The sequence below is a fragment of the Scomber scombrus genome, chromosome 17, assembly GCF_963691925.1.
Source record: "Scomber scombrus chromosome 17, fScoSco1.1, whole genome shotgun sequence".
NCBI lineage: Eukaryota > Metazoa > Chordata > Actinopteri > Scombriformes > Scombridae > Scomber > Scomber scombrus.
In genome coordinates, this window is record NC_084986.1 from 18,213,237 (window position 1) to 18,271,652 (window position 58,416).

Below are 58,416 nucleotides of genomic sequence, written 5' to 3' on the forward strand. Positions count from 1 at the left end.
TTCCTGTAGGTAGGGGGGCACATGTCTATTGATGGATTTGTGTGAGTAACAGGACTTTATAGACAATTCTTGAGGAGATAGGGAGCCAGTGCAATGGAAACGGATTTGGTGTTATATTTCTATGTTTTTGCATATCATGAGGATCCTGGCAGCACTTTTTGAATTTACTGGAGCTTCTGGATGCTCCTGCCAGGGATCCCTGTGAAGAGTGCATTGCAAATATGCAGTCTTGGGGAGATAAATGAATGGATAAGTTTCTCTGCATCTGACATGGTTAGAGAGGGATGGAGTATATTTTTAGAGAGAGAGAGATTTTTGATGGTAGAAAGAGGTCTTGCTTAGATGTCTTATATGGTCAAAAGTGAGGTGAGGGTCGAATATATCACCCTCAGCTCACTTTTTGAGTGGGGCAGGGGGGCAGTTTTGATGTACAGCTGAGTGTCACCAAAAATGATCCTTGCTGAACACTACAGGCACCAGAGAGCAATCTAGACCTACATCTTCCCAGTGAGACATATTTAGTCCTGCACTGTCCAATAGTAGTGTAGAAGCATAAGACGATAGTGTGAGCCACATTGTCAAATGCAAGAGAGAAGAGGATCCTGTATCAGCTTCCATCAGTAGGTCACTCACAACCCTGAGCAGAGCTGTTTCAGTGATGTGTGCTGAACAAAAACCTGACTAAAATTTTTCAAATAGGTTGTTGTGTTTAAGGAGTTCCTAAAAATCAGAGGCAACCACCTTCTCCAACAACTATGACAGAAAATGGAGGTTGGAGATAGGCCTATAGCTGGCAAGAACTTCCGGATCCAGGGTGGGCCTATTGAGGAGGGGGTCTTGACTCAGGAACTTCACTGCAAAATGACAAGAAAGGTTGTCAACATGTATATTCATATATCCAACATTGACTGTATTGGTTGACAGGCAGCAGTCTGAGGTGAGGAGTTTGTGTATCTCAGGCAGGAAGCACCGCCATGGAGTATGGAGGTTTATATTTTAGAGCAAGGCATGCCACAGAGGAAAAATCAGGCATTAGCAGTATATGATTGTTAAACCACCTAAGCCAGAGCTGCAGGCTTTTTCCATGTAACTGTAGCCAGGAGGGCAGACCTCACTAAACACAGAATAGTCCACAGAGTAGTCATTTATGCCAGGTTTCAATTAGGCACATGACATCAAGCCCCTTGTCCAAGATGTGGTCATGTGTGATGAGGGATATATCGATGAGAGATGTATTAGATGTGTATTAAATAGTTCCATGGTGGCAGGAGACAGAGTTGAGGATGAAAGTCTCTGCAAATCTGTGATAATACTTTGCAACTCACGTGGTATAATGTAGTCTTACGATGTTTGTTTTGCTTCTGTATCCCACATTGAAACCACAGTGCAAGCCTCTATGGATGTTAAAAGGTCAGTTTCTCAAAATACTAAACTCTTGGCAGCGGATTATCTCTTTCCCATCGCAGCACCAGCAGCAAAGGAAATCTTCTCACTGAGCTCTGATGCTGTAGTAGCTGTTTATTATCTACTCAAATGTCAAGTATAATACTCAGTCAAATTTAATAAAAACCTATTCAATCTATATGCACTGGCTGACCCCAATACTTCTGCGTTGATAAATCGTATTAAGTGGATTGGCTTTTTATTTTTCATAAACTACAAGCTACATTAGTATGGATGTACAGATTCAATGTTACAACGGTTTGGCTGGTGATCGGTGTTTGTTAGTTTGTTAACTTACCCCACAACATTATCTTAACATAACTGAAAAGGAACAAGATGTGACTTACCAGACACAGCCAGGATGCTTTCAGTTGAGAGAAGGGTGTTGTTCATGGTTTATTTGTTTGTTTTTTATATCATTGTTTATTTTTTTATAGTATATCTTTGATATCTCTATAATTGTAAAGTGAATATTGTTCTTCAAAAAGTTTGATGAGCTGGTCCTCCCCCTCCTATGTCCAGAAATCTACCATGTTTTCGTACTGGACTGTGCTGTTTCCTGATTGGCTGAGGATAAATAGCTACGGCTTTACGTTCTAATGCTGCACTTGACAATTTGACGAGGTAGGTCGTTTTGTCTTGCTAGTGTGTGTTGCTAGTTATTGATCTAAACTAGGCTTTACAGCTATAAGCAAACAAGCCAGGTAATGTGCAGGCAATACATTAACTTCAATGTTAGTTAAACTTTGAGTAAATAAGCTAGCTTTGTGGTTTTTAAAAAAATCACGGTCTACGTGGCACGTGCATTCCCTACACACAACAATTGTGTAGGCTACCATTGTTCTGAAACAACAACATTCACATGTATCTAAGCAAATAATTTTGTTGTTTTTGCTATTATGTAAAGTTTAGACAGAGGGGGCAGAAAATGCAACTGAGGAGGCTCAACCCCCTTAAAACCCCTTGTGATGTGAGACCAGGGGGGTATTCCAGAGAGCGGGTTATGCGAAAACTCAGAGTAAGTTAACCCTGAGATGAGGGAAACTCCGTGTTATCCGTTCCAGAAAGAGAGGTAACTGAAACTCTGAGTCAGTCACCATGGTAACTGACTCTGTGAACATAACCTGCTCGCTGGCAGGTTTTCTGTAAGAAACCCGGAGTTTCTACCTGTCTCCTCCCACCTGCCAGACAGCAAGCTGCCAGACATGGGTTGTCCGTTTCTTCGCAATCCGATAGATATCGAGGCAGAATTATTTTCGCAATGCCTTATGTCGGGAGATGTACTCAGGGCTCAATTGGATGTGCTTTCATTCCGAGATGAATATCTGTTAGAACGGTATCACTGTTCATTACACTCAATCCTTTCTTAACATTGTCCGGCCATATCTGCCTTCTTGTTAATCTAATTTTTAGGAAGTATTTTATTTAATATTCATGTAGGGCCTACACATCGTCACATGTTAGTCTTATAATCAATGACTCCAATATGTATTATATGTAAAATTGTGTTAAATAAAAGTGTTAAAATAGTGTAAAATGTTAATCTACTAAGCAGGATATTAGATGAGAGGACATATGTGTTAAGCAGCTTTCTGTTTGAGGTTTAAATTACTACATGTTGAAGTAGCCACTGAATTAATATTTACTTTGTTTAATACCCTACGTCAACTATGAATAAAATCAAAGCGAGGTACAATCATAGCCCAGCAAAATGTGCCTTACTTTTCTGAATTATGTTTTTTTATTTTTAGCTGCTTCCAAATACATTACACCACTTTTTCACCTGTATGCTACAATTTTAAGTGAGGTAAGTTAAGTCAGTGGAGTGGTGCATTTAAACTTAAGCATTGACTCGGGCAGCAATTTTCTCCCATGCCGCTTCTCTCTACTCGAGCTTTTTTTCTCAGTAGTTGCCATGGTGAATCAAGGTATCGGGGCTCCATTGATGATGGCTTTGTATAGTGGTCGCGCACGCGCTAAACTCAAGGTTAACATACTCAGAGTTGATTTACCTAATTCAGATCAGCTGTTCTGGAACCGGATACTCAGAGTTTCCCATCTCAGAGTAAGTCAACTCAGAGTTCTGGGTTAGACTCAGAGTTTGTTGAACCTCCTACCTGGAATACCCCCCAGGACTGATAAAATGATGATGATAATAATAATAATAATAATAATAATCATCATCATCATCATCATCATAATCTTACACTTAATCTTAATCTTAATCTTAATCATAATCATAATGATCATGATGACCTTTATTGTCCACAAATGTAGAAATTTGCCTTCAGCTTCACAGGTTGGTTGAAACACATCATAGTAAATCACAATACATACAATAATAAATAACACAACATGCACAGTTGAGACAACTATAATGTTGCACTAAAAAAGCATTATAATTGCTGCATCTCACATTTAAAATGTATGGTCAAATGTTATGTTGAATTTGGTAATCATTATTTTTATTTGTTGAAATGATCTATAATCTACAAACATATTTTCAGCAGGTGCCCATATGAACACTGAAAGAGACTTTCCTCACTGATCATTCCTCCTGTTGATAACAGCTATTAAAAGATCCCCTTAAAAATACACTTTCAAAGTCATGTATTTTTCAAAGCGGGACAAAATCTACAGTGTGTCCACAGTCATTTTGTGCAAAAATGGATTTAAAAGTTGATGTGAAGCTTATATGACACTTCAGCAGTCAGAGTTAGTCATATCAAATGGATATCTGCCACATTTACAGTCTTTTTAGCATGAAATTCCCTCTTTGTGTTTCCTCTGACAGTGTTTCCCTGTTGAACTGCAGTGGAAGTATAGTAGCAAAAAGAGGGACTTTGGCACTGAGAAAACTGTAACAATGAAAGATGTCTATTTGATTTGACTAGTTAGGACGGTTGGAGCTTTATATTAGCTTCAGATAAATGTTTAAGCACATTTTTGCTCAGAAGGATGACTGTTAATTTTAGCCCCCATTGCTTACATTGTAAGCACATTATAAAGGGATCCTCTAATGGCCAGTATGAACAGAAGGTATGATTACAGCAAGAAAAAAACATTTCAATGTTAATTTGGGCACTGTTGTTTTAAGACAGAAAAAAAATTGTGAACCAGTCCTTTAATGATCCTTTTCCTATCAATTGTGCTGCTGCCCCCCCCCCCCCCCCCCCAACTTAAATACCTTAAAAACTATGACATCTAATTATACTGTATATTTTAATTGGTCCAATAGAAGAAGCCAAATAAGAAAGGTTAAATTTGTGACTCATCTCCCTCACATTTACAATGTTAGTGTAGAATAACAAGTTTGAGCTGATCCCTACAATGGGAGACAATTAGTGGATCAAGAAGAGGTAAAAGGGCATTTTCTTCTCAGTATTATTTAAAATGTCAGGTAATTTTTTTTTTTTTAATCCAGGGTTTGTTCAATAAGCCTGCAAAACTAGATTTCAGCTCCTCTGAGTGATAAGTGTGTTAAGTGGCATAATTTTCATATACTGCCTATTTGGAAAAATCTAGAAACCCAGGATAATATTTTTTCTCTTAAAGCAAACATGACATGTTTGGTTTCACGTGTGTCTTGCTATGAGTTAAAATAAATGTGAAAGGCAATGTGTAAATTTTTCATAGGGTGTAGAATGAGACAGGTTTCAGCTTGCGTAGCACATTAATAAGTCATGGGCAAGAAACAGATGATGAGAGAGACAGAGAGGGAATGCATTGCATGAGAGTGGTGTGTTTAATGTGTGTGTTTGTGTGTGTGTGTGTGTGTGTGTGTGTGTGTGTGTGTGTGTGTGTGTGTGTGTGTGTGTGTGAATAAAATGGTTTGGGGTGTACAGAAAACTCCAAATAATTGGTTTTAAAGGTGGTAAGGTCAGTTAGGTTTTAAGTCTGACAGGTCACCTGCTAAATGAAAATGAATTAATATTAATACCAGTTACAGAATCCCTGAGTCCAAATATTTTACCGTATAATTACATATTAACCCACACTAATCTAAATCCTCACAGACAGAATATTAAAGGTGAAAGTTAGTGTACTACTCTATAAATATACTGCACCCACTGAGCTAAAAACAAAAAAAAAACACAGTCTGAACCTGCTTTGTCTTTGCTTGCAGACCTGCTACAGTTGCATACTTAACCGCCATTGCTGCCTGCTGTGTCACTGCTCAAAGCCAGTGGGTGTGTTACCTAGCCTGGGCAGATTCCACCTGTATCACAGCCCTGATTGCCATGGGACAAAAACACTTCATAAGCAACATTCAACATAACACCTAACTGGTGTGCTTGAGAGTTAGCGTTGATATTTTTTCTGGTTTTAGACCTCACTAAATATTAATTAGGCTGTGCAGTGCAGACTTCCCTGTCTGTCTGAGGAGGGACAGGTTACCTCAGAGAGGCGGTGGCGCACTGAAAGGCTTCATTCTTTTGAGGGCTTTTGCAGCAGGCTGCATTTCACCACTTATTCCCAAGACAACTGAGAAGGCAGGAGAACACAGTAATCATGGTAAGATCACGCTGTCTGTCTCTGGCTTGTAAGGAAATTAACTGGGGCTTCTCGGTCAAGACTATTTGAGGACTCGATTGGCTGGTTAAAAGGGCAGCCAGTAAAGCTTGTGGGCTTCTGTTTGTTTTGGTTGTATGGAGCTACAGTTCATGTAGTCTAACCAGTTAGACCTTCACCAGAATTGGCATAGGTTAAAAAAATTATTCTTAAAAACTTTTTTAAATTTGATCAGAGGGCATTTTTCCCCCTGTTAATCACATCATTGTGTTATTAAGCTAAATGTAAACATTTCCGACTATAGCTTACTTTGAAACAAATGTGAAAAAACACGCTGAAACACGTTTTAAGTAAACTGTAATTAACAGGGCTGTTAAATGTCTGAAAAAATGACCACGACCTATAGTATATTTTTTTAAACAATAATTAACAGGGCCACTCCCACACTTTCAGGCAGGGTGGATTGTGTCAAATTAAAAAAGTCAAAAAAGAGTAGCTATATTAAAATGGCATGTATCGACATGACTCTGTTCCTCAGGGCTATTTGATCTTTTGTTTAAAATTCAGACAAGTATAGACAAAAGCTGTTAAAGGGTTAATTTCCTCAACCACGCATCATGGAAAGACTGACTTGAGCCGCCCGCCAAATGAAACAAGGGCACGCAGTTTGGAAAACCAAAAATTGAATTCAACAGGCTCAGAAACCCACACAGTGATGCGTCATTTCCCCTGGATAACTTTGTTTGGACATGGCCTCTTGCTGCCTTCAATTGCTGAAAATAAACTTGGGAATTATGAAGACTCAAGGAGGTTGAGTAAATATTTTCATTTTTCTTAGTCTTAAACCCATTTCAAACTTAAATGTTCAAACCTGTTTAATCAACATATTTGATAGATATTAGACACAACAGATCTATTTTGGATCAGTTTGGAGATTTGGTTCAACCTAACCCTAAAACCCTTCCAAATTTCTGGACCACTTCTTTACTCTCAGCTGTAATGATAGACACTATAAGATCAAACTTGACACACTTAGGTGAAGTGTAGCAAATGTCTCACATTTGGCGTTTAAGTTATACTCCGATATTTGAAATGCCGAGCTGTAATGTGTCAACAGATGAGTATGTGAGAGTCATTGTTTAGCATTCTTTTAATTAGCATTATTGCATTGTCCCATTTATTTATTCATTCAATTTCATGTATTCTTTGTATTAGGCTACACTCATTAAAATATTCATTAAATGTAGACATATATGACATACCGTGGCCTATGAAATTGGGAGACTGACGAAGATGAACTTTTGTTCCTTTAAGCATTTGTTGTTCAGAAAAGATGATGAATCGACACATTTAAATTATATATCCTTGTTTTAGTGGCAAAAATGACAACCCTGTTTTAAATGTTTAATACAGGAAAACAGGTAAATCAAAGTTATAATTACCTCATTAACCTCACAGAAACAGCCAGTCATAGTGAAAGCTTAAGAAATGCCACAGGTGACAACAACATAATTAGGCTAGAACTACAATATGTTGCGGTTGTCACTTGTTGTCTAACCGGCTTCAAAGTAACACTTGTGTTAAAAGTTTACGAGGAGCACTTGAAGGCATCATTTTACCAGCGGGCTGCGTGCGCTTTGCTGGAGGGGCAGAACTTGAACAGCACGCAAAGCTCCGATTCCACAGTCTACAGCACTGCTGTTGTTGTGGATGCTTTATGGGACTCAAGGAGGACTAAACACAACATCTTAGTGTGTTAGAAATGCATCTTAGTACAAAACATAAACTGTACAAACGGGTAGACGTGTATCTGTTGGAGAGAGGGAGAAAAGTTTTCTTCTAAGTCTAATTAAGGGTAAGTTGATCTTGAAATTACTGCCAAAACTTATTGCTCTTAGTTACAGTTATGGATGGATCTATCACTTTGTTAAGGCAGATTATCTTTTTTTTTTATGACTGTTTTCTACTCTTTCAAACTTTCTATTGTTTATCCTGCTGGAATGATTTTGTTTTTGTTCTATGCTCTGTAGGAGTTTATGTTCTAAACCAAAATCATGTTCACAACCTACATAAAGAGTCTGAATGATATGGTATTTACTACGGTAAGCTTTCAGGTTATATGCACTCCTGCATGTCTTTGCTATGCTGAGAGATGCATGGCCATACTAAAAAAAAGGTCTATGGACAAACAATCCCTACTTATATTTACTTTTGATCATAAACCTGCACTCCCTGTCTTTGTTCATAGACAGTTTGCTGTATTTGCTCTACGTGTAAATAAGTTTGCATATGTTCATTTGCTATGTGCATGTTTGTTAACAGCTGCTGCACATGTAAGCACACATTTAAGTGAGTTTTTCCTCTGCTTTACTCTAGTCTGAGAACCCAGAGGATCAGCCGACCACTGGGGTCTTTGGCCGAATCGGGAGCTGGTTCTCTCCATGGAAGGGAAAAAGTCCAAAGGTTCCTACAGAAAATTCCTTGCCAACTAGTGATCAGGCTGTTAAGTTAGAGGGAGAAGAGGAGAGTGAGCAGTCTGTGACACGGCAGGCAAGGGAACAACGGTTGGAGGAAGAAAAGGAACACCGCTCCAATCCTAATTCTCTGGGTCTCCGCAGAGACACTTTCTTCTGTGAAGAGGAGGACGCCACGCAGTCTGCCCACAGGGACGGCTTCGTTGTGAGCAGCAGTGAGCCAGGAGAAGGAGGTCCAAAAGAGGAGGAGTTTGTGGCGTGCAGAAGTAGGAGAACAGGGCAGGGCAAGGAGAGGGAGGAGAGTAGCAACGGTAATTTGGTGAGTGGGAATCCAGAGAATGCCAGTCATCTGACACATCTGTCTTCCTCTTCTGAGCAAGGCGTGGTATGGGATTCTGACCAGGTTCATACCAAGCCTCAGGCCCAGAAACAAGCACAGGCTCAGGCAGGCAAGAGGCTCCATGTGTACCTGGAGGAGACTAGTGTGATTCAAAGCGGCACAGACACCTGTGCTAGACAGGAAGTGGTCCGTACCAAAGTCAATAAAAGCTTACAGATTCCCCCTAAGGCAAAGTCATCCACAAGTCTTGAATCATCATATAGCTTAAGTTTAACAAGCACAGAGAACAAAAAGCCAAATGTGAGGCTCCCTGGTGGGACACAGGGTTATTACAGTGCCCTAGCAGGAGTGTCACTGAAATCACACAAAGACTTACGGTTAGAGACTGAACCTGATCAAGAACAAACAGAGGCAGACAGCATGGGGCGTAAAAACGCAGCCAGAAAAAAATCCAAGAAGAACTTTCAGGGAGATGCAGGGAGCACCCCCCAGGAAGAAATACCCTCCAATGCACACCCTGTCCCAGAGGGATTCCCTACATCAGATGACTCAATGAACAATCCTCAGGGCAAAAGTCCAACTCACATGGGAGAGTCATCAGTTAACTCCTCCTCCAAACACAACCCCACCTTTCAAGCCTCACCTGCAGGAGGGAAAAGTAAGACTTCCTGCCCTGACACGGTCAAGCATTCGGACAACTTCCAGGACTCAGTCACTTTGGCATGTGTGGTTGATGGGGGTACAGACATGGAGGATGATTATAGCTTTTACAAAGTGGAAAGGAAGACAGAGACACCAGAGTCCAAACGCAGGAGTATGAAGGTTTCTTTGAGTGAGGTGAAGTTTTTTACAAAGAATGTGCCTTTGAATGCTGAAGAAAGTCCGGCAGGAGACGACCAGGATTTTAAGTCAGCATTAAAAAGTACCAAAAATGAAGTAAAGGATAAGCCCAAAACAGAGATTCATGCAAGGTAAGTTTTCACCTCATGATAAAGAAAGACAACTGTTTGAGATGTGGTAATGATTGAAACAATGACTTGTGACATATTCATAAACTGCAGTGCGTATACCAAAGCTTTTAAAATGGCTTATGTTTCAGGAATGAATATTAAATGCTACAATTAATGAACTTCGAACGTCAGACAACATTTGAACCTACCTGTTAAGCTTTTGTCTAACATGACATTGCTGTAAAAACAGGCAATGTGCATTAACTGCTATGGGTGAAATTTCACAGGTGTGTATCCACAGTGAATCAATGGTGTGAGTCAGAAGACAAAGTACAACCTTACGCTTCAAGATTGGCACTGTAAAACACAGATCTGATGAGAATATAGGTCATATTAGATTAAACAAATCACCCAAATATAAAACTAACTTTTGCCAGCTAAATATATTACACATACATTTATTAAAAGCTGCTTAAACTTTCATATTTTGCAGAATACATAATTTATGTTTACATTTGTACTTTTGCCCACCACACACAGACTACAAGATCTTGAAAAACTTGACGAGGAGCCTAAACCTGCTGTTGGCAGGATTGGAGATAAGATCAGCCTCTTTGAGCGCCAGGCGGCAGGGGGCCTCAAGCAGACCTTCCAAAGCCCAAGGAGTGCTGATGTCTCCCCAGTCAGGAAAGCCACTGAGAGGGTGAAAAAAGACTTTGAGTTGTCAGATCAGAGGTCAAAATCAGCTGAACGTTACAGCACTGCTAGCTCCAGGTCTGAATCACCTGTCGGGGAGAAACCAATGACGATCAAGGAGCGAACGAGGAACTTTCTAAAAGCATCTTTACCAGCTGAGAAACCAGCACTACCTCAAAAGCCAGCCATGACAGGAATGTCTCAACAGTCTTCCTCGTCTGTGACAGTTGCTGCATCAAAGTCACCAGAACTGGACAGTCAGGGTAAACGGGATACTAAAGAGAAGGTAGAGACAATGGCAATGTCAGAGATAACATTAAGACCAGATAGACAGGATACCGCTATTGTGGGGGTAAAGATTTCCATTCCTAAAGAACAACATACAGAGTCCAAAGTAAAGCAAACAGAGACCTCAAAAACAACAGACCAAGGTACAAAATCAGATGCTCCAGCTAAAGGGACAGGTGATTCTGCAGAGCTGACTAACAATGTAAGCCTACCGGTCAATCGCCGTAGCAGATCAGGCTCCCGTTCTAAAAGAAGGAAAAGCAGAGAACCAGCCAGTCCCCTCAGCCCAAACAGCCAAAACAAGGCAGACCAATTTAGTAGTACACAAGAGTTCACTGCTGTAAAACAACAGGGGGATGATACAGAGGAGACTGTTTCAGCCTCCAAAGATTTCACAGAAAAAGTATCATTACCAGTCGATAAAGCAGAAGGAAATACATCAGATAAACAGCCTGTTTCTGATACCAAACAGCAAACATTTAAAAATGAACTGGAGGTATTAGGCAAGCAGAAAAAACAGTTAGATTCTTCATCTAAAAAAGACAAACTGTCCAACAGACAGGAAGGATTACCTGAACCATCTGTCAACAAAGATGAACCTGATACTGCTCCTTCTAGCAGAGGGACAAAGAAACCTATTGACAAGGTTCCTATTATTTTACCCCAAAAGGAGGAAAAGGCAGGGGGAAACAGCCTCTCATTCACTAAAGAGGGTAAAAATGCCTCCAAAGACAGCAGAGAAATACCATCCTCCTCCCCCTCATCTTCATTTGAACGACTTGTTGAGAAGACTCCTTCAGTGGAGAAAGACCCACATGTTGAAGCCCCCAAAACAGATAAAGAATTCTCAAGGCAATCTGAATCAAAAAGTAAAGTAAAAGCGGGGCAGCCCAGTAAAAAAGACACAGGGCAAACACAGCAACAGCAAAACAACAACACAGAACTAATAAATCAGACTGAGGCCAGAGAAAAATCCAAAATAACAGAGAAGGAAAAAACAAATCAGAGTGAGAACCAAGGCAACGAAGAACAACAACAGCTCTTGCCTTTAAATAAAAAAAAACCAAAAGGCGAGGTTTCACAAAATGTACAAGGTATCTCAGGGACAGAAGGAAGCATTGTGAGGGATGATCAGGAAAACAATGCTGCAACAAAGGAAGGAGCACAGCCTGTCAGAGGCATAACAACATCAGAAGCCAGCCGGCCAGAACCAGCCTCTCAGTCCTCAGACAGTAGAGTTGGATCATCGGACCTCCCCGCTCCAACACAACACATAAATCAGACGGTGCCTAAACACCCAGAAAACACTGCTGTTTGTGCCCAGGCTGGAACCAAGAGTGAGAGAGGGCCATCCAAGGGAGAAAAGGCAACAAATGGGCCTGAGTTGCAAACAACATCTACAGAAAGTCCTGGAACAGAGGCAGGGCCAGTGGTGATTGCAGCCGAACCGCAGCCTAATTCTGTATCTGTGGAAAAAACAGAGAATTCAGCCGATGACTCACATACACATGGAGCTAATGATGCTGAGTTCTCTAGTTCAAAACCTATTACAAAGGCAAATACAGCAGTTGAAGAAGCGACCCTAAAAGTTGCTAATGACACTCCAGTACTGATTACTGCACAGACTGACAATATGGCAGAGAAAAGCTCATCTGTTAAAGAGCCTACTCCTATTTCTGTGTCTAAGTCTGTGAGCAGTGAGGTATCAGGCCAGGATGATGGAAATAAAAGATCAGTTGACAAGTTAGTGGCCTCAAAAGTCAAAATCTCAGCAGGTAAAATGAAAGCAGGGCTTAGCCAAGCACAGTGTGAAGAAACAAAAACTACAGGAAGCATAAATGATATCACTTCATTCAAGGGCTCAGAAAAAATAACACACAGCTCTCCTGGCAAAGTCAAAAAGGAACCAGCCAATATAAAGCCTAAGCAGATTCTAAAAGAGCTCCCTTCCTCAAAGGCTAATAAGCTGATCCTAGACTCAATCCAGCATTCCATGAAGAGGTTCAATTTGCCACGAGGACTAAGCAAAGATGATTCAGCATTGCGGCAAGATGCCCCTTCTAGCTGGCTGGATGTGGACTTTCCAAAACAGAAACGTAAAGTCCTGAAGCCAAAACTGAGTTCCTCTGGGAGTGAGAGCAATCTTCTGGACACTTCTGGTGAGCTAGATGATAATGATTTTGTTGAGAAAATCAAGAAGCTTTGCTCTCCCTTCTCTCTACCGCCTCGTAAACACAACCACCTCCGGCCCCCTCAGCCCCCCTTTGCGATGCCGGCTATCAAGGAAGACCACTTTGAGAAGTCGTTTGACCCTGAGGACTTCAAGTTTGGCTTGAGGAAGAATAATTTCGTCTTAGATACATCCACAAACCTCTTTGACAAGCTCCACAACACAGAGGTGAAAGCTGGTGTAAGGCCTGTCAGGGCTAGTTTAGCAGACAGGAGTATATTGCTCAGTAGCTTGGACACCAACTCTCGCCTCAAGGATAAGACCCCCGTCAATGATGAGGAGGGTGTCAAGGAAGAGAAAGATGAACATTTTAAAGTGAAGTCTCGCTTAGAGGGGAGCTGTGTCTTCAGCGGTCTCACCAGCTCTAGCATTAGAGGGAAGAAAAATGGAGCAGAAAGCCCCAAATCTGAGGTTGGGTCACCCACTGAAGCCCCCCTGCCCAGCACTCCAATTTTATCCCAGCCACCCCTGCCGAGCCCGACTGACACAGCTTTACTCAAAAACACACTGTCCAAGCAGAATCTTGCCCCAGGCAAAAGAGAGGAAGCCCAGGCTGTGGAGGCAGTGGTCAGTGACTCATGTCCTCCACTTCCCTCCTTCGACAACATCAAACTGCCAGACTATTTAGAGAAGTACCTCCCCCGAGAACCAGTGAAACCAGTGCAGAATATACAAGGACCGGAGCAAGTCAAAACGGAGGTCAGTTTTTCTGTACGCTATGTTTGCCAACTAAAAGTGATATGAATGTTAATGAATTGTTCACTTACAACATGAATTCATCAACCTATCGGATAAAAAAATACCTCCAGCAAGCAAAGACAAGTTGAAGTTAGGCAAAGCTATCGACCAATTACATCCACAGTCACTGTTTGAATTGTCAAGTCAACTACTCATACAGTGCTGTGTTCTGTTTAAACATGTTTCTAAATCACTATAAACCTACTTACAATATATTTTCTGTATTTTCTTGCTGTTATAATTCCTTCTGTTTATACTGGCCTTTAGATAAAGGTGCAAGGACAAACATGTTTTCAAAAGTTTATGTGAGGTTTAATATGAATGTAATATTTACACTTATAGTTATGGTATTTTTAGTGCAAAATTCTAAAGCCTCATATTATCTTCAGATAAACTTTTAAATATATTAAGTGTTGTGGATTTCGTCACCTACATTGTAAGCACATGTGGGTGGGATCTTCTAATTGTCTGTATGAACAAGAGGAATTATTTTAAAAAGTAAAACCTGTTCACAAATTGTGAACCTACACTTTAAGGAGCTCAATGAACAACTTTCACCACTTGCATGTTTCTGTTTATGCATCAGGTTACTGGAAAAATGACAAGTCCAGTCCCTGTAGTTGAAGCAGACCTGCTTGTAAAACCAGGACTGGTGTTTCCTGATGCTGTGTCTTTTCCTGGGATTCCTCCAACCGCAGTTCCAATACTCCCTGAGATTAAACAGCCTTCGTCTCAGCCGTCGGGGATACTTAGTGATAATGTAAGTGTGCCGCATGTACACTAGAAAAGGATAACTAATAATTAAGTATTACAATTTAAAGCTGGATGTCTCTCCTAAGAAAAGCTTAGACTTTCAGGCAAACACACCTGCTTGCAGCAATGGCAGGTGGAAGCTATTTATATCCAATGTGTGGTGCAGCTTCTTTTAAAGGTTTTTCTAATCTGATTAGCATTCTGGTATCAGGTATCATCATTAGTAGGAAAGGTTCTCTAATGATACTAGCATTGGATCTATTGTGTGGTTTGTCACTTTGATGTCATTTGAACAGATCAGAAAAACAGTGACTCAAGATCATTTGCATTATTGATTAATGTGATTGGTTTTCTGTCCATTTACTAATCAATGATTAGACTTGTCATTTTACTGCGTTGATGTAACAAGAGGGTTTTTCATTTTCCTTTCACTGTAATTTGTGGCTGCCAAACATCACCTTTAGTGCAAGTATGCTGTATAAAGGAACATGTTTCTTTTTAACTGGGTTTGCATCTTAGTGTATTAGTGAAGTAAGAGCATTTAAAACAGAGTAGTCTCCATGGACCCTCTGTGTTCCTATTAATCATTGTGCATGGAGCGGCTGCACAAACAAAGGCAGATTAACTTCTCTTGCATTTCATAGATATTTGCTATGCTCTGCCGTCCTTGGCGCAATGATAATAATTCTGTGTTTTTGCATTCCAGATAAGAACCGCCAGAGGGTTTCACAAGCGTCGTGGAAAGGTACAGTAGGCATAGCTTTGCCCTCATGCAATAGAAACAAGATGGTGAGAGGAATCTGGAAAGACAATGGTTGTCTGGCAACATCTGCTTTTCATATGTTGTTCTTGGGGTAAACAAAGAATAGTAACAAAAAAAAAAAGAAAAAGCAAGTGCTCATCTGGATGTGATTATAGTCATGGAATTGAGTGCTGCCAACCCAGTGCAATACTTGTGGTACTTCACTGTTGTGGAGCTTAATTGCCGATTTAGTCGCAGCTACAAGAGAGAGAGATATTCCCTGAGCACACAGCATACAGTATTTCACTTCACTGTTTCGCCTACACATTTCTAAAATTCCATCGACCTCCAGCTAAAGCTGTGCTGGGAATCCACAGTAATAAACAAAAAGCACATTGTATGAGAAGATTTTGGCTTTTATTATATATTTTATAGTTATTGATTTTGGCTAAATAAAGGAAAGCATTATTGACAACAGAGTCCAATGTTGCCAGTTTCAGTCAGTAGATCATTATTCACAAGATTCAATGGTCTGTTGACATTAATAACCCTAACCCTAACCCTAACCCTTCACTTTAGATAAACGTACATATGCTTTCACTGTAGCATACAAGAGTAATGACAGAAAGCTCGATGTTATAAGGTCCAGTGAATCATGATAAAATGTGATGGAATAAGGCATTTTGCCATTGATTATTTCTCTTTGTAGTCAATGGGATTGATTTTTTGTGACACTGCCCTTCTCTGTCTCTGCACAGATGGTGTTGTTCGAGAAAGCTCACTTCTGTGGCCAAGCTTATGATATTTACGGGGATGTAGCAGATGCTACATCTCTGCAGTTCTCACCCCTCATATCCGTGAAGGTCATTAGAGGATGGTAAGCGTTATTCAACCATGACTTGTAGAAGATGAAAAGAAAATGTCAAGTGTGGTTTTTAGGATACATTGTTGAGCAAGTTTAGCCTTTAATGGAGAGTTGATGGTGGAGAAGCAGTCAGGAAACAAGGAGAGACAGAGGTGGGTACCATTAACAAGGTCCCAAGCTGGAGTCGAATCAGGGAGTTACAGTTATATGGCATGTGTGGTAACCTTTTAGCTACCAGGGCACGCCTGCAGTGTAGTTCTAATTAGTGTTGCCTGGAGTAATCAGGAGACCTAATTAAATAAAATATCAGCCATAAGACCTAATGAGTGCAGATATGTGCCAGCTCTTACCCTTTTTTTCTTTAACAACAAGTTTCTCACATATTGATACATTTTACACACTTGCTTTCTACAGTCTGTTCTGATAATTATGTCATTATGAATGAATGACCTACACTTTCATTACTGGCTGATATTTAAAGAAAGTATTGGACTTTAGGGACTATGCCTATTTGCTTTCTTGCTGAGCGTTAGTAGAGAAGATTAATATTACTTTCATATCTCTCTGGTACATGTATTGCTACAGACAGCAGCTCATTAGTGCAGTGTACTATAAAGACAAATGGGGAAACAGCTAGTCTGGCTCTATCCAAAGTAACACAATGTAGTGCAGAAACTTCCTGAGGAGACTTCAGGAAGTAATTGGCATTTTTACAGTTCAATTTTCTGGATGGATTAAACAAACAAGATACCATATACTAATTAGGGGACTCTCTTAGTCGGCAGTTTTTGTTGCTGTTTCACAGAGCCAGGCTAGCTGTTTCCCTCAGTTATCAGTCTTTATGCTAAGCTTAAAGTATATAAAGTGTATTGTGTATTTAATGTCGAAGTATTGCTTTAAGACATACTTTTACATGCTTTTATCCTGGTCCTTTTTTGTCTTTTTAAAAAACATATAATAATGTGTTTTTGTTTTCACTACAGTTGGGTGTTGTATGAGAAGCCTGACTTCCAGGGACGCCTCATTGCCTTGGAGGAAGGCGGTATAGAATTGGCAAATGAGTGGGCAGACTCTGGGCTGGAGACAGACCCAGACAACCAGCCAATGGTGATTGGCTCTATTCGACTGGCTGTCTCTGTGAGTGCACACCGGATAAACGCTTTGACCTTACCCTTTCATATCTCTATATCTACATAATCGTCACCTCCCATGGCCTTCTGAAGTGTAGCTAATATGTGATATTGCCTTATTGATATTCAGTCCAGGCACATTCAGGGGAGAAAAGAATACATGTATAATAGACTCTGTTTAGTTGAGATCCTGCTGGGCTGCATTGCAAGGAATGATTTAAGGACCAATATGGGCCTCAACTGATTGCTGTGTTTGTTTCCCTTTCTCTGTAGGATTACAACATCCCCCATATTGATCTGTTTACTGAACCAGAGGGACACGGCAGAGTAACACCGTACCATGACGATGCAATAGAGACGGGTTCATTTGGCATCCCTCTGAACACTGCTTCCATCCAAGTGCACTCGGGGGTGTAAGTATAGCTGTTTCAGCAAATCCAATCATTCATATCCCTGTGATGGACCTCTGGTGAAGCTTGCATGACAATAACGAACACGCTGACAAAATCGAATGATTAACTACACACATGGTCTTCTTACTGTGATTGATCAGAGTGGTAGTTACCTGGAGATTAGATTTGATTTGAAATACAATACATCTAAGCCACAGGTGCTTTAGAAAGTAGAAGCTTTCTTTGCTTTGCTGCAGTAAAGCGTAAAGTGCAGATTATGAGACAATCCCAGTTCTCTGATTTTTAAATTGCCAGTGGCTTGCAGACCCACCAGAGGAGTAGAGTTTGGACATCTTGCACGCTGTGCTCAAGGTAGAGCTGTCTTCTTAATGGGATGCTCTGAGTGTTTGGCTTTGACAAATAGCTGAGAGACTATAATCATTAATATGCTCCTCAGTGTTTATCTTTGTCTTTGGTTTGACTCTCACTCATTCGCCTGCTCAGGAATCTCTGTCATGCTGTTGCATGTTAGAAAAGAGACAGATGGGCGGGGGGCATTTGGAAAGCAGAGTGAAGAGGTGGAGACTACATGGAGAGTGAGAAACAGACAAAGGTGTGGAGAGAATTTGGCAAAAGGGAGAATGTTTTTTCCACGTGAGAGGTGTTGGCATTCAGGACATTGTGTGCCCTACCTCTGAAGGAAGTTAATGACAGTAAGCCTTTTCCCCACAGCTACTTTTGTAGGTTAACCTTTGCATCTTTGGAAGAAACCTTTTGTAAATCAGATGCCATATGCTCAGTTCCAATATGATTCTGCCTTAGTAGCTCCTCCTACATTTTTTTGTTGTTGCAACAAGCGGACAACTGTTGAGCAGATGTAGTTTTCTGTTTAACAAATTTACTGTAACGTGCACTTAACCCAGTTCAGTGCACTATGCAAAGTGACTCATTGGCTTCTTAGATTGTATATCTTTCAGCACTCCAAGGTCAGTATCACTTCCTCACCACTGACTGAATGAGCTGGGTTTATCATTTTCTGCAAAATCAGTATAAGTCATTGTCTTGCTTTGCATAATGGCTCAAAATGCCAGAGGTAGGGTCACAGTTCCAGCAGAGGCTGCCCATGTTGAAAATGAATTGTGGAGAAAAATGCTTTGAACTGAAGCATGACATTCCCAAGATATGTTATTATACAATGAATAGCTCTTGTTCTCAGCCCTAGCTGCATGACTCATATCTGAGGTAAATAAAAAACACCCAATTAAAGTGATTTAATAATGCATTATGTACTGAGCGGAAAGCATCAGTCATGTTTGTCTGTGTAGTTAATTAAACAATAGTGATCGCCATGTGGGAAAAACAAGCAGTGTATACTTCTTTATCTTATCACTGTTGTATAAAAGCAACACAACATATAAGGTCATGACACATGTGCTTTTAAAACCACCAAGAGGCATAATGTGGAGGGACCTTTTGGTTTAATGCTTAATTAAAATGGTACGTGGGTGTTTTTCCTTCCTTCAGGTGGCTGGTGTTCAGTGATCCGGGGTTCGAGGGCATGCTTGCTGTGCTGGACATAGGAGAGTACCCTTATCCTGAGACCTGGGGCTTCCCATCACCATTCATAGGATCTCTCAGACCACTTAAAATGGTTTGTAGCATTTCTCTGCAACATCATAATCCAGACTTCAAAGGATTGCACATTTGTTTTAAATAGAAATTGAAACATCATCATCTTGTTAACATTGTAATTGTGAGCTTGCTAGCATGATAAAAGTTAGTTTTTAACTTTACAGCCTCAGAGCCACTTTATGCTCACACAATTCCTCCTTTTTCATATTCTATCAATACATTTGTGCCTGCTAAGGAATGAATACAAATAGCTTTCATGCACAGTCTTTTCCTCATAAATGATATGTTTAAGAATGAGTCACTGCTGTGACTTCGTGATGTAAATGTTTCTTAATGTAAATACCCTCTGAGTCTGTCTTGCACACTGTTAAGACAGTCAGTGTGAACATTAGCAGTAGCTAATTAGTTACCCACAGGGACAGACGTTCAGGTCAGCATGTATTAATTGCCTTTTCTCCCTTTCTGAGAAAAAAAGAAATAAGTAATTGCTTTTTCTTTCGATTGCTGATGCTAATGTTGCCTCTGTTCCAGGGTGGTTACAAAGTGGAGAATCCCAATGAAGTCAAGGTATGTCACAGTTTTGTTCAAGTATTTCACTTAATTTATATAGTATCAAGATATGAACTGTTAATATAAATCAATGTAATGTAAAATGATTAAGGGAAAACATGTTTTATAAAAGGTCTGCCGGCATTGTGCGTTGCATTCTTGAATCAGTTTCTCTGGTCAGTGGTGTGTTAATCTTACTTCAAACTAAAAATGAATGAGATCTCAAGAAATTTCCATTGTATCACTGTGTTTTGGAGCAGACATTTTCAAGTACATCATATTGTATGTGAAAGATTATCCAATAACAATATCATCATACAAGATGAAAACCCCTGAGTCACAAGTGTTCATCAAAAGTCTCAAGTGATGTTTCTTTGAAGGTCAAGGAGAATATTTCTTTAGTACAGAAAAACATTTTCATCAAGAAATAAAATATTACCCAATGTGATAACAGCTGTTTTCTATGAATATAAAGTCCTCCTTTTATACGGAGCCAGCTATGTTGCACTGCCATGTTTATACAGTAGCCCAGAACACAAACAAACACTGGCTCTAAAGATTGCCCTTTCCGGTTTTTGTGATTTTCGCGATGGGAGGGGGCAGGTAGAGGTATTCAGTTGATTTCAATCTACAACCTCACCACTAGATGCCATGAAATCCTACATGCTGGTCCTTTAATTAAATTAATTTAGATTACAAAAATAGAGAATAAACAAAGACAACAAAAAAAATCCAAAACACAACGTAAATACCTGCTTATCTACTAAACCTATGTGAATGATGAGTCATGTTTCATGTTAGCCTCTTTCTTTCTGTGCTACAGGTTGTGATGTATGAGAAGGCCGACTTTGAGGGCACCTGTTTGGAAATCGACAGTGAGGTTTTCAGCTTTTGTGACAGTGAAGGAGACTTTGAAGCAGAAGAAGCAAACCTTGACTCAAAGGAGCTGACGTCTGTGGGTTCCTTAAAGGTCATCGGAGGACTGTGAGTTTTCATTCATCTGTTGCACCATGTTTAATTCTCTTTGCTTGTACAGGATTGATTTAGGTGGAAATCTTGGCTTGGAGCAAAGTTTATCTAGGACTAACTGGAACTGCTGCCAGATGATGATTTTGAGGTTACGTAATGCAGTCCTAATTTACAAATGCAGCACTAACAAGCAACTATTCTGCAACATCTTCTTTCCATCCAGCTGGGTGGGCTACAGCCAGCCAGGATTTGAGGGCCAGCAGTACATCCTAGAGGAAGGAGAGTACCTGGACTGCAATGACTGGGGAGGCTCGGGGCAGCTTCTGTCACTGCGACCAATACTGTCTGTGAGTACTGCACCATATATATAAATATACCCAAATCATCTATTAAATGACAGAGAAAACTATAGGCAGAAAAGTCTTTATTGGAGAATGGATTCATAACAACCAAGTAAATAAATAAAAAAAATGCAAAGAATAAAGTTTAGTTTAATGAAGCTATGGCAAGGGCATAAACCTGTTAATTAATGTTGGATTACTGACCTGAATGCGCAATTTCATAAACAAATCAATATTAACTTAATACATTGGGTAAACTGATTTACTTGCCAATCCCTAGAATAAAAGCACAATTGTCTTTTTTCCCTAAAAGCTTACATAAGGCCTTATGATTTCCACAATGTGGAAAACATGGACAGAATCACAGAATGTGTTAATAAAAATGGAATCAACTGTAAAACAAGGTTTATTCTAAAATGTGGATGCAGATTATAAAAGTTTTCCCTGCAGCACCTAATCATTTAATGCTGAGTCTCTACTGCATTTTTGGTGTCATGTTGGGCTTGTTGCTGCAGCTTCTGTCATCTGCTGTTTGTGTCTGTGGTTCACTGTGTGTGGGGTTCAGATCCTCCTCCACACACACACACACACACACACACACACACACACACACACACACACACACACACAGTCATGTCAAAAGAGGCGCTCTGAGATGGCGAAGTCATCCAAAAAAAAAGGAATTTGACAATAAAACCTAAATTTAGAGCAGAGCAATATCCAAACTATAAACTTTGTTTTGCTCTGTTTTGGGATTTCTTTTTTAATGGGGCACAGTACTATCACTCACTTAAATATGAAGGATTACTTCAAGCCATAGTGCTTATCTGTTTCACCTCTTCATGCTCATGAGTGTACTGTGTATTAAACATTTCAAATTCACTGATATTAATTTCATTTAATGTATGATTACATTTGAATACATTTTGATCGTGTCTCATTGGATTGTTGAAATTGTATTCTTCCACACGTGATTAAACACTGTTTCTGAGGACAAAATGTGCTTAAATCGTAAAACACAGAATGCAGGAACATTAAAACAGGAACACAGAATTTGGGGGAAAATAAAACAGGATTGGGGAAAAATTTAAACAGATTTCATGGGGCCCTACTCACTTATTGGTATGTTTATTCATGATGTAGCTTGGGGTAATACTCATCAGATTTCTAACTAATGGTTTCATTTCTGCTGCAGGATTTCATGTCTCCACATCTCAAAATGTTCAGTGACAGAGATTTCGGTGAGCTGGGAGTTAACATTGATGTGAGGGTGCCTCTTATCAACATGGATGACACAGGTTATGGCATGAAGACACAATCTATTGACGTCATCAGTGGTGTGTAAGTTACAAGACTCTTACTTTAATCTATGTAACCTTTGCTGCTGCAAGAGCAGTAATGGGAAATAAAAGGTTATATGAGTTCACAGTATTATTACGTCTTTTGCCAAAGGAATTTGCTATTGCAATTCCTCTGCTTTCCTTTACAGCTGCTACTGACAAATGAAAACACACAGTGGGTGCTTTAAGTTGCATTCCTGTGTTTAAACCCAATAATCATCAAGCCTACGGTTCAGTCCCTTTGATATTTTTTTTAAGATTTATCGCCATACTTTGCAGCTCAGGTGCCTAGCAGCAAGGCTGCCCCACCCATGCCAACAGGTCAAGACAGATTACCTTGTTCACTGATGTTTAGTCTGCCACACCTCACCTCCTGAGAAAGTAAGCTGGTCTTGTCATCACACCCTTTTGCAATTGAAATAAATATGCAATAAATGCAGGGTGTGGAAGAGGCGTTCCTTGATGGTAAAAAATCGTTAACAAGGAGTACACTCCTATTAAGGGCTTTATTTAATCTTCTGTAGTATTGCCTACTACTGGAATGGTTGAATATCCAAGTAAAATGCCAGTGGGTTACTTGAAATGTGGCTGTGCTCCCGAGCTGTTTCTATTTTTGTTAGACTTTCTTTGTGCTATGATCAGCTGAAAAAAAATGCAGCTGTAAACAAAACCACAAGCAAATCAGAGTAATGAGATGGAGAACATGTAATGCTGATTACTGCGCCCTCAAGGGAGAAACAAACAAAATGGTGAATAATGTAGAGTGGAACATTTCGTCCTGCTTTTTGGGAGGCGGGACTCTCGCGGAATCGGAGGGTTATTCTTGCTGTGCTGCTAGCCTGTTATTAGATTGCACAGCCTTGCCCATGTCATGCTGCCATTCCTCCGAACCTCTGATTGGCTCAGTGTGTTGGCTTAGCATTACTGCGAGAGACTTGTTTTTTGTCTTGCACATTAGGGCACACACGGGCACTGCAAATGTAAATACAGCCCCCGTTTGTATTAAGAGCAGAAATAACTGAGCCGTCTACAATAACACACACTGCTACCCTAGACATGCCACATTTGCCAAGGGAGTATAGCACCCGACTGTCGAGATACTATCATGTGGGAGGTTATTATCAAATTGGACTGTGACCAAGAATTGTTGACATGCATGGTAAATGAGCAACACTTTGACTGTGTGTGTCGCACTGTTAAATGTCGTGCTTTTGTTAGTATGGGTGCGTCACATGTTCATCCATTAATTAACATGAAAAGGAAAGAGAAAAAACATGCTTTAATGTCAGTGTCAGTTCTGAAATTAACTTATGTTCCTCCTCCTCTGTTTTCTCTCTCAGCTGGGTTGTGTTTGAGGAGCCTGGCTTTTGTGGGGAATGCTATATCCTGGAAAAAGGTCTGTATGGTAGCCCGGAGGACTGGGGGGCGCTACAGCCTAGAATTGCCTCAGTGATGCCTGTTGTGGTGGTAAGAGCAGTGACTCAGACAAAGATATTAAATCTAGCTGTTTTACTTGGGTTTAACAAAAAATTGCCCACTCATTAAACAGACAGATCATGTAACAGTGACATTTTCTAATTATAGCAACAGCTGTGTGCTCAGTTGAGCAGCACAATTAATTGCAGACAATCACATCAAATGCAATTCTGGTTTCTATCATTAATAATTGTGCAGTTTTGCTTGATTGCTGTGTTTTCACTTCCCCTTATAGTTCCCAAGGGTTTTCATTGCATGTGATCAGTCACTACACTCATACTTGTGACTAAATCAAAATTTAAGAAGGAGAGCAATAATCTCCATAGGTACGGACGAACCTTTATATATTATTTCCAGAAGCATGTGACACAGGCAAAGTGAGAGTAAATTTATCTGTGCTTTGTAAGAGGAAAATACTCATCATAAGATTGAATGTGAAAACATGTTAGATCACTAAGGTGAGTCATCATGAAGCTGCTTTGGATTCAGAAGATGACAAATGGGCACAGATTCCATGCGAGGTCTGCTGTAGTGTTGCTACTGCACTGAAAACATCATAAACAAGCTTCTGCCTCCAACTTTGTTTAAATTATAAAGAAAGAAAAATAATAATATATTTGTATTTATCTTTCCTAACCATTTTAATATGTCTTTGAGAAATATGAGCACACTAGTAACCACTGCTGTGGTTTTTGTGACACAGAAATGACAAGAAATGGCACAGAAGTGCAAAATCTGTAATACTTCCTGTTGTGGTTTACAGTATGTTTTAGGGTCTCATTAAGTTGTTGTTTCATTCCAGGATGATTTTGACAACACAGCCAAGTTCAAGGTAGGTGATTGCAAAGCATGACAAGACACATCTTATCTTGCTGAGAGATTGTCTATTTTATCTGATGAAGTGTGTGAGGGGCTCAGAGTGGATTATTATTGTTTGGCTGTGTGTGTCCCCAGGTGCGACTCTTCTCTGAACCAGGTTTTCAAGGCTCTGTCCTCGCTCTGGAGGACAGTGTAACCTCCCTGCAGGAAGGTTTCTCCGTGGCCTCCTGCAAGGTTCTGGCGGGCAGGTGAGTAATGCTGCACTCTATGGGCAAAATATCACACTGGGGTTGTTGTTGTAAGGTATTAGTATCATTGTATTTGAAACAATTTGTCCCACCCTTAAAAACAGACTTTAGGAATATGCCCTTTTGGATTTCCCAAAGGTGATATGATACAAAAGTATATTTGGGACTCAGTATCTTCTACAGGCTGTCACTGCTCCACTTACTAAAATGTTTTATATGGCAGCAGCTTGTCATATACTGTACATCTTCCTTGCTTTATAATGCAGTATCCGTATGTAATTTATGGTTTCAGCCCTGTGCGTAGGTATGCTGTTCACTCTCAAGCGTGAATAATCTAGCATATCATAAATGTTACGACTCACTGCAGTGCCAGCATGTCATTTAATGCAAATATTAAAATTAGATATTTTTGTATTGCAAATAGTATCTTTCTACGTCAGTCAGTTTTCATTTAATCTCATTTTGTGCTCCTCTTGTCTGTGTTGTGCATTGTAAATTTCTTTCAGCTGGCTGGCATTTGAGGGCCAAGACTTCACCAGCACAATGTATGTGTTAGAAATGGGAAACTACCCGGACCTGAGAGCAATGGGCTGTGTCAGTGAAAGCTCTTCCATCCTGTCATTACAGCCTGCTGGCTTTGTAAGTTCTTTGCTATGTTTAATGTTTTTAATTCTTAAACACCTACCATTTTTTGGTGGTGACAGACTATTTCTTTAGGATTAAATTGCACATTGAATCAAACTAAAACAATTTATTCCAGTATTTATTACATTGTTGGACAGCCAGACTTTGAGTGTGAAGAGACGCCATATAAAGCTATTCTAATATTAATATCATTTGATCAAATGACTATGTGTAATGTGACAGAGGTATGCAGGTAGTGATGATCCCACAAAGATTTAGCATCTTTGAGCTCATTGTTTTGGTTTTTACAATCTGCAGCTTTAATTTTTTGTTTACTTGTACTGCACATCAGTAGGCAGCTGTTTTCAGTGGGAAGTTCAGATAAACCCACTGTACACTACCTGCCCAGCAACAAATACTAAACAGTTGGCAATTACATGGTGAATATGATGAAGCATTTAGCATCTGGTAGTCGCAACAATATTTCTAAATATTAAACTTACATACTCCAGATGAATGCTAATGTTGCTTTGTGTCTGGTGGATGTGTAAATAGGCAACGGCTTGCTAACACATTGTGTTACTTTATATGGATTTCAATGTCATGTTTCCAGCTTGTTGCACTCCCCCCAGCTCGTTAAAAATTTATAAGGCAGGTCAAGGGTCTCAGTTGTGCCATACATTGTTAACGGATTATATTTTATGGCAGGAATTTCTTTTTTAAAGTACTCGTAAGTCATATAAGTTTCTACAAAGAACTAGTAACTTGCGGGCAGAACACTGAAAAATTCAACTTATCCAACCATATACTTATTATCTTCAGGCACACAGGTAGGGGGGAAAAAACATAAAGATATATATAGTGATTTATGTACATTATAAGGAAATGAAAAAGATGAATTAAAAAAAATTATGTCAAAATATATTCGGTATCATACTGACAAGCAGCACTCAGAAAACCTGTGTAACCTTCTCTGAAAACATGTGTTACCTGTCATTGTCCTCTACATGACAACTCAGCTGAAGGGAAATTAAGTGTATCTGTATTAAGTCTCTAGTGACTAAGTGGCTAAATGCCAGCAAGCACTAAGGTGTGAGTGTGCCCATTTCCACGGTAACCTCACTATAACCTTAATTTCAACCAACATGACCTATAATACTCCCCCCACTCCATTCCTTAATGCATTTTCTCCCTCTTTCTCTTTTCCTCGGCAGGAGTTTTCACTGCCATCCATCACTCTTTTTGAGCGCTGTGGCCTGCGGGGGAAGAGGGTGGTTCTGAGAGACGGATCAGTCAACCTTCAGCTGGCTGGAGGCTGTGGCAGAGTCCAGTCTGTGCTCGTGGAAGGAGGCATGTGAGTACACAATGACTATGCTGGAATGTAAAGCAGTTGCTCAGCCGTCCCCAACTTCTCTTCTTAGTGTGAGTTTGACAGGTTCATGAATAACTGCCTGTTTGTAAGTATGTGTGTCTGTCTCTGCTGTGGACTAAACCCACAGTGCTGTCAAAGCCATTTCTTTTCTGTTAAAGAACACATGAAACAGAAAAACATCCTTTATTTTTCACAGACATGTTCAAAGCCTGGTTTTCAGCAGCTCCATGTCTGAATCCCTGCTGATCTTTTTTAATCTCTTTTGGGTTTGAAATGTATCAACTGCCAAAATGTGGTTTCAAATAGTTTTCTCAAGCTTTCTGACATCAGTTACAAAGTCATTCGCATCTGGCAAACCACACCCATGCCACTACTGTAACAATGACTCATAGACTTACTATACGTGTTGAATCTCAACAGACAAAGCAAGGTACTTAAATTGAAAGATGACAGATTTAGAGATATTATATTATATTTGGTGATGGTCATCTTTACATTTGGACAAACATACTGTGACACACATGTGAAGATGGCTCACTAGAGCGTTTTTTAGGTGAAGCAGTTTGGACCTGCATGGTTGCTTCACACATTACGATTTATCAGATGGAGAATGCAGGGTCAGCACATCTTATCTTGCGGTATGACAATACTGACAGATAGAGTGATGATGGAAACCTGCTGCTGATGTGTAAGATTCAGACTGTAGGTGTGAGCCCATGCTGATGAAACAAAAGGCTCAAAGTGTGCCAGAGCTGCCTCTGGAGTGGCACATTCCTGCTGCAGAGGAGGCAGGCTACCAGCCAAACAACAGAGCCATTGAGACCAGAGTTTAAAGCAAAGTTCAGCATCACTGTGAAAATTGGATTGCTGTGTGCCTCGGTACATCATCTTTGGCGAGGTGCTGTGTGAAATCCAAGACATTTCAGACTACATTTCAAAAGGAAACTGTGCTCCTGCCAGTAAGAAACACTACTTGGGTTGTGTTTATAGCATCACAAAAGGAAAACTGATATTTGTAAATACGGTAAACTCTGTTTCTCAGAGGCTGGAAATGTATTTGTGGTAGGCAAACCTGACAGGTGCAGGTATTTGCATGGGCTGCTGATTTCTAATTATGGATGTCACTTTCGTGACTGTGTACAATTGCACATTGTATATTTTTGCATTTGGCCTTTACTTAACCAGGATGCTCTTTTGAGGTTGAAATCTCCCTTCACCTCTAGTCTAAACTTTCAACTACATGTCCATGCAGACTGACAAATCACAAAATAAAACATGAACAGCCCAAATGTAAATATAAATATAAATTTAAATATACATATACATATACATATTAATATAAACACTTTGTAAACACAGTTTAACCTTCAGCACCTCGCTAAGACCAGTCAAAGTGCTAAAAGAGAGAAACTGATGAGAAAGTGGAGTTGCTTTGGTTGCAGCTGTTGAAAAGTGGGAATTTGTGTGTTGTTTTTTTTACCAGATGGATATTATATGAGGGAATCAACTATCGGGGTGCTCAGATGATGCTGAAACCTGGTGAGGTGCTCGACTGGCGTGAGATAAGCAACTGGAAGAAAATTGGATCCCTCCGCCCTCTTCTACAGGTTTGATGCACCACAGTGTTTCCTGCATTTAAAAATCAGCACTCCAACAAAGGTGGAAGTGCACTTGAGGTTTTATTTTTACACCTCTAAATGCACCTATACATCTTATCAATTTTTTAACCACTGTCAGTTCCAACAATTAAAAACTAACTCAGGGTGACTCAACTGAAAACAACAAAATCAAACGCCCTTAATTACCCTTTCATTCATTTCAAACTGCTCATTTGATGGATACATGATGACTCAACAGCCTACAATATAGAACATTTTGCCATTATCATCATTAAGTCCTTTGCATTATCTGATAGTGTTAATTATTGAGGCCTAAATTATATATTTTTTAATTGTAGAGAATTATCACCAAGCTTTGATGAGTTAAATTTGAACATTTACATTACTTAACTTGAAATCTGAAATGAAACTTTTATAAACGTTTTATTTGTACAGAGTGAATATTGCTGCCTGTAAAGCTTGGTTTTAATTTTGAGAAAAGGATTTTTAATTATTGTACATGTTAACATATTCTTTAAACAAAACGTCCTGTTATCTGCTGAGTAGAAGTATTGATTGTGTGTTTGGTCGTGTGTTTTGGGAACAGAGGCAAGTGCACTTCCGTTTAAGGAATAGACAGTCGGGGCTCGTGATGTCACTGACCGGAGATTTGGATGATATCAAACTGCTGCGGATTCAAGAAACGGAAGAGATGGATGGTTTCGAGCAGATCTGGTACTACCATAACGGGCATATCCGCTGCAAGGTACCAGTGCTGTTATTGTACTATTAACCAGTTCAGGGAAGGTTTGACTCGTGAATTGTGGTATGAAAGGATAGTGAATGAGCATTAAGATTAGCATTAGAGTCCAAATCAAGAACAGGTCCAAAGCACGTTGAGCAAAACGCAAGACTATAACTCGACTGAAATGAGAACTGAGTATTAAACATATATAGTCAGTTGATCTTCGATTGCAAAAGTTCAAACACAAAAACATTAAAAACCTCCCATAGTACTAACCGTTGATCCAGTATTTCTTATGGTTTTGTCCCAGTCTGGCTCCATGTCCCACCACCAGGCTTTTCTTCCTGTTTCAGACTGGACTGAGGGGAAAGAACACAGATAAGAGAGGTTGCAGATTATATTTAAGGACAACTTGCGAAACTGTTGCTTTCTACACTGACTCTAATTGGAACTAAGCGCTAAATTGAACACAAACACTAGTTATGTTATTCAGAACTGCAATTATCTTTTTTGTCATGCAACTCACTCTGCTTGACGGACTCACTTATTCATGTTTTTCTCAACAGCAATATATGCAGGTGTTAAGTTTGCTGTATTTGCTCAGTGTGACCTATTTAAATTACATACATGTAATTAAAAGACAGTTTAATGAATGACAGTTTTTATATGAAGAAGACTGTGGACTTTGCTCGTGTTTTATCTTGTTTTCACCAGTGTGCTCTTCCCTTCACACGTGCCCTGCTTTCAGCCTTGTTAGCTCTACCACTCTCCTTATATCTTCCCCAGCTTATCAGCTACCTGCCTGCCCTTGTGTCTCGCGACATGTTCCTTGTTTCATTAGTTCAGTTTGTATTTAAGTCGTGGTTTTCAGTTCACTTTTGATGGATCCTTAGTTTAGTCTGCTTTATTTGTTCTGCTCGTTCATTCAGTTTAGTTTAGCTCAGCCTGCACTTTAGCCTAAATAAACATGTTATGTAGTTTCTCTGCCTGATGTCTCCTGTATTTCCACAACATTATTAAGTCCACATGAAGTACAACTATCAAACTATAAATTCATTTTAATTATGTAACTTTAACCAACCCAGCTTCCAAAAGATATTCTAAATGTCCCTGACGCGACACCGAACTCGTCTCTCTGTGTTCTCAGCTGCTGGAGGAGTGCTGTCTGAGTCCCAGTGGCAGTGTGGTCATCGCAGGAGGCCGTGCAGGTGTCACACCGGAGCAAGACAACCAAGAACACTTCTGGAGCATCACGCCAGAGGGCTTTATTTTCTACACCCCCACCTCTGATCTGGTCCTGGAGGTGAAAGGTGAGCCTGCGTCATTCATGAGTTTCTTTAAAGAAAACAGTTTCTCTGGAATGTTTTAAGTTATATAATAGTTTATAATAGGAGACCTTCAAAGCGTAGCTCTTGAACAAAAACCCCAGCTGTAATGAGTTTTCCACAGAGGATCCAGATGCCAGAAAGCTTTAACAATCACAGTGAAAGTATTTTAAGGCTAACTAATAATACTCCAGTGTCTGTCAGCCTTCCAGACATTTCATGTTCTGGTTTTATGGTGAAGTCTTACCAACTGTGTTAAGCCCTACTCACCAGAAGGCACGAGAACATTACAGCAAATTGTAAAAGTATTTTCAAATATAACATTCTGTTTGATTTAAAAGTGGATTTTCCTCAACTTCACACTACTAGTAACTATTAGTTACTTAATATGCAAATTCTTTTCTGTATGCATGTGCCTTATTTCCTGTGCACAACAGCTACACTTGAACTGACAACTGGGTTTTCATATCCAGGAGGATTTGTACATAACTGTCAATTAGTGACACCTTGTGGACTACATAATGTTAGTGTACAAACGGTCATTCAATGCAACAAGATGCAGATTTTCATTTAATTACATTTATTGAGTACAGAAAAAATCTTGTATATATGAATAAATTGTTTTAACATTACCATATATTCACACCCTATGACAACACATGCAACCTTCAACGATGAACTGGATGTTTTTAAATGCCTCATTATCCAGGTGATTATATGATTGCCTAGTATATTTCTAATAAATTGAATGTTAATAATATTCAATATAAACTCATCCCAGATGTACTAACATACTTGAAAATAGAAATTGACCACACAGTATATTATCAGAAATATTAATGTAAAAACATCTCTTCTTCTCTTTTGCAGGGGGCAATCATTATGACAAAAACCAAGTGATTCTCAACACTATTGATCCAAATAAACTCACCCAAAGTTGGAATGTGGAGATTATATAATACACTGAGCTGCTGAACTGGATCACTAATATTATCAAACGAACAGCTCTACTGGAGGCTATGTTACCGTATGACGAGTGTTCAAGGACAACTTGCATCATCGGAGTGTCTGCTGAACCTTTGCTGCTGGAGGATTATAGTTTCCACAGAGGAAGTGAGCATAGGGAGCGATGGAAAGAAATCCGTAAGAATGTATAACTACCCACTTGACGGAGAGTGAGGATTGAGCTTGAAACAACTTCACATTTTACCTATCCAGTAATCTATCTCAAGGTTTATATTTTGTCTTTTCATTTGATAAATGCCTGATTTGTAACTTAAACAGTGTTAACATGTTTTCATACCTTTTTCATTAAATATTATTACCTTACTTTCCAGCTGCATTAATGAGGAAACAAAAAATACAACTCAGCTTAGCACATTAAATGTCTCTTTATTTTGTGCAGTCAAACCTATATGACAAACATTTGTTTTTGGAAAAATGAATGTATTTTTGTCAATAAATGTATTAAATACATTTTACAGTAGACTGATTTGCACATGATGTTCAACTTAATTACAAAAATGGTTTATATTAGAAGTTCCATTGTTTGTTGTCCCCCAGATGTTTCATTCAGCTCACTTACTGAATTCTGCGTTCACAATATGTGAGATGCAATGTGATAATAGGGAAGATTTCCATATAACAACACACGTGCTCATAGAAGTTGGAAAACAACCCAACAAGTGCAAAAGAATACAAAGTCCTACCTGTCTTACAGTGCTGCGTCTGCTTCACCTGGTGTCTCATTAACTTCTACCGATAAACATTTCCAGCTGACTGTCATGTAACAGACATTGTTTTAATAAAACTCCTGCATAGACTGCAGCAATCAATGGTTGTTATTATCAGTTGGATCCTGACTTGAATGGTATTTATCAGTCCGCAGTAGTAACTTCACCATGAAGTAAACAAAGCATAGCCTGAGCACCTTCTGAAAACTTCAAGACAGTACAGGAGGGTTTCAGCTTTAACAACAACAACAGCCTTTTGGCAAGCTCCCATTACAAGCTCAGGTCACGCTTGTAGTCTGCAGCACAACAGCAGGAGCTCTGATCTCTTTGGATAATACAGTCTGCTGCTGTCAGAGAGTAGCCTTGTGAAGGTGAGAACAATCTTTCTTTTTGTCTCTAGTTTTGCTTTACTGTTTCTTGCACCTTTTGCTCCGACTCTGCAGTCTCTGTGTGACCGTGTTGCACCATCTCTTCAGCCTGTCTGTCATCCTCGTCAGCCACCCTGACTACCGTCTTTCCTCTGGCGTGGCCCTCCTCCAACTTCTGAAAAGCCTGCGGCACATGAGCAAATGGAAACTGGGCCTCCACAACTGGCAGGATCTGTGATGAACCAGCAGAAATAACAGGAATATGAGTTTAATATAAGGAAAGAATGAATACATTACAGCATTATCAGGGTTAAATAGCACTCCTAAATTGTTTTTTTTTTTAAACAAAACAATTTGGGCAATTCTGCATATTTTTCTGTGACAAAAGGCTCTAAACCAGATTAAATGACTTTTCATGTTAATGTATCTAGGATCAAGGTGTTGTAGCTGGGAAATTCCAGTATTCATATAATTTATTTGAATTTAGACAAGCAAATACCCACAAGCTCCTAATGCTACATCATCTCTGCTTTCATAGCTGCAAATGTGAAAAAGTGAGGGAGGGGTTTAGAATGTGATGAGGCTTGACAATCCTGTGCTGGTCCCACAACATGAACAGCCAGGCTTGTTATTCTGGTCAGCATCTCTTGTCAGTAACAATGAATGGGGAGAGCAGTGGCGTCACACTGGAAACCATCCACACTTTGGGCTGAGAATAGGACATGCAGAGAGAGTGTGTGTGGTAGGGGGGTGAGAGGGCTGCGTGCGTGCGTGTGCGTGTGTCCGTAGCTTCCCGCCACTGCTCTGAATGTGCCGCTTGCTATAAGCCCCCAGGACAAAAGGACAGAGGTCCCACATGCTTTTGCGAATGGCTGCTCAGCACTGTTTAAAAATCCATTCATCGCCTCCTGGCGCCTGACTCAATCACCCAACAGTCACCCATGCACACCCCCAACCAACCGGCACAGCGGGAATGCGATGCTTACTCCTTAACAAAGCTGCAGGGGAGCCTTGAATATGTATGCATGTATGGAATCTGTGGTATGTTCATATTCATCCTGCTGCATGATCTCCATCCCTGCATGAATATCACCCTCAAGCTGCGACTGATGTGCAAATGAGAGGATTTCTACCTCCACAAGTGGTACTGAATGACAAATATTCCAGCATGAACAGCGGCAGTCAAAAGTTTGGACACACTTTCTCATTCAAGGGAATTGGAAAGTGTGTCCAAACCTTTGACTGGTGCTGTATGTTATCAGTAATAAGGCAGCACTGTACCTTCCCCGCATCCACCAGCCTGCTGACCTCGTCCAGGGCAGGTCCATCTGGAGTATAAAATCCCCAGCGGTAAAAGACTCCATTTGATATTATATTCTAAAAGATGACCAGAGTGGAGAAAAAAATTAGCAGTCAGGCAAGTCTGCAGCCTACTGGGTATAAAAGAATACACAGTGCTTATCTATGCATGGAAAGATGAGGAAGAGAGCGTTTAAATGAATGCTGATTATATCTCTGTTTTATCCGTTTTCAAAAACATTAAGGGTTTAAAGATCATACTTAAAATACCATGAGTTACAAAAACTGAATGAAACACAACACATGGCAAAACATTCATAATATATATTAGTCCCAGTCTCATCATAGGGACTTGTATAACATCATATTAAGAGTGGTAAGTAACACTTTTTATAGAGGGAAAAAATCATTGTAAATTAACTGAAGGACGGGGTACTACAATAACCAAGTTACTCAGTTTTCCTTCCAACTCGGATCTGATTTTCTCACAATTAAGTTTAAAACAATACTTTTCTCACCATGAGTTGACAAAAACATTTGCTACAATTAACTGGCAGACAAAAAAAAAACATTCCAGTTTTACACATACTAGCATCACTACATTTACCTTTTTACATGATAGCTTTACAAGTATTTTGATTACAACCATTATCATATAACAAAGAAAAATGTGCATATTCTAAAAATAAACACATCTAAAACAAAATTAGCGAGCCAATCATATGTGCTAATCTGGAAATAAAACACTGCTTGATATTATCATAATTATATTATTACGTAGCATCACTTGCCACACCTCTTTATCTGAAAACTATCCCTTCTGTAAAAAAGAAAACAACAACCAACTCTTCCTGATTAGCCAGTGCTGCTGGGAAGTTCAACACTAGAGGGCTCAGTTGCGCTGTGATCTCCCCCTGATGAGAAAGACTTGTGGGTCTCTGAGGGTGTGACTGCTGTGGCTGAGCCCGCCGCACTGACCACCTGGCTGCTCCCATGGACAAAGGGGCCCGGAGGCTTGGCAAGAAACACACAAACACTGGTATTTGCCGGGGGGAGATAGTTGGCTACAATCTGCACAAACACCAAATACTGCTGGTTCAGCAGCCAACAAATGCGCACGCACACACACACACACACGCACACACTCACCGCATCCAGACTAACACCCCCACTCACACACACACACACACACACACAGCCTCATCCACACATACACAACTCCACCACCGCCAGCCATGCCTCCACTGCCCAGCACAACTTGACTGAGTCAGAGCAGCTCCACCCTGTCCCTGCCTGATCACCCGCTACCCTCATTACACATGCATTGCACAAACAGGGCGGCTGGAGGGACACATAAAAGTATGAGGCTTACAGACATATAGGGACTCCAACTCTGAATGCAAAATTTTCCCTTTTCATCTGCGCACTGTCAGATTTATTAGACCCTGCAGGGTATATTTCAACAGAGCGTACACTTCTGCAAAAGAGAGAGTATGCCAAGACACTAAGTCAAGTCATTACATGAGTCTTTCCTCCTGGTTTAAAATGAAAATCAATTCCTCTGATCAACTGAACGGAAATAACACTTAGCGGAAACTTCAGCTGGCTTGAACAGGCTCATTACAAAGAATTGTATTTACATGCCTCTATGGATCAAGTATTCCATGTCAGCTTGGGAGCACCTGTGGTCCACACCCATGCTGATAGATTCATGAGAAATGTCAGGCTCACATTTCATTATGTCATTTCATGTCAGGCCATGATCAGCTGAATTATCTTCCACATCAGCCACGTTTGACTTAAGTTCATGGTCATGTTTACCTGTATGGCCTTGCTCTGCAGGTTGCATACAGCATTAAAGGTCCCATCCAGCAAGCCCATGGAATCAGTGTTGTGGAGTAAAGGTGTTACCAGTGTGACGTACTTTGCCCCAGCCCAGGGCTTCAGCAGGCCCATCGCCCACAGCTCTGTATCACCACCCACACAGTCAATAATCACGTCAAACCTGTTGGTGCAGAAACAGTCATATTTAGTGCAAACCTGGTGGCAGAGGGTTTAAAATACTGCTAAGTACACACACACACACACACAAAATTCACAGCAACTTATTACTTATGATGGCACAGCTTGTTTTATCATCTTATCCCAGAATCCTAACAAATTGATAAAGCCGTCTGTTAGGGAAAATATTACTGGTGCGCTGACTTTAGTTTAGTTTAGTCTTCAAGCTAAAGCCAGAGTTTACCAATATTTTTACGGGGGCGGGAAGAGGGGTGAACCAGCTTCCATTTAGGCCTTGAGCTCTCTAGTATCCATGGAAACTAGAAAGTGAATCCGTAAGCAGGTGTGCCATGCTGACAGGGAGATGTTTACCACATTTGAGGTGTTTATGGAGGAGATTCACACACAATTCTAGCAGTCCTAGAGGAAAGCATGATTCCTTTTCATTAGAAACTTTAATGGACTGGCACAGACTCTAATGATACTTAATTAAGAGTCTGAGCCTGGGGTTAGTAAAGAACATTCTGCTCTGATGCTTTTTTAATAAAAATACAATGTCACCACTGTAAACATAATGTACTGTACGATTTGAAAGTCTGGGTATTCTAAAAATACACACTTCTCACAGCAGCAACACTTACTTCTCCATTATTTCTAGTTGGTCAGCCACGTTTACTGCTGTGTAGTCCACAACCTCGTCGGCTCCCAGGCCTCTAACAAGGCCCTCTGCGTTCTGAGAGCAGGTTACGGTTACATGGGCACCCCAGGCCTTCAACAGCTGGCAGCACAAAGAGGAAGAAAACACAAATAAGCACACAGACACAACAAGCGGCTCGTATGGTCATGCAGAGCTTAAAATACGGCTGGTACAGCTCATTGAGCACATTACGTCTTACCTGAATAGAAAATGTTCCAACACCCCCCGATCCTCCAGTGATCAAAATTCTAAGAAGAGAAACCCCAGAGGGTCATTCAATTCCTGTGTGACTCATTTAAGCAAAGCTAAAAGAAAAGAGGGTGCTTCGGAAGGGGTAAAAAAGGGATTTGCAGGATTTAAAACTATCTCATTCAAGGAGGTTTCATTAGTTTTAGCATCAGGTTGGATTTTTATAGTCTGTGGTTTGAAAGCACAATTTTAACTCCCTTTGATGCCAATTAAAATGAAGTAAAAGACCAATTTAACTACTGAAATGAATGTGATGAAAATGGTGTCTTATCAATGTATATGTCATAGGTACAGGATAATATCATGTATATAGTATACCTTATAATGAATAGGTATAGGATTGATTTCTCAACAGGAAAAGGGCACGTTAAGAGGATTCATAGACTTTCCCCCCCTAACACTATAATTCCCACTTGTAATGTTCTGTGTACAAATGATGAGCGGGCTGCGGGGTTCAGTGTTAGGTTATCCAGGATCAGGCGAGTGCTTGCCTTTTATTAGAAGAGCTGTCTCGGCAAAGGCCAGCTGCATTAACAAGTGCAGACAGAGCGGTGTTGGCTACATAAGGGATTGATGCTGCCTCCGTGTGACTCAGTAATTTTGGTTTATGGGAAACCTGTAAGAGACAGACACACAAACACATGCATAGTCCACAGTTACAAATATATCAATATGTAAAATATGTCAATGTAAATATAAATGTAATTATGTAAATCTTTTTATTTATTGTTTATTTATGCAACAATACAATAACAACAACAATCATTTTAACTACATCCATGGCTCTGTGCGACTATCCCCAAAGGCTTCCCTTTGTCTGTTTAATTTATGATTTGAAAGCTCTGTCTACTCACTAGAGCTTCTGTGAGAGCAGCTAGCTCGGAGCTGCAGATTAAATGAAGTGCAATAAAGCAAGAAAATACAGGGCAATTTGTGTCTCTGTAATTGCTGCCACAGTGCCTCCTGCAACCAAACCAGCTTAATCCTTAATAACAAATTAACACTTCAAGACTACAGATGTGGCCAAAATTATTGTTACTCGTCCACCCTTTTCTAAGAAAACAAAGTTTTCTCTGTATGAGGTTGGAATTGATAGAAGTATGGTATTGATATAAGTCATTATTGATATAAGTAATTCTTTTTTTCACATTGAATATAACAGAAAATCTGCTTTTGATTTACAACTTAACATATTATGGCCAAAAATGTTGGTACCCTTAACTTAATATGTGGTAGCCTTTGGAGGCAATACCTGCAGTCAAGCACTTTTTGTAACTGAGTGTCTCTACACTTTTCACTGGTAGTTTGGCCCACTCTTCTTGAGTAAACTGCTCCTGTTCTCTCAGGTTTGATGGGTGTCGTCTCCCATCTGCAAATTTCAGCTCTTTCCACAGATATTCAATGGAATTGAGATCAGGACTGATAGCAGGCCATTTAAACTTTTCTTCCATCCACTCCTGAGTGCTTTTTGATGTAAGTTTGGACCCATGACCTGTGACTAAGAAAGCTTTCTGACACTGGGCTGATATGATGTACCTTGATAGTCTGATTTCATTGTGCCCTACACAGTTTCAAGGCACCCGGTGCCTGAGGCAGCATGGCAGCCCCAAAACATCACTGAGCATCCTCCATGTTTCCTGGTAGGCATGGAGTTCTTTTCTTTGAAGGCCTTTTTTTTCTTCTGTAAATATAGGGTTGGTGTGATTTACCAAAAACCTAAATTTTATTTTTCATCTGTTCAAAACCCATTGTCCCAGAAGGATTGTGGCTTGTCAACATACATTTTATCAAAGTCCAGTCTGGCTCCACTTAGAAGTGGGGTCTTCCTGGGTCTACCATGGAGCCCATCTTCATCCAGGCAGCGACAGATGGTGCGACTTCAAACTATTGCACCTTGAACTTGAAGATCAGCTTATATCTGTTTTGAAGTTCTTTCTCAACTATTTGAGCAATCCTTCTGTTCAATCTAAGGCCTTAAACTTCTTAATAATATTGGCAAGAGTGGTCACAGGAACATCGAGCTGTTTGGAGATGATCTTGTGACCTTTAGGTTGACCATGCTTGGCTATTACCTGTTTTCTAATGTTTTCAGATCACTCGCTTCTCATCTTCCTTCTGTTTTCAATGTTAAATGTGATGCACAGAGTTGCACAAAACAGCTGCCCACATGAGTGATTATAAGATTAAAAACACTTGTGATACTAATTAAATTACAATAGTCTGCTTCAAGTATCCCTAAAAAAAAATAATTTCTTACAACATCTAAAGGGTACCAATAACTTTGTCCAGGCTATTTGAAAATGTCTTTGTAGAACAAGCATTAGTTCAGTTATTTTCACAACTTTTCATCTTTGATGTTGTGCTGAATGACAATAAAAGGAATCTTGAATCTTGTTTTGTTCCACTGCAAACCAAACGTAGTCATGCACTGATAATAAAATATATTTTAATTTCAACGCTGTTCAGGGCTAATGATGCATTATTTCAATAAAGTGCAAGCAAACCAATAATTTCAGTACGTAACACAATGCACTAAGAGCTCTCAATCAGCTCTCTTGATCTTTATTGCCTGTGTAGCTCACCTCGTACTCTGTTAGTGTGACAAATTCTGCCAGACTGCCTTGTTTCCACGGGGGAACAGCAGCCCACACCTGCAACACAGAAAAGACATTTAGCATGCCGCCCATGACTCAATTTATCTGCCTAGACTTTTGTCTTTAAATCTGGTTAATCTGCTATTAAGCTCTTAGACTGCTGTTCTCGTCAGTTCTTATCATTAATCATTTCCAAGTATATTTTTTATGCTGATAGGACCAGATTACTGGAACAAATCTGTATCAGCGTATAATTTTAATCATATTCACACTTGGTTACATTTTTCATAATAAGCATTTCTGTCTGCGTGAGAACAGTAATTTTGGTACGTGAGGGCGAGTGCAGTAAAATCTACAAACCGATATGAATCACATTCATGTGATGACAAAGCAGAAAGAATGCAAAGCACTATCTTTTTTTCTGATAAATCGTCTTTAAATGACCCAACTATGGTGCTGGTGGAATGGTGATATAAACTGAGACATACATTTGCTTCCAGTCAGTGATTTTGAACTAGCATTTACATTGATATCGCTTTAACATCTTTGGGTGTGTTAAACATGTTGTTCCCAAACGTTCTGACATGTGACCCTTCATCACTGGCTTCTTTCGTTTTCCCCCATTTTATGCAAATCATTTTTAGAGGTCTGGTGAGGTCACATTATTCCATTATTATAATCAATGAGCAAGACTGATTTAAAGCAATATTGGATTTTAATATGATGAGACAAAGAACCTTGATGTTCCCAGTACTTATTTCACTGGATTAGCCATTCCTGTCTGGTTAGTTTATGATTTTATCCATATATAGTTTCTCAGAAGATTCACTGTTTCACAATACAATGTAAACTTCCATATGAACTATTGTGATAACAGATTTTATCCAGACCAGTTTATCTAGATGGATAATCTTCAGTCCCCATAAACTGCATTCATATCAGGCATTTAAGTACTTTTCAAGTCTTATGTAAAATACAACTGTTTTAAATAGTCACTCTCCTTTGTGCCAATCATCTGTTATTGTGCATGTATGAGAATGTTGCACAAGTTTTATGTGACTGTGTAATCTACTCTATAGTGCAATTTTTCTCTTGTCAAGAAATTAATAAAAAGAAATGATCTAAAGCCCACAACTAATGTGCATTCTCTACAGGAAAATTACAGTGTTGTTATTCACTCTGTGTGCATACTTCTCATTTTATTTCCTTTAATGTGCATGTGGATCAACTCTGTTACCGTTAAGTGGCCTTAGTACAGTAACTTTGCTTTCATTATTGCGCACGTTCTTCATTTGCTTTATATGTTACTGTTGTCCATATTATACATTAATTGAATTGCTTTTTTCTATTCAGTGTAGTTGTATAGTAGTTTAATGTAGGTGTGGAACAGTTGTAAATTGCATAATTGGTATGACTACTGGATAATATTGTCCCTACTCTTTGCTGAGTTCCAGAAACCACATCAGTGCACAGATATTGCCTGAAATCAGTTTAATAGAGAGTGGCTTGCATCCAGTTCTTGCCAGACTATCTGTGGTGATCTTGCTAATTTATTTAGGCAAGTACATCAAGGGATCCTGTAATATACACTTATGGTCAATGGGCTCATGCAACCAACCAACACATTCTTGGCCCAAGTGCAGCTCCTACCTCATCTCCTGGAGCAAAATGAGTAACCTCAGCTCCACAGTCCACCACAACACCAGACACATCACGACCCAAGATCAGAGGAAATTCGCTATCAGTGTTCATCACAGACAGTGGATCCCTTCTCAACTTAAGCACCGTAGCTCCATAACCACCTGAAATCAAGCAGATAAGTGAAAAGTCAACAACAAATCACTTTTTGTGTGAGTTTCCCACAATGAGTTTCACGAATATCACTTACCCCTCATAGATATATCAAGAGGGTTGAGACTAGCCGCATGGACTTGGATCATCACCTCACTAGCAGAACTGATAGTGGGGATGGTGATTTCTTCTGTGTGCCTCAACAACCCATTAGTGCCATACTGATCAATGACCCAGGCTGACATGCAGCTCTGCAGTCTTGAAGGTGAGCTGCAGACACTTCTTCTGGAGCACACACGGCTGTAACCTGCTCTTGCTAATGCTGTTCTAGCGCTGAACAAGCACAGAAACCTAGTAGACGCCATTGCCCTGACAGAGCCAATGCAAAGTAAACCGTCCTTTAGTTGACTGTGTCTACAAGGTCAGCTTTTCATAGCTACATAACGCAACAACATTATGGAGTAGCACTTGTCAGTATACGTAGGTAGCTACTCTGCTTACATGTCCAGGTTGTCGCCACTCTCCTCACGGCAAAATATTTATAAAACAGGTGCAGTAAAATAAACGACAATGGCTGCGTAAACGTTAAATGTATAACTAAGTATTACATTAGTCTTAAAGAAGAACTGTTAAGAAAAAACAAGTAGCAACCCTCTCTTCGGCTAGGTAGCTACATAACAAGCTAGCCTGTTTTCTTCTTCGTTGTTTATTGGCAGCTTGCAGGCGCGTTACCGCCACCTTCTGGATTGTAGTGTGGACCAGGACAGCTAATATACTACAGCCTTAAATTATCCTAGGCTATTAAGTCATGTGTGTTCCAAATACAGTACCAGTCAAAAATTTTGGACACACTTTCCCATTCACATCAAGGAGAAAGTGTGTCCAAACTTTTGACTGTTACTGTATACATGTATATACATAGCCCCTGACCCTACATCAGCTGAATTCCTGTGCAACATATTTCTAACTAATGTGATTTCTTTGGAGTGTAATGATAAGTGTCTCTTTCTCTTGTTGATGTCTATGACAGGACATGAAAATACATGCTCCACCGTTTCCTGTAGTCCACAATGTTCACATCTACCAGCAATTTATTCATGATGTGTTATTGCTCAGACTGGTTTGACCATACCTCACCTTTGATACTCCCTTCTTTGTCTATCGCTTCCTCTTTTTTTCCCTACTTATTTTTAATGGATGGAATTTTGTAGTCAGTCTTTTTCCTCTATCTCAGTCTTCCTGCCCTTTTCATTTGTATTTCTGATTTGATTATACTTTTTTTTAAACACTTTTTATTAATGTGTATAATATAAACAGAAGACAAAACTGCCTAGTAAAGTCCAGCCCCACCCAACATATCCTTGTTTTAGAACAGTGGTTCTCAAAGTCACTCGTTTGCAAAATGGGGGTCCTTGGTTTCAAGCTATCCTTTAAAAATATACAACAGCCAATCTGTGTTCTCTATCTAAAAAGGTCTGGCCAATGAAGTAAGAGAATAGGCTCTGAGGATCAGTGTAGTAACAATAATAATAATTGGTTTATATTATTATATATTATATATCAATCAATCAGTCAATCATTCAATCTTTATTTGTATAGCACCAAATCACAACAAAGTCATCTCAAGGCGCTTTACACATAGAGCAGGTCTAAACTATACTATTCAGATTTAATTTTAAAGAGACCCAACATTCCCACATGAGCAAGCACTTGGCGACAGTGGCAAGGAAAAACTCAATTTTAACGTGAAGAAACCTCAGGCAGAACCAGGCTCAAAGTGGGCGGCTATCTGCCTCAACCGGTTGGGGTAGAGAGGAGAGAGAGGAAGGATAGGAGAGAGAAGCACTTTGAAAATCAACATTGAAGTTAGAAGCTCCGGGGCAGGAATCTATCATCCCGAAGTCTACAGTTCTGGATTACCTGTGAGACGAGAAAGCATAGACAACTCCGGGGAAGAAGTTTAGGTTATTGAATGCATTAATAGTACATGAATGTTAATGGATATAGATGGATGGATACAGAGAGAGAGGGAGGAGGAGAGAGGAGATCAGTGCATCATGGGAGTCCCCCGGCAGTCTAAGCCTATAGCAGCATAAACTAGGAGCTGTTCCAGGACAAGCCTGGCCGGCTCTAACTGTAAGCTTTATCAAAAAGGAAAGTTTTAAGCCTACTCTTAAATGTAGAGAGGGTGTCTGCCCCCCAGACCGAATCTGGGATATGGCTCCATAGGAGAGGAGCCTGATAACTGAAGGCTCTGCCTCCCATTCTACTTTTAGAGATACTAGGTACCACAAGTAGGCCTGCATGCTGGGAGCACAGTGTTCTAGTAGGTACATAAGGTATGAGCTCTTTGAGATATGATGGAGCCTGATCATTAAGAGCTTTGAAGGTCTTATGTAATACACTATGATGATGTTTGTTTTTTTTTTTTTCAATATCCACGTTTAGTATATTTCATTAAGTTATAAAGTTAGTATAAATGGACTGTTTGTAAAATATGTCAACACCCTGTAATTGTTGTTTATTAATGAAGCAAAGCTTTTAACTTCAGAAGACATTATTATCTATTATATTACAGTAATGATTTAGTATTTCATGTTGATTGTTATAATAAGAATGAAACGAATATGTAGTGGTATAATATGTAATTTGATAATATTATGATTATAATCACTATAATTGTAAATGTTTCTTGATTAAGAGCTGTACAGTAACAAACCAAAATATTCAATAAACTCTAACAGAGGAGAGGGATTTGTAGTTCACTGCCTCCATTAAGGCTCAAACACAAAAATCCATTATGTAGCAGAAATAATAGCCCATTATCATAAAAATGCAATGTGTTCATGAAAAAAAAATATAACCCAATATACTTGAGAGGCCTACTCAACAATAAAGTGAGTACTTAGTGCTTCATCAGCTGGAGAAAAATGGGTGGAATACATGCCAGTGCAGGAAAGGCTAATGGACAGGACGCAGATCAGCCAAGACATCCAAATGCAAATAAATAGAAAACATATTATGTTTATTACTGTGGGATACACAGAGGGTTTGTATTAATGTTTACATTATACTTCACAGCTATAACATGACATTAGCTTATCAGTGTTTGTCTCAAAGATTCATCTGGGAAATGTGGTCATAAACAAGATGGATGAATAAGAACTTAACTCTGTTTGCTTTTTAACTCTTTAAGTGACTTCAAACTGGCGACCATGTAAACTGCAGCTGCACTGTGCCACATGGCTTCCCATCAGGAGCTCTCATGAGGCTTAATAAAAGTGAGAAGCAGCTCAGTCACTTCATGTCCTTGTAATTCTAGGCTGGTGAAATAAATAAATAAAACAAATCACACGTGCCTCATGCAAATAACCTCATCTGCCAGCAGAAGTGATGGTCTCTTTTTCCAGAGACTGAAGGGATTGAAGGGGTGAGAAAAAGAGAGGGATTCGGGGCCTGTGGCTTTGTGATCGTGATTCAGCATGAAACCAGGCAACAAACAGCACTGTCATTATGATCACAGCTCCCAAGGGAAAGAGGACACACTGGAAATTGGGTGCTTTGTCTATGCTGGCTCATTACAGTGGGTCTGTCTAATGAATTATACCCGTGGCTGCAACTCAAAAAAACTTCAGTTCTATGTTGCTGAGAGTGGGCGGTGTCATCTTTCTGACAATGCCCTGAAATAACCCACTGTTGACAAATTTGTGCTTTACCAGCTACACAGGCAAGGTTATGTCAGGCCACGAGAGCAGCATCTTTGTCAAAATGGTGTTTTTTAGCAGGGGGTCATTCTATCCCAGAAACATCAACTTTTTTAGGCCTCCTTTCCACCTTGGGAGCCTGTGGCCCAAATCTCATGGTTGCTCTATAAAATTACAGCTTTGATCTAATTTCATTTAGTGGTCTTGAGGAAATGGCTGTCAATATCTAATGACTAAGGAGCCTTTCAGTCCCTCAGGTCACTTATATCCTCTGTTTAAAGCAATACATATGAAATATGTCCTAACTAATCTCTTTTTGCATATCTCTCACCATTTATTTTTTTTGGGGGGGTTAAACTAATCATTAATCTCCTTTTAAGTTCATCCCAGAGTCAAACAAACCAATTAGGTGACAAATCTGCAGATGCTTGGCACATCACAGCTAAATAATGAGCCTGCAGTGAAGTTGGGCATGAATGGACACTTACTGTTTGGATAATAATCACACAAGCCTTGTTTATTATACAGCAGTCCTGCTTCTTCTGAGCCATGACACAGAGAGAGACAGAAAGGAGGACCTTGCACCACAACCTCTCTCTAGCTGGGCTCTGAGGTTATATTTTTAGAATCAACGATTGGTTTCTCTCCTTGGAAACTGCCCCATTTTTTCTTGAATAGGTCAGACACTGTACAGTGGATGCTGACTGTAACATAGTGAAAACTAAAGGAAACCCAGAGGCTTCTTTATATTCCTGTATATACAATACATTATCTAAATGAACTGATTTGTTGTATCCTGCCTGTGAAATGAAGTCATCCTTGTTTAGAAGAATGGTGTTTAATGAGATAGGACACACGCAAAAATAATATGTTTTTTATGGTCACTTAAGTTGCCAAATTGTGTGCAGTTTAATTGAATTTGCTTGTTTGCACATCGGCCAGGGGTATTTAAGGTAAACATAGATACACAGCAGGTGGCAAGACAACAGACAGGACCAACACACCTGGAGCACAACGGCTTATTGTCTCCTCAGGGCATGGATGAATGAAGGCTGCTCTGTTTAAGTATTTGTTGAGAGATTTTTATCCTGTATCATAGGACATACTTATGGCCCATGTCAAAAAACTTGACACGAGTGTAGTGACTGAAGAGGACGTCACATTCAAATATAAAATCAAGCCTCCAGACTCCAAGATCAGCACAATCTGCTCATATACATTTTATCAAAACATTGAAATTGAACAAATCTATCTTATCTACAAACATACATGCAAAAATGTATGGTTAAGGTGGCTATAGTCAAAACATAAACCATAGTTTTACATATGTAATCTGTGAGTGTGTGTGGTATGTTTGGCATCAGTCACCATGCCATTCTGATATTAATGAAACACTTTAGGAATATTATTATAAAATCACAGGCTTTAATGGAAGGAAAAAAATGATGTAACATGTCACTACATCCCACTGTTGTATTCTTAGTGTCCACACACGCACACACACACACACACACACACACACACACACACACACACACACACACACACACACACACACACACACACACACACACACACGCACACACACACACACACACACACACACACACGCACACACACACACACACACACACACACACACACACAGGCAACCAGAAACATACCATGGCCAGTGCAGTGTGCTCTGCTGTTCATCTCACAGATAGCATCTTATCTACAAGCTTCCTCCACACTGCGAGGACAGCAGTGGAAATATAATGCAACCATTCAGTCTCTGTTTATCTTGGGGATTAGTAAGAACTATACTGTGTATGCTGACGTCAGAGTTATTGCTGTCAGTTGAAAGCTCTGGCTGATACACCGTTACCCAAAACACACATGCATGCAATGGACTTTTTAAAATCTAAATTGACTCATACTGTATACTGTAAACAGTTGGGAAAAGTTATACCAGCAGAATGAGAAAAACAACAAATCCTTACATATTGAGACACTATCTTTTTTTTTCTACCTTGCAGTATCTTTCAGTCTTTGAGAAGGCCTATTAAGTTTTAAATTTTGTTAGATAGTTGTACAAAGATGACATTTCAGAACAGAAATTGATCTAAACTGCATGTTGGCAAGAAACAGAATAGTTCAACATTTTGGGAAATATGTTTATGCACTTTCTTCCAGAGAATTAGATAAGACGATTAATACCACTCTCATGGAAAAAACTAAGCTAGGTCGCAGCCATTTAGCTGAGTTTTAGCAAGACTGGAAACAGTAGAATACAGCTGGCCTGGCTTTATAGCTAACAAAATCCAACTACCAGTACTTCTAAAATGTCCCACTTAACATGCAGGCCAGTACTTTTATTCATATTGACATTATTAATAACCTCCAGAACATAAACAATGACACTAATAAACAAAGCTCCACTGTTAGAAGCTTGATTTATTATGTTTCTATTTCCATCGGTCCAACAAAGGATACAAAATGCAGTGTGTCCAATAAATTTAGGAAATGCCAATAACTGCAGACATAGCACTCCTGGCAGTGTCCAAGTCCTTGTCTTTGGTATCCCTGCCATCTGCAAACCCGCCCAGCCTCAGTTTATGGACATAACCCAGTCTGCCAAAGACAAACACTAGCAGTCTGTATTCACTCGCAAGCAATGAATAAGCATTTATTAACAAGATGATGGTCCTTTATAAGCTGAGCAAGGAATGCTTTGTTCAGAATGTTACCTAAAATACAGCCCACCTCTGCTTACCAAAAATACTGCTGTATTTTCATATCATATAAAATATACCTACCTGCAGTTCACAAATGAATTAATTGTCTTTCTAATATAATTTACACATGCAGAGATTGAATGTTCTTAATCCATAGTACAGCCCTTTTGCCGGAGAACATTCCACTTACACAAATACAACTACACTTTCCCTCCAGTCCACAGTGTCTCACACCTAATTGGGCAGATGTCTGAAAATGAACCACATTCATTATACAAATGTCAGTGCCTGCTGGTGGAGTGTTGGAAGAAGAGAGGGCTGTGAGGAGGTGCGGAGGGGCTATGAGTCGAGCTGACAGGCTGCTAATGAGATATCATCACGGAAAAAGGCGCCCTAGTCCATTTAAGAGGCACAATTTCTAACATAGTGGTTGGGTATATGATATAATGAGGCAAATTGTGGAATTATGGTGCGTCATCTATTAGGTTTGTAACCGTAAACCTCTCCTATCTCAATCATTACATATACACACCAGGTTTTCATATTGAACAGGTCAGCCTCTATCCTTTGTTGTTTTTTAAAGTCCATAAAAACACTCTAACAATATCCAAATATTTGTCTTTCTTTCTCTGACATCACATTTGGTATTCAAATTCACTCATCACGCTAGTTGTTTACTGGATAAGGGAGCAGTAGGTGTGGTAGTACTGTGTTGTCGTGACCAGAAAGTGATCTTATCTTATCCATTTTGTGTGGGAAAAGGGGTTATTTTGAAAGAAGAATCGATCTTCCGGGCATAATGTGTTTTTCTGCATGACAGTATTTATCTTTGGCTTATGGCCATTCTGGATTGCCTAGTAGACAGTGAAAGGAATAGTTTGACATTTTGGGAAATTCACGGCTGGATACGGGACCGAAAATGGTACCCATTCAGTGCAATAAGAATTACTTCACTGGTAGCCAAGCAAGCAAAAAAAGCATTTACAGCTTCCTCATGGTGACAACAAGGCTCTAAACAACTGAGATATCATGTGTAAATAGTGACGTGGTTTTGAGGTGCTAGTGCAAAGTTCAAAGTTCAAAGTTAGCCATTTCTTCCTGGTTCCAGTCTTTATGCTAAACTAAGCTAATCCGCTTCTTACTCCAGCTTTATATTGCACTGAAAAACAATTCCTCATCTCAGCAAGAAAGGAAAGAAAATGTATTCCCAAAAATGCCAAAGTCTTCCTTTAAAACCATGAAACCATTTTCTAAAGCTGTGCCATTTCATCAAATGCAAAAATTAACAACAAAATGTTCCTCATAGAGCAGAAACCACAAAGGGTCTGATGGAGTATGATCCACTGAAGTATAAATTCATAGAAGTTGGACTGAATCCTAGTTTTGGACCTTGAGATTTTAAATAAACTGGAGTCAACTTACTGATCAACAGTTTAAAGTAGCAGTCCAAGTCTGCGGTTAACCTCCTAAAAGAACAACAGTTTATAGATGTTTGATATCCAGTAGACAAGGCTTGTGGGATATGAAAACCATGTCATCACTTCATCCAGCAGCAACAGAGTCAGCAGCTCTTTTCACAAAAATTTCCAGTTGGTCTCTGTTTTAACCATTGAGGTTTTGGAATGAATTCCTTGTGTTTCCTGTACAAATGATGGGATTCACCGTTCACTCAAGTGGTACACCACTGAACAAAGGTAATAAAGTTTAAGAAACATAGATAAAGATGAAATCTGTATCTGTATCTGTATCTGAGTATACAGTATCTGTATCTGTATCTGTATCTGTATCTGTATCTGTATCTGTATCTGTATCTGTATCTGAGTGTTATGGAGCTGAGCTGGTTTTGTTCTTTGGATACAGTTTTGGCTTATACAATAAAAATGTCATGAATCAGAAGACCTTATAAACCACGTTGCCGCAAATATGTCATCTATTGGTGTATAAAGTTTTGATTGTCCTGGCCATCATAAGTTATTTAACTTTTTTTTCCTGAGATTTTGCCAATAAATAAGCTGATTGAAACTATTTTGGCATAAAATAGTAATAATACTGAGTATCAGCACAATTGTTGACTGTTGGTCTTCAGTCTTTACTTGCCAAAATGATCTCCAAATTATCAGTCTGTAATTAAAAGTTGGTTTGTAACTTAAATTGCTTTCCCAGCTGCACACAGTTGAAACTCACTTCACATTTTTTACTAGATTTGACAAATATTGTACAATAAAATGTCAGATTGTCAGTTGCTTTTAATGAGACCTCCTTAGGGAATCCTGGCAAGAAAACCAATTTAAAAACTTCTGTGTGCAGCTTTCAATTTGTCAGATGTTTCTGACAGGCAGCTTTAGGAAAAAGCATTGATTCTCTGTTGCTCCACAGACCAGATGGTGCTGAGGCTCTGTCTCTCTCACATCAGTGTATTCAACAGTCATTGTGTCTGGGATTAGTTCATGTACATTGAAGGTTTCTGGCTGGTGCTTCTCGTATAGCCTTCTTTCGACACACTCCCGTGCATATAGTGTGGGTGGAAGCTATTCCCAGCAAACAGGTGCCATCATGTGGCATCAGGTGTCCTTCCAAAAGGTTAGACAGCGACAGAAGGATGGTTTGTCCTAGATATGCAGTTAGTTAGACCAGAGCTGCTCTCAGAGGACAAACTGAGTTGGGTCGCTGTGGACAGCAGGGACAGTGGCACTGCAAATCTGGGATACAACCTGATTTGCTTATGAAATCAGGTTATCTCTGTGGGTTCTCACTCCTGTCATGTTAAACAGGTCACACAAGGCTCACAAAGAGATGAGACTTTGCATGACAGCAAAGAAAACATTAATTTATGTTATCTGATTGCATGTGAAGCATGCTCAATTAAAGCCCACTCTGTGTGTTCAGCACTGATAGAGAAGAGGAGAAATCAGCCTCATTATGCTGCAAAATATTCTTCATCTCCAGGGTCTGATTTAGCAAGGGCACATTTACCTAACAGCCTTCCAGGATCGGTGTCAAACATCTTTCTATTGTTGGGTTTCCATAGCGACTGCAGCCTCTGGATATGAATCACTGAAACTGCAGACAGGAACAGAGGATCCATTTATGGTCCTAATTGACGAGCTACATGTGATTAATCAAAATGAGAGAAACCAAACAGCTTAATAGAGGTCTGCCTCTATCAATGCTAATTGATCCACTTTAGTTGTATGTTGATACAGCAAAGGGGAAGCGTATTGTGAGCAACAAGCCTTCTGACAGTCAGGCAGAAAAATAAGTACAACTGACCATCTGGCAGGAAAGACCTTTCAGCTGATTTACAGCCTTTGATCTGCATTTTTCCTCTTTCCTTCCTCTATTTCATGGTATTTCTAAAATGTTCCTGTAGCCCCTTTTAAATCAGTTTACAATTGATTTCATTTCAGGCATATCACAGACAAATTGTGGTTACTGTGTCAACATTTTAAGGTTTTAGAAATGTTGTGCACACAGTCTGGTTTCCAGGTACAGCTTGTTTTATATTAATCAAACAAATAAGGCATCATTTCAGCTATAGATTTGATATTGTTAAAGCTGTGCTTTAACAAATGGCACCAACAATTGCATATGTCATTAAATGTTATGTTATTAGATGTTGTTGAAAAAGGAATTCTATCATTGCAGTAATGAGATGGCTTTGTTTGGAGTTCTATTGAACCAGTTTTGCTGGAGTCTTGTTTGGCAGCCCAAATCAATAAAAATAAAATTGGAGAGCTTGGTGAGATAAGCTTTCGGGTGGGAGTGAGGAATAGCAGACATCTACTGCATGTGGTAAAAAAGGAAGCAGCAGTTTGTGCACTCGCTAGTCAGGGATGAGACCGACCAACGCCCAGTCCGTGCTAAAGCAATATGACCAAGAGTAAAAGACCCAATGACGCATTTATGCTTCAGCACGACTTGTGTGTTTTACAGTGATGAAAGAACTTCTATTGCTCTCTATTGAGCTATTAAATGTGTCTCTGGTCCATCAACTAATGTTGGTTTATATAGATAAGGTGTAGCAATTTGTTGTTTTTTGTATAGTGTTCTATTTTTTCCTGACTGAGGCCTTCATTATTGCAGTTTATTGTGTAGTTTATTAAATTATGTCTATGTGTGTCTCTAGCTTCTCCAGAAATCCAACAAATGTGAAATATTTAGACATATAGACCATAATATAATATATATATATACAAAATATAATTTGTTGATATTTTTTTAAAAGGGGAATTTGTAATTTGGAACACAGGAAATAGCTATTTATAGCTCCTTACTTGCACAAAAGAAAACCAAGAAATTGATTTTTACATAAATTTGTATTGGTAAAAACAAGAAAAAAAACAGCTTCTTCTTTTTTTAACTCAAGTCAATTTTATGTATATAGCATCAAATAACAACAGGGCACTTTTTATATAGACTGTACTCTTTAATTTACAGAGACCCAACATTCCCCCATGAGCAAGCACTTGGCGACGGCGGCAAGGAAAAACTCCCCTTTAATGGGAAGAAACCTCAACCAGAACTGGGATCTGGGTGGGCAGCCATATGCCTTGACCAGTTGCTGGCTAAAGGGAGTAATAAACTGAGGAAGGATCAGGATAATCTCTTCACCTCGAAATATATCACCATTACTGCACATACAACTGTAGAAAATTCAGATTACAACAATTTAGATAAAATATAGAAATTGATTAATGGACTTTTTCAGATATGCAGCATAGATACAGTAATGTGGGCGGTTATATTTATACATATTCACAATTCTTATTTGAATTTAAACACTATTAATGTATTTGCTGGATTGCCCATAATTTAACAACACATCTAAAATATGCAGCTTTGTTGTCCATTATCATTAGATGCATTTACTTTTGCAGCACAGAATACATAAAAGTACATAGTTCTTCATAGGGACAACATGATTTATTTGTTCACCAAAATAAGACCACAATGAAAGTTTACAGGTAATGTTCATGAAATGGAAACTTTGCAAATCTGAGAGTGAAGGTTTGCAAGAATGTAAATTTGTGTAAATTGTCTAAGTCCTCAAGTGAACAGATACTTCGCTTTTGCTTGAGACAGGACTGTTTGCTAAAAATTTGGTTCTCCTGCGGCAGATCTCACTGTGATTTGAATGACTTTCCATTGTGTTTGTCTTATTCTCTGTTTGTTTTGGCTTGTGATATTCTTCAGTCTTTATTGAGTGTTTCCAGATTACTCAGTCTGAATAAGAACAGCATCTAATTGCTGCTATAGAGTGAAAACCATACATCTCTGACAGGTCAAAATCAACTACTTAACAACTTATTCTTGTGTATAACAGCAGACTTGATGGCTTATAAGAAAGTATTTATGAATGGATTACTAGCATTTATAATGTATCACTATGTTCCACAACCTGGCATCCTACAAGTTGTTCTTATTAATGGCTAATAAATTACGTATGCATCAGTCAATTATTCATTAAACTATTATGAAGGATGACTTATTATAAAGTGTTATCGTTATAAAATTCCTTTACTATATATTGTCTGAATTCCAGTATGTGTCCTGTACAGATAATAAAGCTCCTATGTATAGAGTACACATATGGCAGGAACCTTTTACTTATAAATGTTCCCAGGAATATGTTGTTTTGAAGTTTACTGCAGCTGCTACCTTTTGTTTTTATCTCATATCCAAGCAAATTAAAGGCTGGTTGTTGCTGTCTGGAAAAGCAAGAGCTGTACAGAACACTCTGTGGGAACAATGTGTGAGCAGCTGCAGATTTGGCCATTAATGAAGTCAGTAGCCATCTTTGCTTTCTTCAAATCCTACTTATGAATTAGCCACTGTGGGAAGGTTTTCTGGCACTAGAATGGACAGGTGTGACACTGAGGCATGTATTTGTCTTGAGTTGTGAACTGAATTATTCATGAGCCCAAAACAAAGTCTCCCTTACAGCTGATGGCTAGTTAGAAAAAAACAAATTCATATATAGGCAAAATGTGGATTGTATATGCCTTGATGAAGGCCTTAATGACTGAAACATGTAGACATATTTCTAACTATGACTAAGTAGCCATGAAGTATTACTGGCTTTTTTTGATGTATTGCCCTCTTGAGCACCTCAGATCTTTTCAATAACTCAAAACTTGGATTATTTTGACTACTTAGCGTTATATATCTGTAAAATATATAAATCAACTCTTTAGAAAAGCTACTTTCTTGCTCCTGAGTGCTGTCTTACTACAGTCCTGAAACTTGACACAAGTCAGGGGGGTTTAGCCTGTAGAGAAGGAAACGTGACAACAGTATCTAATATCAATTACATTATAAATGTTCACTTTTGCAGAGCAATGGTGAATATGCACACTCACATTAAATAACATAATATGATTAATGATCATGTAATAGCACTGCTTGCTTTTACACTATAAAAGGCATAAAGGCCCTCAAGAGAAGGGAGATTATGTGGGTTGGGGGTAGAGCAGTATGTGTGTGTGTGTCTGTGTGTATGACATTGTCCTTGCAACAGTGGCGGCCATCTGAATTATTCACAAAGCTAATCAATGAATAAAGGTCTATTGGGTGTCACACCTCACACTAATAACACAAGAGGGGTAACTATATTATACTATATTATAGTTACCCCTCTTATGTTATTCATATGGAGATAGTATAGATGGATGGTAAAATACTGCTTAGTTCCAATAAGGGGAACTACTGACTTCAGTAGTGTGGAAGTACAACAAACCACAGTAATATACAGTATAAGAAGTGTAAGAAAACTGTAACAAGAAAAGGCTGCAATACAGCAAATTTATGCCATCAAATGTACCTCAAGGAGTACAAGGAAAGCCAAAAATCCTGTGAGAAGTATTGCGTTATATAATCAAGAATATTGCTATCGCATACATATCCTGAAATATTGTAATATTATTTCAGGCCCATACCGCCCACTCCTAATCTGTACCTACATTATGAAAGCTTACATGGTGCTGTTAACAACCTGTCTCTAACAGGCCTTTCCAGGAATAAAAATCTGGCACACAGAAGGCAATAGAAGCAAAAAAGGGGAAAGAACAGACAAAACACAGGGAAAAATACACAAGGTTCTTATACTGAAGGTTAATGCTTGATGTGATTGCAATCAGCACTTGGCACAAGAGATGTCATCAAAACTACATTGAAACTGAGGTCTCGGGACAGAATTCTCATTTTAGCTCAGGGAATCAATTGAAGAGAGGAAAAGTGGAGCTCTGGAGGAAGATTAAGAAGCCTGAGACCAGAAAATTGCTCAGCTAAGTCATACTGTGCTGAAATGAGATAGGCTGATGGAAAAGCTTTAGCGAGTCACATTTTTGTGAATCAATAGTACTTCTGCACATTATACTACTGTTTCAGTCATCAGTCAAAGTGCTCCCCAACAAAGTTTTGGAAGACAGAGATATTAATCTCAAGACATCATCTTCTTTCATGTTTATGTAAACAGTGTTCAGATTGTCTTAATTTATTGCTAAAAGAAATCTTTGTGAGAGTGTTATTGATAATATGATAATAATATGTTGTTATTTCTGAGGACACTAGAATGTTTTATTTCTTTAAAGATCCCCTACAGGCATGTATTAAATATATGCTTGGAACGATAATTTGACATAATCAATCTATCAATCAATGAACATTATAAATATCTAATAAACCTTGTCTTGCACCATTTTAGGGTGTCCACAGAATAATTCACAATGAGTGAATAATTGATAGATAGGCATCAAAATACAAGTACTTTCTGTCGTTTGAGAGCAAAGGCTTATAAATTCATTTTAAGTGAAGGGTGTTGTCTGGTCAAATTTCAGTAATTCTGTAAACACAAGTTCTCATCTCTATATCTAAATTTAGTGAAACAGCCAACAGTAATGCTCACCTGGCACCCGATATTGCCACAATGCTTGCTTCTACTTGATACATCAGCAGTTGCGTAAATGTGTTGATAACAACAGACAGTAACACGCTTTCTTCGTTTCAATGGTTACTCAGTCTTTTAGGTGTGTCAGTGTTAAAATGGTCAGTCTCAAATAAAAAGATGACACATCAAAGCCATTAACTGTGTTTAATTTGTTACAGTATTCAGAAATTATGGGTCATTGGCTTTTTTATTGAGAAGGCTCTATGCATGCAGACGACACAGTTATTTATTAACATAATTATTCTGGGCAACCTTTCAAATCAATCTTTAGTGAGCTTTATGAGCAGGATCCTTGTTAAATTCAAGGTATTATTCTTATTGTTACAAAATACATTGTAAATGCCTTTTTTTAGCCATAAGAATACAAAGGATAGACAGAATTGTATGAGCACATGCATGATACCTTAAAATAATACAATACAACCCTGTACAAATACCTTTGTTTTCTCTTTTTGTGAAGTCATGGTGTTTTAGCTGTAGTCTTTGATGTTGTGTTGGATTGTATTACATATTGTAGCATTATAGCATTATTATGGATTAATTCTATTGTGCCCTCACCTGTATACAGGGAGGGGTCATAATACCTAGAGTACTTGTACAATACAATGCAATCCAAAAACTGCTTAATATGGCTTTAGAAACTCTAGTGGAGTTCACTAAACAGCTGTCTGACAAAGACAGAGAAGATCAAAAACAATGTAATATTTTTTACAGAGCAATCACACTGGTCTGTATGAAATTACAACTCTAAATAGTTGAATCTCTGAGCAAATATACTTTTTTTTACCCATTTACAGATTAATTCAAATTTAATTTTAAGACCTAAAACATTTTATTCTAAGAATCTCGGTTTGTGTTTGAGCAATGTCTGTATATTCTGTACACAGAGGATTGAACAAAGACTTTTTTTTTTTAGAATATATTGACTAGTAGCCATTGCTGGAGTGTAGGTGGACCTGCACTCTTATGCCTCTAGAGATGTTTTGCTGTTTATTTGGCACTGAGAACCACTGTTTACCTGTTTTACCAGTGGCATTCATCTATCCATTTTATTTCTTAGAGTATGTTAAATTATTCTTTACATGAAAAAGATGTATTTTTTCAAATGATAGTTTCCAAATGAATATAGTTATATAGCTCTCTCAGTGTTGGCTGGTGCTCCAGATTCTTCACATTAGCAGTGATGTAGGCTGCTTTTAGATTTTGTGCTCTATATACCTTGAATAAATGATATCATCGCCTGAGGCACTGTGTTAACTACAGTGGGACAATGCAAAGACTGATAACCTTTTATGTGAAAAGTTCATATTAAATAATGTTCTAATTGGTTATTTTAATTGATGATTGTAGAATGTTTTAAGTGATGTTAAGTATTGTGTTTCGTACTTTGTACTGTTGAAAAAAAGAAGGCCCTGATTTATTTCAATTCCAAGTATTAAAGGTTAAATTAAACTAGTCAGCTGAAAAACAGCAGGGAACATTTGCTAAAACAAGTTGTTAACTCCACTCTGAAATCATCGTTTTAACAGCATTTAGGGGGTAAAAGAAAAACAAAAGCCTTTAGTCATTTTTGTGAACCTGCATTTATACAATGCCCAAAGAGTAAACTATTGGAGGACAGTAAATGGATAGATCCGGACAGAGAGATATTAAAAAGGGAGGGGGGGATGGTGGGGAGATAGTGGGGAGTCGTGTGGAGAGAGGTTAATAGGGCAGAGAGGATTGGGAGACAATAGGCTGGGCTAATGAGTCATGAGGCTGGCTTTACTGGTGCTGAGGCATTTCCGAGCTGCACGCTATAGTCACTCTGCTATCACAGTGATGCGTGATCTGTTGTTAGTTTTAACGTTTATTTATCTAGTTGTCACACAACAGTGAAAACCACAAAGTGAGGTTTAAAATCACCATCAAAACAATTACAATTAGGAAAAAATTGAAGGAAATTTGTTCCACTATGGCAGCGAAGAACAAGGAAAAAAAGTATTTGCAAAAATGTATCCTATACTTTTCTGCAAGTAAGAATCAAATAATAATAGTAAACTTTCATACCGGCAAGTCACTTTTCTCAGTAGTGCTTGTTCCAATTATTCTTCCATTTAGTACATCACCCATATATCTGATTAAAATCTATGTTGGATTTAGTTGTGGGTGGCTAGACAATTATTTTGCCATGCTCTGCAGCTGTCGCAGAGTTAAGTGCTGGAACACAGACAGGATGGAACAGTGTCAACTAACAGCCAAAGACAAACTTGTTTAAATACCTGATCAAATATGACATTGCTGTGCCTCGAGGGCTCTTTCAACTCATCATTACTCTTCTAGTAACTAATACATATTCTGCCTTTGGACTGAACTTGGGTTTTTCTGCATGCCACCAGCTTCTGGCTTCTCGTCTTCTTGTAGAGTCACAATGAAAATCAATCTAAATGTTGTTATGCAGATTTGTTTAGACTTAGTACATCACTAGAATACCATAGAAGCTGGAACTGTTTCATCTCTACGTCAGTCAATGCTGATCTGGCACTAATCCAGAGGAGATCAGTGAGGACATCAGGGAATGCTGAGTCCATCTCTTGCTGTAGCTCATTAGCTGCCTGTCTAGACTGCCTGGCAGCTCATGATGAATATGGCATCACCGCACCCTTAAAACCGACTATCAGAATTATTTTATGGACAGAGGACCAATTTGGGGGAGAGAAAAACAAATTACAGTAAAGCAGCACGGTG

The 58,416-nt window shown here is 39.2% G+C and overlaps 2 protein-coding genes across 3 annotated transcripts; one reads left to right on the forward strand and one right to left on the reverse strand.

The window, feature by feature from the left end:
* The first annotated feature begins 8,042 nt into the window (after positions 1-8,042).
* Positions 8,043-31,758, forward strand: LOC133997372 (beta/gamma crystallin domain-containing protein 1-like). Its single transcript, XM_062436948.1, has 22 exons — positions 8,043-8,057; positions 8,332-9,740; positions 10,260-13,632; positions 14,258-14,431; positions 15,131-15,169; positions 15,925-16,043; positions 17,015-17,168; positions 17,435-17,574; positions 19,078-19,204; positions 19,717-19,752; positions 20,558-20,718; positions 20,927-21,050; positions 22,240-22,385; positions 23,725-23,851; positions 24,663-24,692; positions 24,815-24,927; positions 25,434-25,566; positions 26,766-26,905; positions 28,407-28,530; positions 29,129-29,287; positions 30,414-30,576; positions 31,462-31,758. The coding sequence occupies exons 1-22, from the start codon at positions 8,043-8,045 to the stop codon at positions 31,548-31,550; spliced, it is 7,095 nt and encodes a 2,364-aa protein (XP_062292932.1). The 3' UTR covers positions 31,551-31,758.
* A 189-nt stretch (positions 31,759-31,947) lies between these two features.
* Positions 31,948-42,022, reverse strand: LOC133997471 (reticulon-4-interacting protein 1 homolog, mitochondrial-like). Of its 2 annotated transcripts, XM_062437062.1 has the most exons (9): positions 41,421-42,022; positions 41,183-41,334; positions 39,521-39,589; positions 37,430-37,554; positions 36,889-36,937; positions 36,634-36,770; positions 35,813-35,996; positions 33,974-34,069; positions 31,948-32,924 (listed from the first exon to the last, which is right to left on the reverse strand). In XM_062437062.1, the coding sequence occupies exons 1-9, from the start codon at positions 41,686-41,688 to the stop codon at positions 32,721-32,723; spliced, it is 1,284 nt and encodes a 427-aa protein (XP_062293046.1). In that variant the 5' UTR covers positions 41,689-42,022; the 3' UTR covers positions 31,948-32,720. The 2 variants fall into 2 exon arrangements, with proteins under 2 accessions (XP_062293046.1, XP_062293047.1); XM_062437063.1 differs by lacking the exons at positions 31,948-32,924; positions 33,974-34,069 and adding an exon at positions 34,081-35,005.
* Between the last annotated feature and the right edge of the window lie 16,394 nt (positions 42,023-58,416).

Coding starts and splice junctions, on each gene's coding strand:
- LOC133997372 (XM_062436948.1), top strand. Junction 16,044..17,014: donor GTGAAGGTCATTAGAGGATG/GTAAGCGTTATT, acceptor TTTTCACTACAG/TTGGGTGTTGTATGAGAAGC. Junction 17,169..17,434: donor CTATTCGACTGGCTGTCTCT/GTGAGTGCACAC, acceptor CTTTCTCTGTAG/GATTACAACATCCCCCATAT.
- LOC133997471 (XM_062437062.1), bottom strand. CDS start 41,688: ATGGCGTCTACTAGGTTTCTGTGCTTGTTCAGCGCTAGAACAGCATTA. Junction 35,997..36,633: donor CAACTAGAAATAATGGAGAA/GTAAGTGTTGCT, acceptor CTGCACCAACAG/GTTTGACGTGATTATTGACT. Junction 32,925..33,973: donor GGCTGGTGGATGCGGGGAAG/GTACAGTGCTGC, acceptor GGTTCATCACAG/ATCCTGCCAGTTGTGGAGGC.